This window comes from Balaenoptera acutorostrata, chromosome 15, assembly GCF_949987535.1.
Source record: "Balaenoptera acutorostrata chromosome 15, mBalAcu1.1, whole genome shotgun sequence".
Taxonomy (NCBI): domain Eukaryota; kingdom Metazoa; phylum Chordata; class Mammalia; order Artiodactyla; family Balaenopteridae; genus Balaenoptera; species Balaenoptera acutorostrata.
In genome coordinates this window covers 45,458,944-45,528,278 of record NC_080078.1, presented here as the reverse complement: position 1 = coordinate 45,528,278, position 69,335 = coordinate 45,458,944, and the positions used below count along the sequence as shown (strand labels likewise).

The 69,335-nt window shown below is 50.9% G+C and overlaps 1 long non-coding RNA gene across 1 annotated transcript; it reads left to right on the top strand.

The window, feature by feature from the left end:
• Positions 1-22,089: 22,089 nt before the first annotated feature.
• Positions 22,090-57,468, top strand: LOC130704937 (uncharacterized). Its single transcript, XR_009005489.1, has 3 exons — positions 22,090-22,211; positions 41,534-41,678; positions 57,246-57,468. It is a non-coding gene; the product is annotated as an uncharacterized LOC130704937 (long non-coding RNA).
• The last annotated feature ends 11,867 nt before the right edge of the window (positions 57,469-69,335 follow it).

Genomic DNA, 69,335 nt, shown 5'->3' with positions numbered 1-69,335 from the left:
CATGCGCTAGGGTGGGGAGGGGCCGGGCAGCGCAGAGAAGTGAGGCTTCCAAATGAGCCGGACTCCCTCCCCCATCCCCTGCTGGGCAGGGCGTGGAGGCTTTGGCCCAGAAAGGCACTGGGAAGAGGGAGGCGGGCAGACACCGTGGTGAGGGGCGGGCTGAGTCAGGAAGGAGAGAAGAGGGCCCCTTACTGCTGTTGGGAGAGAAGTAGCTCTTCAGCTGGTCTTGAAAAAAATGACTCAAGATGGCAAGAGATTTGGCAAGACATGGGGGGCCGGAGACTCGGGAAGATTAGGGTGACAGCAGCGCTGTGCTGGGTACTGAGCGGGGGGTCCAGCCGCCCCCGGATGCATGGTTGGAAGAGCACCGGGCGAGCACAGTGTGCAGGGGCGCGGGGCTTGGAGGGAGGACGGCAGAGGCTCAGCTTTCCTGGGGCCGGAGCAGACTCCCCGGGGCGGAGATGTGAGCCCCTGTCGTCTCAGACCTGGGCGGTGAAGCTGGCCCTGGGACCCAGAGCGTGGGCAGGAACCAGTGCGGGACCTGCCTCTGGCGGATCCTTCCCACCTGCCCTGGCACAGCCGGGACCTGCTCCAGGAGCCAGCACGCTGGGGATCCCGCAGGCCCCTGGGCTGCTCAGGCTGCACCAGTGGACTCCCGGCCACCCCCTTCTGTGAAATCGCCCCAGGCCCCTTGGACACCCCCTGATTCAACCTGATTCAAGGGAGTCAAGGAGTCTCTACTCCCCTGGTGGTCAGAATGGGAAGCAAAACGTCAAGGAAACATTCTGATGTTTCTTGCTGAAAAGTGTAACTTTCCATGTAAATCACAAGTGATTCCTACTCCAGGTCCTGTCCTGTCCTGTCCCTACACCCCCTTCTTCAGAACTAACACCGGCCCCACTGATTTCGGTGGCCAGGCTCTGCACTTGCCCTCACCAGTTGGGGCACTCAATTCCCTCCACTGGTGTGTGGGCACTTCACAAACATCGAGGGGTTCAAGGCAGGTGCACAGTTGAGCAGGTGGAGCCGGAGCTTGGGGGACATTGTCAGCAGCCCTTTGGGTTGCGGCAGCAGTTAACTGTTTCTATGCAGGTTAAAGAGGATGGAGTCTGCCCTCCAATCACCACCAAACATGCAGCAAATGTCCCAGGAGAGGACAACAACTTCCTGACAAAGAGCAGCTGGTAAAATGAGCCAGCAGCAAATGGTTTTGGTAAACGCCCCTCAACTTGCTTTTCTGAAAAATGAAGACGTGGGATGACGTCCCGTAGGAGGCGCTGGAGCCTGGGACGCTGGCTGTGCGTCCACAGATGCACCGAAGCCCGGTGGGGGTGCTGGGCCCTTTGGAGAGTCCGGTGCCTCCGGCCGCGCAGCCCCTCCCTCGCTGGCGTGGAAGGGAGAGGGGGCTGCTCAGGCAGCTGGGGCTCCCCACCCCTTCCTGTTTCAGGAGTGTCTTGTGTGTGGCCGGGAGGTGGGGGGACCCGAGAAGGGAACCAGGGTGCCCAGGAGCCGAACGCGGAGGCCCCTGCTGGAGGCCGCCCCACCGTGTCCCCGGTGGTCTCCTCGTGGAGGCTGCTTCCCTGCCAGCATCACGGGGCCCTTGTCATGTCACGGGCGGGGTCCCGGAGCGCACACTAGGAGGGCTGTGCCCACAGAGCGGGGTGCTGCTGTCCACTGCCCGCCTGGAGGTTCACTCCGAGCCTCGCCCCCTCGCGTGACACCAGAACTCAGTGCGCTGGTGGTTGCCCTTAATTCCGTGGGCCACACCCACCCGGCTGTGCTCTGGGGGCTCTAACTAATGAGTAGCCCCGTTGTTCTGAGAGCATAGGTGTCCCCTGGCACAAACAGGATGCTGGTTAGTCCCCGCCTTAATCCACTGGGACATGGCCAGAGCGAGTCCCAACTCTGCCTCTCAAAGGCTGTACAGCCTTGGGGAAACTGCTTGACCTTTCTGAGCCTCCGTGTCCTCATCTGTATAATGGGGTGATGGTGGCACCAAGCCCACAGGGTTGTGGTGGAAATACAGGAGACCATCCACAGGAAGATCTTGTGGATAAAGGACATGCCATAGTGTCATGATTATCAAATGTGCGAAATGGCTGCAGTGGGGCTCTGAGGGCAGATGGGTGTCCCCACTGGGAAAAAGAAACCTCAAAATGCAGAGGGTGGGTCAGTGGCCCTGACGCCGAGATGCAGCAGTCCCCCCCCCCCCCCCCCCGCCCCGGGATGCAGGCCGGCGTGGGCCTCCCTTGTGGTGGGTGGTCTCTGGGTCCCGCCACTGGTGACGATGGCTGGTGGACCCCAGGCCCTGCCAGGCGGCCTGTGATGGGAAGATGGGCCCCTGTGAGCCCGACTGGGAGGGCTTCCCAGGAGAGATGAGAGTCAGGTTGAAAAAGGGCTTCCATTTTCAACCGAAGGAAAAGTGGCTGAAGAAATCGATGTAGCAATTTCCTAGGTTCTGAAGGGCTTGGGGAGGGCGGCTGCTGGGCTCAGGTCAGCGTAGTTGAGCGCCAGGGGTGGGGAGAAGCCAGGTGCCCAGGTGGCGACGCTCGGGGCCACCGTCCTCCCACCACGGAAGGCTCTAGGGTCTGTTCTCAGAGGAAGGCCGTGGGGCTGAGGGGCGGACTCGGGTCTGGGGCTGAGCTGTCTCTGCTCGACCCCCAGACCGGGGCCTCCAAGCCACTCACTCGAGCCCGAGGCCCTCGCTGGGGCCGTCACCTGTCACCTGACGGAGGCAGCAGACAGGATCTGTGTGGCGTAGGGCCTGCGGCCAGCAGAGGCTCAGGAGCAGGGGTGCAGGCAGGCGGGTGGGCGGCTGCCCCCCACCCCAGACCTGGGGCATTGCCTTCCGTGGGCCACCGCAGCCAGGCGCCTCCAGGGCCGGAGGGGTGCAGTGGTTTACCCATTTCATGGACAGTGAGACTGAGGCTCAGAGAGGCTCCAGGTCCCAAGGCCTCTGCATGTGGCTTGGACCCTGGACCCTCCTCCATCTGGGCTGCGGGGCTGAGAGCAGGCCTGACGGGGGAGGGCCGGGCCAGCCAGAGGGCTGTGTCAAGGGCAGGCCGTCTTCCACCTCCCGAGGGGGCAGGTGCGGGACTGGGTTGGAGAGGGTTTGGTCCAGCACCAAACCCCAGCAGAGGGGAGGCAGTCCTGCCAAGGAAAGGAGGCCAGCGTCCAGCGCCTCCTGGGCCATGCAATCCTGCTTCTGCCCCGCTTGTTAGGGGAGGAAACGAGGCTGGCAGAAGCAGCTTAGGAAAGCGGGACAGAGGGCACGAACGTTACATCCCAGTGCAGTGGAGATGGCGGGCCCCTCACTCAGGCTTTCAGAGGGAGTCACTTCCGTGGTCTGAACATCCAGCCACTTCCCTGGCCTGGCCTCCTCGGTTGGGCACTAAGGGGGCCCAGGAGGACAGACAGCTCCCGGAGGAGAGGACCCGTGAGGCTTCATGGTGTGAGCTAAGACCGCGGCTGGGGGAGGGGCAGAGGCAGGATGTCCTGTCCCCATGGTGCCTGAGATGGTCCAGAGCCCCAGGCGGTGTCACCCACTCCCGAGGCTGTGACCTCCAGGGACTGAGAGGCTCAGGCTGTCCCCTGGGCACCTGCCTGGGCACCCCCGACCTGGTCACCCGTGGCCAGGCTCCGGACCTCTTCAAAGAGGGAGGAGGGCAGAGACCAGTTGCTACCTGGGGGCTGTACCCCTCACCCCCTGCTGGTTACTTAAGCCCCGGCTACCAGCTTCCTCGTGCGCATGGGGGCAGGTGCTCACGGGCTGTGTTACTGGGCAAGTTGCCTAACCTCTCTGTGCCTCATTTCCTGGCCTACAGGTGGCGGCTTCCCTCGCCCTCCCCCCAGCTCTGGCCTGGCTGGAAGGATGAAGACTTAGGGTCCCCCGCGCCAAGTCACAGGGCAGCAGCGGAGGCAGGAAGGGTGCACCATCAAATAGAAATGGCCTGACCGCTACCCTGTGCGCTGTCTCCGCGGAGGGGCTGTGGCGGGCCTCCCTTAGGTACTCGCAGACCCCTGGAGCGGCGGGGGACAGAAGGCACTTCCCCGGTCCCCAGACACCCCCAGTCCCCCTCTCTGCCGAAACCTGCTCCCCACAAAGGCAGCTGCTGTGAGGTCCCCTGGAACGTGCCTTGGGAACGGGGTTGGGGGGCAAGCTCACGGCGCCTGGACAGTGGGGAGGCCCCCTCTTACCTTGTGAAGGGTCCCCCGTGGCACCCAGGACCAGGCCACAGACGACCAGCAGTACCCCGGCAGGACGCATGGCTGCACGCAGGGCTGTGCTGGGCAGGAGCGCTGGCAGCGAGGTGCTGGGGGAGCCCCGCCCCGCGAACCGCCTGCCTGGGGTGCGGGTGGTGGTTTCTTGCTCTTCGTCTCCACATCTTGCAGCTACAAACTCAACCGCTTCCTTTGTAAAAGTTTCCAAACAGCGATTATTTGCAGGGGAGGGGAGAAAGAGGTGAGAGCTGTGAGCAAAACTTCTGCGATTTTCTACCCTTGAAACACATGGAAGAGACGTTGCAGCAGAAAAATGAGCAGGAATTTTCAGAAGCACACTCACTTGGGGTTCCTTCTCCAAAGGGTATGCTCCTCAGGCCTAGATTCTGGGGTGCAGGAGACTGTGCTCCTGCTGGCGTGAATTAGGCGACTCTCCCTGGGAAGTACCAGGAAAACAGGGTGCAGACTGCAGTTCAGAGGATGACTATCGCCAGGCCTGGAACTGGGTGAGGAACAGCGTTTGCTGATGAACGATTGATCCTTGAAACTTTTTGGCTCAGAGCTGGCAAAGGAGAGGAACAGTGTCTGGCCTAGAGGTCCCGGCACTCTGCCCAACCTCTAGGCCAGGCCCACGGTTAGGAGTGGGAGCTCTGGAGCCAAAAGGCTTGAGGCTCTACTTCTGAACACCTGGGCCACCTTGGGTGGAGGTCTCCAAGCCTCAGTTCCTCAGGTTATGCTGAGGATTTGGGGATGTCGTGAATGTAAATAGCCACTGTGCCTGTGCCCTCCACCAGGCATGGCAAGGAGTTGGGCTGCCCTTGTGCTCACGGCCTTGACCCTGCAGTACCTCGGGGGCCGGCGGTCACTCCTGCATGTCCTCAGTGTGCAGGGTCATTCCCACTTTCAGAAGCTCCAGGGGTTGGGGAGCTCAGAGCGATTATGGGACCTGCCTGTCACTGCACTGTCTCTGGCCCTCGGCCCTGTTGTCTGTGAATGTGGGTGATGGTCCACCTCGCCGCCCAGGCCTGGGGGCGAGCTGAGGCCCAGAGAGGAGGAAGGAACTGGGGTTAGAGCAGCGTTACAGGCCCCCGGGGAAGTGTGCATGTGTGCACTGGGTACATGTGTCGTGTATGCGTGTGCATCCAGTCTTTACATGTGTCTGAATGTGAACATGTGGAAGTGTGTTTTTCTGAGTGTGAATGAAAGGTGTGTATGTGCTTACACGCAGATGTGTATAAGTCTGTGTGAGTGTGTTTTGTATGTATGTTGTGATATTGATTTTATGTGTCCACTGGGCCTTAATCGCATGAGGCAATTCCTTGTGATAAATCTCTTTATACACACACACACCCTACTGCCTCTGTTTGTCTGGAGGACACTGACCCATACATTTGTGCAGGTGTCTGTGCCTGTATGTATCTGTGTGTGAGAGTGTACATTGCTTTCGAGTCTGTGTGTTCACATGTGTCTGTGTCTCTGTGCACGTGTGTGACTGTGTGTGTACGTGCACTATTTCTGCCCCATCCTCGGCCTGCTGGGGGTCATGGGCTCTGCACTGAGCCCCACTCATTCATTGGTGGGTCTGTTCACCACTCACCCCTCCTGCCACCCTTTCCTGCTTGAAGTGTGGTCCCCTGCCCAGTGCCCAGTCAGCACTCCCTGGGCCCTTGATGGAAATGCAGCTTCTCAGGCCCTGCCCGTGATCAGGCTCTATGAGTGGGGCCCAGGAATCTGTTTTCACAAACCTCCCAGGAGACTTTTTGTCTCCTGGCCTCCATGCTGTGCCCCCTGCTGGTTGGCTGGAGCCGTCCAGTTCTCAGGCTGTCCTCCCCCCGGCCGAGCGAACCGGACACCTGAGCCGTCCTGCTGCTTCCAGGTCCTGAGCTTCTTGCCTCGTGCAGCCCGTCTTGGCCACAGCCGGGCCCAGGGAGCCTGGGGCTCCGCCAGAAGTGTTGCTGAATTTGTTCTGATGACAGCGGCGGTGATGGGGAGAGGGCATGTTCCAACACTTGCTGTGTGCTGGGCACTTTTCTCAAATCCCCACACCATTTGACAGTTGAGGAAACTGAGGCACAAGGGGGTGAGAAGTTGAGGGAAGTTCTGCAGAGTTGGGGCCCAGGCCCAGCGCTGTGGTCCCGGCCGCTGCCCTGCACTCCCTGCCCCCTGCGCCCCCTGCCCCCGGCCTGGGGCCCCAAGCCTGGGGCTGTCCATGCCGGCCACGCTGGCACTGGCCAGCCTGCAGATGCCAGCTTGGCCATGGGGGTCCCTGATGGTGGCCCGAGTGAGCTGACATCCTGTCCAGCACGACTGTTGGCGAAAGCATCACCAAGCCCTGCAGAGCAGGAGTGTGGGGGGCCTTGGAAGGAGTCTAGGGCTGTGTGTGTGTGTGTGACTTTTGTGCACCCAAACAATGTACAGAAGAAGCACAAAAACTGGTTGTCCCAGGAGAGGATTATCCGATGGGCTTCTGAGACCTTACGCCCTGCGTGTACTTTATTTTCTAAAGTCCACGGTGGTTGTCTGAGTGGAGGGGCAGGAGTGTGCTTTTTTGGTCTGGGAAGAGCTGCTGGGTGGCGAGCAGACTTTGTCCACACGGTGGCGCTGTGACCCAAGAAACGAGCAGGTCTCGCCCGGCGTTTCCCCATGCTGTGGGCTGGGGGCTTCCTCTTCTGCTCTGGGACCCCCCCCCCCCTCCCGCTTCGGTCCCTACATCTGCTGTACTGGTGATGGATTTCAGCAGTCCTGGGCCCTCTCTGGGGAAATGCTGTTCTCAGCAGGGGTGGGAGGGACCCTGCAAATCTTCGGCCTTGGGGCTCTTCACTCTCCCCAGGCTGGGCCTCCTCCTGGGGGATCTTGGTGCTTGTGCGGGTGGGGTTCCTGCACCCAGTGCCACCCCCAACCATCTGTCATGATCGCACATTCTACACGTGGGGGGCTGCATGTGTCGGCATGTCCATCTCCATGGGGTCTGGGGCGTCCCTGGGAAGAGCCACAGGCTGGGGCCTGGAATCACCCTAAGATGCTGGTGCCGTGTCTGGACTTGATCTCAGCGGGGCTGTCGGTGTGGTGGCCCCTGGAGTGGCAGGTGACAAACCCCTGGATCAAACCCACCCTGAAGCTCATGTGCTGCTAGATTTTCCAGTTATGAGTTCCCATCCAGTCTCTTGCTGCTTAAGACCATTCTAGTTGGATTTTCTAGGTTTGTTTCCCTTTCCCTCAGCATAAAAGGCCCCAACTGACAGATGGGAAACAAGTTTGTGGCTGGGTTGGTATCAGGGGTATGTGCTCGCCAGTTGGGAGGCTGGAGAAGTTGGTAATGCTATTGACCAGGAGAACTGAGAACCTTTCCAGTGGTGACGGGAGCCTGGATCCACAGGTGGAGCTGAACTCACGTGCCACAGGCACAGTGGGGCTTGGTTCCTGGATACTGCACACAACCTGCCTTACCTGTCTCAGTGCTGTGGCTTCTGCCCAGAGGTCATGTAAAGGCCTGGCCTGGCTTCTGACACCCGTTACCTAAGGTTGCCAGTTAAAATACAGGGCACCTGTAAACTTGAATTTCAGAGAAACAACAAATAAATTTTTAGTATAAGTATATCCTAAATATTGCATGGGATGCACTTATACTGAAATCATTCATTCTCTAAAGTCCAAATTTTCTGTATTTTTATGTGCTAAACCTGGCAGCCCAACCCTTGCTTGGTCTGGTGACCTGGGTGGACGGACAGAGTTGCCAGCTCTTTACACGTGATTCTTCTGTGTGGATCCGGGGGGCTCTCAGCTCAGGGCCCCGGTGGGTCAGCCTGGTCAGCTGACCACACCGGCCAGCCCTGGGTCCTGGTTTGGAGCAGCACCTGGTGTGACGGGATGGGACGAGATTCCGCTGCTCCTCTTGCCCTCACGCTTTGCGGGTAAGAAGCGTCCTCAGGGGCCCTGATACTTGCTCTCCTGGGTGGGCTGCATGCTGCCCCTCGCTTGGGGACTCCGCGAGGGCTGCGCTGCTTGGCCTCCTGCTGTGTCACCCAGACAGCGACTCACGCACGACATCGTGTTGCGGCAGCGGCTTCTCACGGAGACTGGAGCTCAGCCTGCACAGCTGTGTGTACCGCACTGAGGGTGGCTGAGGTCCGGGCCTGGGACCAGGGGGCTAGCCCGGAGAGGCTGAGGGCGCAGCTGCCCCCTCTGCTGACTGCTTGGTGGGCACAGGGCACCGCCGGCCCCACGGGGGGACCTTGGTGCTCATCCTCCAGCTGAGGGGGGGGGTCACGCCCTTTGCCAGGGGCAGCCTGAACCCCCGGGGCTCCAGGCAGGACCTCTCTGCAGGCCCATCGCCGCTCCAGAGTTCCGGCTGCCCTCACGCCCCAGCAGGCCCCCGCTCTCCCAGCACCATCTTGTTTGCTCCCCAGGGACTCATCCCTACTGTCTCCACAGAAGGGATGTTTAAGTTGAGCTCTGATGACAGGGTAGGAGTTTTATTGGCAGGAAAGGAGGGGGTGAAAGCAGAGGGAGCATCGTGACCAGAGGCTGGTGGGGGTCGGGCTCCTCGTCAAGACAGCTGTGGTGCTCCGTGTGGCCGCAGCTGGGGATAGAGGAGCTGGCCCAGCCTCATCGTGCGGTCCTGGACCTCTGGGTCCTTCTTGGGGCCACCTGAGCCTAGGAAGGTTTGCTCAAGGGGAGCAAGTGCTGGTGCTGACAGCGAACTTGGCTCTGCCGCTGCTAGCCAGGCCCTTGTCCAGTGGCTGTTTAAGCCTCACGCTGCAGGACAGTGGCAGTAGAGTGACCTATGACCTGGCATTGGAGAGCCAAGGGCTGTGTGCAGATCTAGACTCTGTGTCCACCTGTATCGTCCCCACCCGCCTGCTGAGTTTCCATGGGCCGCATTCTCTTCCAGTGGGCTTTACAGCCAAGGGCTGTCAGGGACTGGAGTTGGGGCTCTGGAAACTCCTGGAAAGGCTGGAACTGGAGGATGAGGAGGAAAAGACTCAGGGCAGGACGTCGGGTGCTGGAACCTGCTGTGACCCCAGGACAGGGACACGGGCTGCTGACCGCCGAGGGGAGGCGGCTCTCTGACCTGTTTTCCCCCTTCACATCTTTCTTTCTGACTAAAGCTGCGTTTTCTGCTCTTAAGGCTTCACGTGATTACATTTAGCCCCCTGCCATACCCCTGTGCTGTGGGTAATCACCCCACCTCGAGGTCCTTCCTCACATCTGCAGCGTCCCTTTTCTCTGAAGAGTACCGTAGTCACAGGTTTCAGGCTTAGGATGTGGGCATCTCTGGGGCCATTGTTGTGTCTGCTTCAGGAGGTGTCAGGAAGAGGAGGGCCCTGCAAGGTGGTGGGCCAAGAGCTGCTGAGGCCTCTGGGGGCCTCGGCTGCGCTGTCTCACAGACCGCCTACCTTCATCCTCCTCCTCAGGAAGGTCTCACGCTGAGTACCGCCCCTCCAGCAGACCTGAGACAATGGTTGGAGCACTTGGCATATGGGGGGGTCCCAGTGAGACATGTGCACTCGTGGACAACAGCCAGACCACACGTGACCATGGCACTCTGCCCACTCCCTGCTGCCCCTGCCCAGGAAGCCAGACCACAGCCTCTGCTGCAATCATCCCAACGGTCAGGCTTGGTCAGGAGCTGCCAGCTTCCCTAATTTTTGTCCCCATGTTCAACTTAGCATCAACCAGAGAAGAAAGGCGAATGTGCCCCCAGCCAGGCCTGCGGGATGCCCCGCTTCTAGTTGCCTGCCTCCAGCCTCCCCCGTCCCCCTCCCTGCACACCCGTCTCTGCCACGCGCCAGTGGCTGAGTTCCCTTGCTGTCTCATGCTCTGAATAGGGGAGATAGCTTTTGCTTGTTCTCTTCTGGGTGGTCCTTGTTTATTTCCACGCCGGGAGACGTGGGTGGGGAGTGGGACGGGGACACAGCCTGTACAGGTGGGCTAACGCACAGGTTCTTGCTGGGCAGCTGGGAATCTCAGAGCCAGGCCCCTGGAGGGTGGGGAGGTGCTGGGTGGTGGGCTGGAGAGAGCCCTCAGGCAGAGGTGGCGCTCACAGTGTCCCCCCAGTAGCACGGCCACCCCGCCAGGCACTGCGATGTGGGCAAGGCACTGAGAGCACCTGCCTCCGGCCGCCGGCAGCTTCCAGGTGGGGTCCTGGTTCCTACGGGGGCCTCTCATTAGAATAGCCCCACAAGCTTGGCAAAAATGCAGACCGTTTGTTCCTGAGTGAACACTCACTCTGTGGATCTGGGTGTGGGGCTGGGAATGAGCATCTTCAGAGCTCCTGGGGGCCCAGCTAGACCTTGGAGCACAGCTGGGTCTCCACGAGAGCTCAGGCAGACACACCTCCCGCCCCACGGCCCAGGTTTGTCTTCCTCCCTGCGTCCCTCCTCGTTTCACGGAATGATTGCGGATTTAAATGCGTGAAGATGGTATCAACTACAAATTGGCACTTGCCGTTGGCACTTGCCACCTACCTCTACAAGGATTAAGTCAGGTGCTGCTGCAGCTGCTGACTTTCAATACCCCCTGAAAGGAGTTCAGGGTGGAGAGCAGAAATGAGGCCCTCTGTGTTCTGGGAAAAACTGGCAGAACAGGTCTTCAGATACATATTTTCAGGAGCAGATTTTATGAGCCCAATTCTTGTATCTCCTCATATCTAGAAAAGCACTAAAATCCTTCATGGTGACGACTGCTCCTTGTGACTAGCAGAAACCTTCTGTAAAAAAAATATGTGCTTGATTGCATGTACTCCCCTTGAACCAAAATCACACATATACTGACCTTCCCCCCACCTCTTTGGAGCAGTTTCTCAGAGCTATCTGAAATGCTGTCTCCCGGGCTGCAGTCCTCATTTTGCCCCAAATAAAACTTAGCTCACAACTCTCACATTGTGCATTTTTTTTTAAGTCGACAGTGGCTTCTCTGCCTCGGTCCCCCTTGGCATCTGATGACCCATTTATTGCTGTTAATTAGGCACCCGGGCATACCTTCCCTCGGGCGTCTGTAACTCTTGGGCCTCGTTCGTTTGGCTCCACACTGACGCAGATAACCCATTTCACTGGCTTTCCTTCTGCCATTAGTTTCCGTAGCCCTCGTGTAAAATTTCCAGATTGTAATTTCCCGATTCCAAGTTGTGTGGTGAGCTAGGGTTGGTTTCACCGCCTCCCTTGCCTTTGTCCCATCCTTGGTGAATTTTTAATTGTGCAGGTGAATCTGCTGAGGTGTTTACCCTTCTGAAACCCCTGGGACCAGCCCAAACCAGGGCTGGCTGGACTTACATGTCGTGTGTGTGGTGGGTGCAGGTGTCACAGAACCAGGAATCCAGGGTCAAAGGGACAGTCATGAAAGTAGGTTCTCACTTGATTTCTTCCACAACATTTTAGTAGAAAAATTTTCAAGTTTTTTCAGAAAAGTTGAATGAATTGTTCTGTGGACATTCACATGCCACCCCCTAGATGCCACAGTTAACTTTTTCTGCGTTGGCTCCATCCATCCATCATCCATCTATCCATCCATCCATCCATCATCCTTCCATCCATCCATCATCCATCCATCATCCATCTATCCATCCATCCATCCATCATCCTTCATCCATCCGTCATCCATCCATCCATCCATCCATCCATCCATCCATCCATCATCCTTCATCCATCCATCATCCATCCATCCATCCATCCATCCATCCATCCATCCATCATCCATCTGTCATCCATCATCCATCATCCATCCATCCATCCATCATCCATCTATCCATCCATCATCCTTCATTCATCCATCATGCATCCATCCATCCATCATCCATCCATCCATCATCCATCCCTCCATCATCCATCCATCATCCATCCATCCATCTATCATCCATTCCTCCATCATCCATCATCCATCCATCCATCCATCCATCCATCCATCCATCAATCCATCATCTATCATCCATCATCCATCCATTCATCCACCCATCATCCCTCAGTTCCTCTTGCTGTTTTTGCACATTAACTACAAAGTAGCTGCACTTCAGTTGATGTTGAATCCTGGGGACCCCATGCTGCCCAGTGACCACGTGGCCTCAGTTTAAATTCCCCTGGAAACAGGAAACCTGCTGCCTGCTGTAGCCCAGTTCCACCGCTCCAGCTGAGCCAGGTTCCCTTCTGTGCCAGGGGCCCAGTGACAGGCTCCCTTTCTCCCAGGTGTGACTCTTCAACAGAAGGCATTGAATGGAAGCAAGAGGTGGAACCCATGGGGATGTTAGAGCCCGGGGCTGGGCCCCGCCCGGCCTCTGGCCCAGGGCCTCTGGCAGGCCCGGAATGTGTGGGTCTAACAAGCCCGTAGGCGAGGCTGATGCAGCTCATCCAGGCTCCACTTTGAGAACTGCTGATTTAAGCTTGCACGGCTCAGTGGAAGTCCAGTTATCCCTAAAATAATTGCTTAGTCAGAGTCTCGGGTGTCCTTTTGGAATAGGTATGGAAACATGCTTCTGGCCCGAGGGTACCACTCTTTGACCCCCGAGGGAGGCCAGGCCAGCCCCTCTCCTGGGCCCCCGGACACGCCAGGCTGCTGGCCGTGGGGCGGGCACCTTCAGGGTGGCGACTTCCTCCTGTCTGGGTGTGTTTCAGGCTGCATGTCTCTGCAGGTCTGCCGCCAGCCGCGCCAGTGGCCTCTGTGGCTCTCCTCAACGCCTGGATGTCCATGGCTCCACTGCCCGGCAGGAGATGGGGTCCTGGCTGAGTCCCCGCAGAGAGACATCATCATTAGAGCTGGATGGGCCGTGGCACCAATAACCTTTCTTTGCTTAAGTTATTTCCTCACCACCCAGAGTAAAATGTCCTGTAAGCAGGCAAGTGTGTGTCTCTGAGACCGCCTTTGCCTTCTGCGGACTGCGCAGTGCTGTCTTTCACACTCTGTTGTTGCAAGTTAAGTCATTAAAGAAGGAGTAAACTTGTGCTAATTGTCGATGGCTTATTACTACCTACTAGGGCGGCCAGGCTGGGGATGTGTGTGAATTTCATTAATTTCTCCAGGCTTTTGGGGTTTGGCTTGAACTCAAAGGCCCTCCATGAGCAAACTCTTGTAAAAGCTTTAATTAACTCTTGCCAGTGTCAATATGTTTTATTACCTTCTGCAGCCCACAGGCTCCCCTGTGGCTAAATTACTCGGATGTTCCCAGCCGCCGTCATGAAGGCCGGTGCTCTGGGCAGACGGGAGTGGATTGAGTTGCTTTATGGGCTTCAGCTCAAGGGCAGTTCCTCTCCATCAGAGATGATGGTGGGGGTGAGTGGGGGGTGTCTTCTGCTCTGGGGAGTCAGAACTTGTTGCATCAGAAACCGAAGGGCTGAGCTTAGACTGACATATACACACTGCTATATATAGAATAGATAACTAATAAGGACCTACTGTATAGCCCAGGGAACTCTACTCAATACTCTGTAATGACCTATATGGGAAAAGACTCTAAAAAAGAGTGGACATATGTATATGTATAACTGATTCACTTTACAGTGCAGCAGAAACTAACACAACATTGTAAATCAACTATACTCCAAAAAAAATTAATTTTAAAAAAAGAAGCCAAGGTGCTGAGCTTGGAGATATGACCTTGACCATGCCCTTGAAGGCTACGTGGGGTCTGGGACTCAAGTTCGGGTCTTGATCTTCGCTTGGAAGCTGTGGGGTGGAGGGCGAGTCACCCCCACCTCTGGTTCCCTTTCCCTCCATTTGAAGGTGAGGGCAGGAATCCTGCCCCTAGATGGCCAAGTGTGGGGGCATCATCACGGCCATAGCTGTATGCAGAGCCGCTGACTTCCACTGGCTCATGGTCTGGGGTCCGTGGTTGCCTGGCCTCTCAGGGTGGGAGCCAGGGGACAGACGTTGTCAGCCTGTGGCCCCTGCAGCAACCACCTGCCACATTCCACCCACACCCGCAGCCCCTGCCTCCCTGCCCACAGGACCAGAAGGGCTGGGGGGTGACAAGCCCAACCTCACCATGACTCCTGGGTGTGGAGGGGGTGGAGGTCTGCACGATGGGGGCACCCCAGCCTGCCTGGCCTGCATCCCCGTGCCACTGGCTTCCCCTTGGCTCCAAATCCAAATTTATCGAAACATTGATCTTTGAGGCTTGCTACTTTGGTTTGATTGAGGTATTATTTACATGCAGTGAATGTAAGATCGTAAACGGATGATTCCATGAGCTTCCGCAGATACACACAAGCGGGTACGGGGCCCCGGGTTCCCTCAAGCCCTGGCACCAGTCCGCTGGCTCCCCAGGCACCGTGTTCTGATTTGGTCCCCAGAGACTGGCCACCTTGCGCTCTGCACGAGGGACTTTCCCATCCCCCTTCTTTTGTGTCAGGTGATGTCCCTGGGGTTGAACCCTGTGGTTTGTGTGTCAGCGTCTCCTTTCCTTTTACTGAGGAGTAGGGTTCCCGTCTGTTTGTCCGTTACTTGTTGACGTGTGTTACATTTTGTCCAGGTTTTGGCCATCATGAAAAATGCTGCTATAAACGTTCTTGCACAATGCCCTTGTGTGGTTGTTGTTTTTGTTTCTCTTGGGGGTATTGTTGAGTCGCTGGGTAGTGTGTGTTCAATTTCATGAGAAACTGCCAGGCTGTTTTCTGGCCGGACTGTTCTTCACCCCCAGCAGCAGTGCTGTCAGCACTTGATACTGTCAACCCTGAACTTTAGCCATCATGGTGGGTGCACAACAGCCTCTCCTTGAGATTCTCATTTGCATTTTCCTGAAAACTGATGGTGTTGGGCTTCTTCTCATCTACTTATTGGACAACTGTGTATTTCACTTTGTGAAACATTTGTTCATGTTTTTTGCTCATTTTTAAATTGGCGTGTCTTCTTATTGATTTGTATTTCTTTATATCTTCTGGGTAGAAATCAATAGTCAGGTATACACATTACACAAGTTTCTCCTTGTCTGGGGCTTGTCTTCATAAGCAGAAGTTTTTCATCTTGATGAGTGCTTTCTACTTTTGTAATTGAGATGTATGTAGACTCTCTGAGCTGGGATTGTTAAGTTTAGTTTTTGTAATTAGAAAATTTCATTATTCCCTGAAATATGACACAAATGAATCTATCTATGAAACAGAAACAGAATCATGGACATAGAGAACAGACTGGTGGTTGCCAAGGGGGAGGGGGTTGGGGGAGGGATGGAGTGGGAAGTTGGGGTTAGCAGATGTAAGCTTTTATATATAGAATGGATAAACAACAAGGTACTACTGTATAGCACAGGGAACTATATTCAATATCCTGTGATAAACCATAATGGAAAAGAATATAAAAAATAAAGTATATATATGTATAACTGAATCACTTTGCTGTACAGCAGTAATTAACACAACATTGTAAATCAACTATACTTCAATTTAAAAAAAAAGTAAAAAATTTCATTATTCCCATGATACACCCACCGCTCACCCCAAGGTAACTGGCGTTGGCAGCCTCACCTGTATCCTCCTTCACCTTTCCCCACGCTGCAAACACACACACGTGAGATTGCCCTTTTTTTTTCACTTAGGTGGGCCTGGACTCCACACTCAGGGACTGTCCTTCTTACGTCGGAGCACAGTGGTTCATCCACGGAGGCAACACAGATGGAGATCTGACGCTTTCTTTTTCACTGCTGCTTAATATTCCAGAGAATGGTTGTGCCATGGTTTATTTAACTCCTCTTTTTAAAGACTTTTATCTTTTTATTTTGCTGGGAGTTCAGGTTTCCAGTTTCTTGCTGCCTCAAACAATGCTGGGATCCGAGCACACAGCTGTCACACCACCTCACCATGTCACAGGCCTTGGAAGCTGCTGCCTTTTTCCTGTGGGATAAATTCCCAGTGTGAGATCGTTGGGTCATTGAGTGTGTGGTTTTGAGACTTAACAGGTCTGGCAGATTCTTCCCGCCAAAGACTGTGGGAATTCACAGCAGTGGGTGAGGTTCTGTGTCCCGTTCACAAGCACTGGCTGCTGTCACTTAACGTGTATGTCAGTCTGATGGGCGATGACACTCTTACTCATCCCCCTGCAGCCCAGTTGTGCTTTTCTATGAGCTCATCTTAAAAACCGACTTGCACAGATTATCTACAGATTTCTTTGCTGTTCAGAAATGTTCTTTTTCTCTCTTTCTCCCCATTTTGTCTTCAACACTCTCCCTTCCTCTTCACCTTGTCCTTCTCAAATGACGTGTTTCAAACATTTTCCAAACAGTTCCTAGGAGATCTTTGGTTCTCATTCAGTGATTTCCCATCTTTTGAAATGGATGTGACTCTCCCCACGTGTTTTCCTCCAGCCTCGGGCCCTGCCGACAGGCCTTGTGGCCGCTTAAGCTCCCTGGGAATCCAGTGCGGAGCTTCTGGGTAAGACTTTGATTGTGGCTGGCTTTATGGGAACCATCTCAGTTTTATAATTGTGTCCTAGCGTCCTGGACGTGGTTTCTTTTTAGAGGACTGATCCTACCCGCGCCGGGATCAGATTCATCCTGACTGAATCTGAACCTCCCTCCGCGGTGACTGAGCTTGTTTCTGAGCCTTTCTTCCCGAGGGTGGGTCTTGTGGCTGGAGAGCCAGCTCCTGGCCCCTGTGGAACCGGCACCGCCGGCCTCGGCGTGGCGTGACTCCATCCCGACCACCAGCAGGGCATCTGCACCCCGGGAAGGAGGGTGCCCTTGGAGCCCAGGAAGTGGTGTGCATGGAGGGGCCATAGCCTCGTCCAGAGCAGGAGGAGCACGCCCAGCCCCTCTCTCCTCCTCCACTCTGGGGCGCTTTGTGGAGACTGGGGCCAGGCAACCAAAGCACGGAAATGCTTTTCAAAGCGTCAAAGCCTATTTGACTAGGGTTTGAGCCTTTCAGCGTTTCAACCGTCCGTACATGTCCACGTGTCAAGTGAAAGGGCCTCCATGAAATTAATTTCTTTTTCTCTCTCTCTTTTTTTTTTCTTTTAAATATTGCCTAGAGCACAGGGCCTGCACAAGTACAGCACTTTATTATTATTATTTTTTAAAATATTTATTTATTTATTTATTTTGGCTGCGCCGGGTCTTAGTTGTGGCACACAGGATATTTATGCATCTTTTTTTTTTTTTTTTAATTTTATTTATTTATTTATTTATGGCTGTGTTGGGTCTTCGTTTCTGTGTGAGGGCTTTCTCTAGTTGCGGCAAGTGGGAGTCACTCTTCATCGCGGTGTGCGGGCCTCTCATGATCGTGGCCTCTCTTGTTGCGGAGCACAGGCTCCAGATGCGCAGGCTCAGCAATTGTGGCTCACGGGCCTAGTTGCTCTGTGGCATGTGGGATCTTCCCTGACCAGGGCTCGAACCCGTGTCCCCTGCATTGGCAGGCAGACTCTCAACCACTGCGCCACCAGGGAAGCCCACACAGGATATTTAGTTGCGGCATGTGGGATCTAGTTCCCCGACCAGGGATGGAACCCGGGCCCCCTGCATTGGGAGCTCAGAGTCTTACCCACTGGACCACCAAGGAAGTCCCTCTTTCTCTTTCTTTCTCTCTCCCTCCCTCCTCCCCTTCCTTCCTTCCTTCCTTCCTTCCTTCCTTCCTTCCTTCCTTCCTCTCTTCTTTCTTTTCCTTCTCCTTCCCTCCCTCTCTCCTTCTCTCCATCTAATAATGCTCTATGTAGAACATTTGAATTATTATACCACAGAGTATAATGAATAAAAGAAAGCTTGCAGACTTCCCTGGTGGTCCAGTGGTTAAGACTCTGTGCTTCCACTGCAGGGGGCACAAGTTTGATCCCTGTTCGGGGAACTAAGATCCTGCATGTCGCATGGTGCGGCCAAAGGAATAAAAAAAGAAAAACAGCTTGCAAACTTGCACATAATCTCACTATCTTCAGATAATCTCCCACACTAGCTTTGTGGATTTCTTTCATTGATACATATACATTTATATACATATAATATATATATTAAATTTTATATATTTGAAATTTGGCTCCTATTATGTATGCAATTCTCTCTTACTTAACATTATATTATCTGCATTTAACTATGTCATTAAGTATTCTTTAAAAATGTAATTTTTGGATAAACTTTTTATTGAAGTATAATATACACAAAAGAGTGCACGCACCATAAATGTGTAGCTCAATTGATTTTTCACATGAAAATGTGATTTTTACACTACAAAGTAATCTGTTGCATGTAACTTATCTGAGCAGCCTGTTGTTTGTAATTTTGCATGATGATAAATAGTTCTGTAACAGACTTCCTTGTGCACAAATCTTTGGGTGCATCCTGGGTGACTGATTTTTAATTAAACATACACGATTGTAGGAATCACCCTCCCAGACTTCAGACTCTACTACACAACTACAGTCATCAAAACCACATGGTCCTGGCACAAAAACAGATACATGGGTCAATGAAACAGAATAGCGAGCCCAGAAATAAACTCACACATGTATGGTCAATTAATCTATGACAAAGGAGGCAAGAATATACAATGGGGAAAAGACAGTCTCTTTAGCAAGAGGTGCTGGGAAAGCTGGACAGCTGCATGTAAAACAACAAAATTAGAACATTCTCTAACACTGTATACAAAAATAAACTTAAAATGGATTAAAGACCTAAATGTAAGACCTGAAACCATAAAACTCCTAGAAGAAAACATAGGCAGAACACTCTTTGACATAAATCATAGCAATATTTTTTGGATCTGTCTCTGAAGGCAAAAGAAATAAAAGCAAAAATAAACAAACGGGACCTCATTACATTTAAAAGCTTTTGCACAGCAAAGAAAACCATCAACAAAACAAAAAGAAACCTTTGGAATAGGAGAATATATTTACAAATGATGATCAACAAGGGGTTAATATCCAAAATACATAACTAGCTCATACAACTCGACCTCAAAAAAACAAAAAACAAAAAACAACCCAATCAAATATGGGCAGAAAACCTGAAGAGAAATTTTTTTTCCCAAAGAAGACATAGAGATGGCCAGCAGGCACGAGAAAAAATGCTCATCATTGCTAATTATTAGAACCATGCAAATCAAAACCACAATGAGGTATCACTTCACACCTGTCAGAATGGCTATCATGCTTCGTATGTGAGAAGATTTTAACTTCTTATTTAATTTCTTTAATTGTTATCAGAAAATTTGGAACATCATTCTTAGTAAGGTTTTCAAATTGAGTGTAACTTACATTTGGAAACGTGCCCAGTTTGTGTTACAACTTGATGGGTCTTCCATGTCACCATCGCCCAGGTCAGCCCCACTACGGTCCCTTGTGTCCCCACCTGTGTGTGGCTGTTTGACCAAATACTTATATGCACCTACTGAAATGGCCTTGTACTTTCTCATTATTCTTTTAATGTGGTGAAACACAATAAGTGATTTTCAATGATAGGTCAACCTTGCATTTCTGGAATAAACCCAACTTGGACATGCTATTACCCTTTACATATATTGCCGGATTGGATTTGCTAATGTTTTCTTTAAGATATTTGTGTCTATGCTTATGAAAAAGATTGACCTCTAATTTTCCGTTCTCAAAATATCCTTTTGATGCAAAATCAATTTTGTCAGACAGAAGGTAAAAGGTTTAGCCCTCTGGAAGGCAGCTGGTGGGGAGGGGAGGGAGTTGGTGGTGGCTCAAGAGCTACAGATTCTGGCAATTTTCACTGAGATTTAGTAGGTTTTCTTGCACAAATATTTTTTCAGTTGCTCTATGCCCTTAGGGTGGTTTCCAGAGACTTCAAAACGGTTATTATTATTTAAAAATACTTTTCACCAGTTATGGCTGTCTCACTGCAGACAGGTCTGCAGGGCTATTCCAGACGTGGACTATTTCGTTATCTTTGTTGGTAGGATTTCCACTCTTAGTGCTTTTCTTATTTTGCATTTCTTTTCTCTCAGGTGAGACTTCTGTGTAATTTTGTCAGCTCTGCTCTGCAGTTGACTATTCTCTCTCCAGCTCAGTCTATTCTGCTATTCAACCCATGGAGTTTAAAATTTCAATTATTATATTTTTCCTTTTCAGAAATTCCACTTTGTACTTTATTAAAACTATATGGTCAATTTTGAGAGTCTCTTGTTCCTTTGGTTTTTATCCGTTTCAGCATATTTTTGAATTTGATAGTTCCCTTTCATTTTCACAGTGAATCCTCTCTCCTCACTTTTTGTTGTTGTCGTTGATTCTAGATTGAAATGGTTTGTTTCCTCATACATATCATGATTAAAAAAATTCAAGTTTATCTGTGGGGATTCTCTGTGGCCTGAATTTAAAATACCTCCAGAAAGGATATACGTTTGCTTCTGTCAGGAGCCTGGAGATTGTGAATCTGGGTCTGTTGTAACCTGGATTTTCAGCTTTTATTTTCCACACAGAGGCAGTGTGACTTCCATCCCCAAAGCCCTGGGCGTGTTGTCTTCTTGGGGGAGATTCCTTCCCTCTTCAAAGCTCCCAAGTCTCTGTCCAGCGTCAGGGATGCTCAGTGCCCCCTTGCGGGAAGGCAGACCTCCGGCCTTGTTCTCTGGCAGGTTCTGCGTTGGACAGGCCAACCCCTCTGCCTGCCGGGTGCCTGTGGGTGACCCTCCACCTCAGCAGACCCGGGCTCCAGTCCGCTTCACCCCCTCTGCCGATGCACAGGCTTGCATCCTGGCATCAAAGCTCAGCAGCTCTGTGACCTTGGGTTCGTTTTTAAAAAACGTCTTTGAACCTCAGTTTCCTAATCTGTAACGTGGCCACATAGCAGTACTCTAATGGCAGTTAAATTATTTCTTTCCTTCCCTTTCTCTCTTCTTTTATACCCATTTTCCCTCACTTAGAGTAACTGTTAAGCCAAGACCACTAGAAACCCTGAACTGTGTATTAAATTAGATTGAAGCTCTCCTTGCAATATAATAACGGTTCTTTGAAAATATTTCACCTCTGAATCTGTTCCGCTGGTGTCTTCTTGCCTCTCTGATTTGCCAGGAGGGCAGAAAACCCAACAAAAAGCTTCGACATAAAAAGTCTCTTGGTAGCTGGTGTAATAAATCTTCAACCGGAATTCAGGTAACTCTCACCTTTGAGCCACGATGAGGAAGAGGGGAAGAGCGGGGCAGAGGGACATCCCACGCGGCTGCCACCCTTGGAAGGCGTTCTCAGACGTGGCGTTTAAGGTCTGCTGGGGTGTCTTCAGGTAGCTGGAGCTCCCAAGACTGGGGTGTCATGTCTTTTGAATATTTCTCGAAAGATAAAATCCTCTGACTGCCCGTGTATTTCAAGTCTTGTGCATGTAATGAAAGCCTTTGCTTCCATTGCCAGATGCTCTGAAAGGGGGTAAGATGTTAATTCGCAGTCAGTAAAGTTCCCTCCTACTTTCACTGTGACGGATCTGCGATCTGGGATCCCGCCCAGCTGAACTGTTGGGGCTGCATGGCAGTCACAGCTGTGAAGGGTTCAGGAGGTTTGTTTGTCACCTCTTCTGGGTGGCAGGCCCCTTGCTCCCTTTTCCATCAAGCCTTGTGTTCCTATAAGAGATGACACACATGACGACTCCTCTCTGGTCCTGGGTTCACTTGCCCGTCCGGAAAGGCCCCCTTCTCCTCTGCCAGGTGGTGCCTCAGCTCCAGAAGCAGCCCCTCCGGAGGCTGTGTTGCTGTGCCCAGAGGCTTCTCTGCTTCACGAGTCTTATTGGAAACCCTCCCCGAGGCACGGTCGCACGTGGGGGGGCCGTGGGCTGGCCTTGGAAGGACAGTCCTGCTGCTGTAAATGGCACCCGAGAAGATGCCTGGGGAAGATTTCACTGGTGTAGGCAGGAGGGGGCGACGCAATATGCAAAGGGATGGGGGGGTGGGACCCATCTATCCATCCGTCCATCCATCCATGCACTTAGGTGTGGATTTATTAATTTCTTTTCTTTTCTTCAGCAGGCGTTTGAAGGCTCTAAGCCTGGTGCTGGAGTTACAAACACAGGACACTCTCGTGTCCTGCTCTCTCGCGGCCAAGAGTGACATGAAAACAGAGATTCATTACGCAGTGTGAAAATCACCAAGGTGAAGTGCATGCGGGTGGAAAGGAGGGCAGAGATTTGGGAGCGGGGCTGGGTGACCAGGGGACGCTCCAGAGTTCACTTTCAGGCCAGGTCTTGGACTAGGGGGCTGAAAGGGCCGAGTTACCGTCCCCATGAGAGTCCGGCATGGACGAAAGTGTGGCCCGTGGCAGGACGTCCTCCAGGTGGACGAGATGACAGGTGCAGGTGCCGATCACCCGGGGCCCCGGGGACCTGGCTACGGGATTTGCACTTTATTCTACAGGAGCTGGGGCCTTACAGAGGGATGTGATAACAATCAGAAGTGCATTTTGTAAAATCGTTCTGCAAGGCTCCTTGGTGGACGAGGAAAAGAGGCCAGGTGGGAAGCGACTGTCCAGGCAGGAGGTGCCGATGCTGAGCCGAGGGGAGCAGTGTGGGGGTCGGTGGCAGCTGCTCCCCGGGAAGAGGCTTTGGCAGGAGGTGAGGGAGAGACGTGGACGGAGGTGAGACAAGGCTCAGGGGCTGATGCTGGGGCCACCAGGAGATCCGGAAAACAGGCCGCAGGTGTGACGGGTGTGCTGGGTGGGTAATGGATGTTGGTGAGTATTGTCCAGGTTTAGGGGTCTGTGCACATTCAGGTGGGGAGGTCTCACAGACAGTTGTAAACATGTCTGAGCTCAGGAGGGAGGAGTGAGAGACACGGGGGTGATGTGCAGCACAGACATGGGGGTGATGGGCAGTAGCCACAGAAATTCTCTGGAAGCCCTCTGACGAGGTCCTAGCTTATTAATTAGCATCTCTATAGCACATCACAGTGTTCGTTCATATTAAGCTTGTGGTGAGCTCAAAACGTAGGACTTTTCCATCAGAACTGCCGACAATTCAAGTCTCTGCCATCTCATTCCTGGACGACTGACCCTTTGAGTTCAAATGCACGACCTTACGTCTGGTTATCTCTAGTCTGACTCTGGCCTACGGGGCCTGGCTGTTGTGCTGCCCTCTGAGTCCTGTGGCCCCTACCGCCATGGTGCAGTCCCACTGGCGGGGCTGTTGACCAAGCAGGGCCCTGCGGCTCCTCTGGGTGTGGCCCTGACCCCTGGGAGCTCCTGCCTGCAGCTCAGCACCTCCCAGTTCTGTGCGTGGGGCACAAAGACGCCACCTGCTTGAGGGGCAGTGCTCGTTGTCATGAGGTCCCTGAATGAGTGTGTCAGCAGAAGTCACAGGTCATGTGCCTTGGCCGTCCTGGATGCACCCACCTGACTGTGGTTTCGGGCCCCCTTTCCTGTCCCTGGAAGAGTTTTAAACTGGAAGGAAGCTTAGACGGCCCGCTGTGTTGAGGGGAAAACAGAAGTCAGAAAAACCCCCGCTCTCTGCCGGGACTGTCTCAACCCAAATCACAAGACAATTTCTTTGTTATTTGTGGAAAGATGGTGAGGAATTTAGAGAAATGGTATAAGTGGTTAAAATCTTTTACTTCGTCTTTCTTAAACATCAGATTTTCAAAGACTGGCAGGCAAATTAGAAGGGAAGAGCAGGCGTGTGGGTGGCGTGTGGGAGCCCAGTTTGAAGCTGTGATGTCTGTTCCCCAGCAGCACACGGGTTCCAGGTTTAGATGCTCCCCAAGATTCGCCCCAGTTTGGGGCGTTCGACCTCGCCAGTCCTGACCTGGTTGTCGGGGGCAGGGTGTGCGGCCAGGATGGCCTGGAACCAAGAGAGCTGTGGAAATCCAACCGCCTCTGCACTTAGTGGCTAACTTCTTTTACATTAGCCAGGGGCAAGGAAAAGTTTGTTTTTTTAAAAAATTGGGGTATAGTTGTTTTACAATGTTGCATTAGTTTCTACTGTACAGCGAAGTGGAGTTCCCTGTGCTATACAGCAGGTCCTTATTACTTATCCATTTTATACATACTAGTGTACACATGTCAATCTCAGTCTCCCAGTTCATCCCACCTCCCACCCCCCCCTCCCCGCTTCCCCCCCTTTGGTGTCCATACGTTTGTTCTCTACATCTGTGTCTCTATTTCTGCCTTGCAAACCAGTTCATCTGTACCGTTTTTCTAGATTCCACATATATGCGTTAGCATACGGTATTTGTTTTTCTCTTTCTGACTTACTTCACTCTGTATGACAGTCTCTAGGTCCATCCATGTCTCTACAAATGACCCAACAAGGAAACATTTTGTTGACAAGGAATATCTCCTGTGGTTGGTTAGCAGGTTAAAAAGCTGTGAGTCCGGCATAAACAATTTCTCCTTCAGTTTGCGTGTCACGCAGACCATGAGATGGGCAGACGAGGCCAAAATCGATTAGAAGTGAGGAGCAGCTGCCCCTGTGTGAATCCTCAGGGTGTCCTTCCCACCCCCCTCCCCCCTGGCCCTGCCCCCCCCCCCCCAACCCCATCCCATCCCATCGCCTCTGGCTGCCGGTCCACTCACCTTGTCTTGCCCTGTCCACTGGGACCCGGGCAGCGGTGCAGTGTCAGTGCCCTGGCCCTTTGGGGGGGCCACGCCCCTCCTCCTCCTCCTGCAGGTGAGGGTGGTCATGATGGCCCCCTCCCCCAACAAAGCTGTCGATGCCGCCCGCCGGGCCGTGGTCCCCTGTGGTCAGAGGGCCGCTCAGCCTCGGGCTGCCTTTTTGAAGGGACCTGAGCTCCCGATGGACACTCCGGCCCAGCGCAGGCAGGGAGGGGCTTCGGGAGGGCCTTGGCGAGAGGACTCTGGAGAGAGGTGCTGCCTGGGAGTGGGGTGGGTGGGTGGGGAAGGTTCCAGGAGGTGCTTCTGTGGTCAGAGGGGAGGCATGTGGTGTGGGCCCCGATGGACCAGCGTCTCCTCCGTCGTGCCAGCTGGGTTGGTTCTGTGCGGCCTCCACCCCATCACTCCGTGCAGGTCCTTCCTGAGGGGTCGGCTCAAAACAATAAACACTAAGTCAATGTGCTCGGGGCATTTTCACCTTTCTTGGTCTCCAGCTTTGTGAAACAGAAAGATGGCCTTGGCTCTTCGACAGCTCAGACTTTCCCTGGGAACAGGAAGCCGTCTGGGTTTCGGCGCTGGAGGGGTGCTGGGCGAGGTCCCACGCCAGTCCACACTGTCTTTATTTCTGTAGCTCTATAGTAATGCTTATCATTGAAAATAACTGTATTGTAAAGATGAAGTGCATTTTAAAACATGTTCTGCTCTGGAGACGCTAAAGACACCCCTGACAAGAAGATGGCTAGGAAGACAGTGAGAGGCTTCTGAGCGGGAGATCTGAGCCTGATTCCTCCCTGTGGTTCCCTGAGCAAGAACCAGGGGTCCCCCAGCCTGGGGAGGAGGACTGTAGTCCCCACACAGCAGGAGGCTCGGCCAGGAGCCAAGTCTGCTGGAGCTTGGTGCCAAGGACGACCCTCGGGATCTGGGGGCGGTGGTAGAGAGAGACCAGGCTGGAGTTTCTGCCAAGGCGGGGTGCGCTGCAAGAGACACTCCACGTGACACTCCCTACCACGAAATCGATGGAGGAGCAGGGTCTCGATGAGCTGCCAGGCGGGGCTTGTCCCGCCCCTGTCCGTGGAGTGCGCCCTCCCTGCTCTCAGACGCTGGTTGCTGTCTCCAAGGCACTGTCTTGAGACGGGAGACAGTACATCAGTAGCTCATTCTGCAAACCCCCCCTGTAATTAGCTTGGGTGACTTAGTGAGGAGGGAGATCCGTCTGGGTTGCGGGTCCACTGGGCTTGTGTGACATCTCAGAGGAAGGCCGTTCATTTCTCCTTGAGCGTTTTCGTTGACCCAGAGCTTCGTGTGTGGGGAGCTCAGCATGGTTGGCGAGGGCACAGCTGCAAGCCCAGCTGGCTGGAGCCAGGGGCCCATGTGGTGGCGGCCACGGTTTCCATCCCCGGGCTGTCGGAGCTCCCTGTGAGCCCTGGTCTGCAGAAGAGCAGGAACATTTGCAGTGAGAGGCAGGTGGTTAGATGGCCACAGCCCCGATCCACTCCAGAGAGTCTGGTTTATGCCTGTTGTCCTGTGTCATTATCCGTTGCAACCCTTTTACTTACTCAGTGCCCTGATTTGGACAATAAGTCACACGGTATCCTCCAGATGGGTAATATGTGTCGTACATGAAGAGTCCTTCTGTGTTAAATGGGTGAACACCCAGGTAGGAATGTGGAGTAAAGCCACAAAAGGTACTGTGTATGTGCAGATTAAAACAGTCAGTTCATGATGGAAAATACCGTTAATGAAAAGGAAGGCAGCATGAGGAAGTATTTTTTGCCAACAATTGGAAAGCTTTGCAAACAAGTATAAACACACAGAGTCGGGACTTCCCTGGTGGTCCAGTGGTTAAGACTCTGTGGTCCCAATGCAGGGGGCACGGGTTCAATCCCTGGTCGGGGAACTAAGATCCTGCATGCCGCATGACACAGCCAAAAAAAATAAATAAATAAAAAATAAACACACAGAGTCTTGCACGGGTATGGGGAACGGGACCTGTCTCATCTTCCTGTTCGTAGCAGAACTTGGAAGACTTCTTCTGGAAGGTGGCTTTGCACCTTGTGGGAGAGGGTTTCCACTTCCAGGAATGTGTCTTTAGAGAATATTTTAGAACAAGTAAAATCACAGTTGTTCACTGCAGTCCTGTTTATAGAAACTTGGAAAGATGCGAAGTGCCCAGCAGGGAGGAAACACTTAAATGTTACTGGCTGATGGTTAGCAAGACCCACTAAGCACTCGGCAGAAATGGTCCCCTTTGGCCCCCACCACAGCCTCGTGCGGTAGGTACCCACATTGTCCCCACCTTACAGATGAGGTCACCAAGGCACAGAGCAGTGAAGGGGCCTCAGCCAGGGAGCAGCAGAGCCGCCTCTGGATGTGGGCAGTGTGGCCTCTAGACCCAGATCCAGACCATCTCCCCCAGCACAGGCTGCTGCCCGTACAGTGGGATGGACGATCCTGCCATCAGACCTGGGGTCGATACTTAACGACTTGGAAAGTTCAGTATGAAATGGGTGGGGGCATTTATAAAGCAGGGTGGGACTGAATCCAGGGAATGCGGTGACCCTGACTTTGTTTATTCGCACAGTAACTGAAGCTGCTGCTCTGGGACCTGAGACAGATGGGCAAACACCACGCAGACCTCCCTGCCTCGTCGGCAGGACCCAGCCCAGGGGCCTGGCATGTCTGTACCCGTGGGATGGAGCCAACACTGTCGGGCTGGGGCCCACATTTATCATTCTTTTTTTTTTTTTTTAAATTATTTATTTATTTATTTATTTATTATTTGGCTGTGTTGGGTCTCTGTTTCTGTGCGAGGGCTTTCTCTAGTTGCGGCAAGCGGGGGCCACTCTTCATCACGGAGCGCGGGCCTCTCACTGTCGCGGTCTCTCTTGTTGCAGAGCGCAGGCTCAGTCGTTGTGGCTCATGGGCCTAGTTGCTCCGCAGCATGTGGGATCCTCCCAGACCAGGGCTCGAACCCGTGTCCCCTGCATTATCAGGCAGACTCCCAACCACTGCGCCACCAGGGAAGCCCTGCTCTCTCTTTCTTAACGTCCCCGTTCAACCCCTCGTTCTGCTCTTCACTGGATGAGGTAGGTGGACGCAGAAATCAGTGGTGAATTGGTACTGACGGCAAGAAAAATTTGGAGAAATATGTTAATTCCAGAAGCTGGGGAAGTTCTAGTCCAATGCTGTCTTTACCTTCTCTTTAGCCGTTTCTAATTTTTCGAGGCCTCTCTCAGTTGGGAGTTATTCTGTCCTCTTCATGCTTCTACAATACACCTGTGGGACCTCTGTCTGTCCACCCACACATCTGTCCACTTGGTGGCCTGCTCGGGGAGACGCAGTGCCTGGGCTCTCTCCCTGTCCCTGCTGGTCTTGGAATGGGACCCTCCTGGGCACCCCTTTGGTCCTCCCGGCCCCTGCCCTACTGCAGGCTGCGACCAGCCTCATATAGCCCGACACGGCCTGGCTCTGTCCTCTCGCTCCGGGGGTCTCCAACCCCCGAGCCATGGACTGGTACTGGTCCGCGGCCTGTTAGGAACCGGGCTGCACAGCAGGAGGTGAGTGGTGGGCGAGTGAGTGAAGCTTCATCTGACGCCCCCCCATCGCTCCCCATCGCTCACATTACCGCCTGAACCATCCCCACACCCTGTCCATGGAAAAATTGTCTTCCACGAAACTGGTCCCTAGTGCCAAAAAGGTTGGGGACCGCTGTCCTGCTTGGTCCTTCTCTGATGCCTCAGTGAGGGACATCCTGGACCCATGTGGCCCCCACACATCCCACCTGGACATCTGGGGCAGGTCAGCCTTCCAGGGAGCCGAGGGGTAGACAAGGGGGGTCGTGAGACTTCTCACCCGGTGCCCCCCCCGATTGAGTGTCTGGGGGCCTGAGCTGTGGCCAGGCAGCGAGGTGGACTTTCCCTTCCCTCTCTCACCCCCGTCCCTCACCCCTGCTCCTGGGATTACAGCCCCACACGCCCTTGACTCAGACTCTGCTTTTGGAGGCTGCAGGCTAAGGGAGTCCAGAATGTGGTGCCTGATCCTGCTTCCATGTGGAAAGCCCTGCAGTGGCTGACCTTTAGAACAAGATGCCGTGTTGCAGTGCGGCTGCTGGGCTCCCCCGGGGCCAGCCCCTGCCTCCCTCCATCACCCCTGCTTCTCCAACAGAACCCAAACTCCCCTCAAAAGGGAAGCGCAGTGAATTCCGCTTGGGCTGCGGGTGGCAGGGAGCTCAGGGAAGTCTTCCCAGGAGAAGGATGCTTGAGCAGCCTCTTGATTTGTGTCTGTGGAGTTGTAGGGGTTATAGTATAGAGGTCATGGTATAGGGGTCATAGTGTAGCAGTTAGGGTGTAGGGGTCATGTTTTAGGGGTTAAGGTGTAGGGGTTATAGTGTAGAGGTCACGGTGTAGGGGTCACGCTATAGGGGTCATAGCGTAGGGGTTATAGTGTAGGGGTCATAGTGTAGGGGTTATAGTGTAGAAGTCACAGTGTAGGGGTCATGGTGTAGGAGTCATGGTGTGGGGGTCATGGTGTAGGAGTCATGGTGTAGAGGTCATGGTGTAGGGGTTAAGATGTAGAGGTCATGTAGAGGGGTAGGGTCTAGAGGTCACGGAGTAGGGGTCAGAGTATAAGGGTAGTGTGTAGGGGTTATGAGTACAAGCTTGGAAGTCAGACTGTGGATTTCAGGTCCAATTCTGCCCCCTCCTAGCTGTGTCAAATTACTTACCTTGGTCAAATTACTTACCTCTCTGAGCCACAGTTCCTTCATCTGTGAAAACAGGGTGTTGCTCACATCTACGGTGTAGGATTGCTACGGGGTTTAAGGGATGGCTGGTGTGCGGTGCCTGGCACTTGGTGACTGGTCAGTCAGTGCTCTTTGTATGTGCTGAGTGTGTTTTCTGAGTGGGTCCACCCAGGGCCTGGGTGTTGAGGCCATTCACTCACTCAGTAGAGTATGTCCTCCTAAGGATGGAGAGCTGTGTTAAACACCCAGGAATTTCTGCTCTGCTCAGGAAGCCTGAGGATTGAGCAGATGATAAGAGTCATGGGCTGCGATGAACAGTACTCCAGGTGGGGTCTACAAGAGTGTCTGGTGTAGCCCAGAGGTTCTCAAAGTAGGGTCCCCAGAACAGCTTCAGCATCACCTGGATATCTGTTAGAAATGCAGATTCTTGGAGCCCATCCCAGACTTGCTGGCTCTGGGCTGAGGTCTCGCAATCTGTGTTTTAACCAGCCCTCTGGGTGTTCTGGTGACCTAGAAAACACCTGGGGGGCAGGACAATGCAGCATCCTGCCCTAAGGACCCAGATAAGATGAGATGAGGCTTGCTTCCCCAGTAAACCAAGTGTTCCTGCCCTGCGCCCATCCTGATTTCCACCCTTACTCTTGGGATCGCCATTGACTAGTCACATCTCTCAGGCTGACCTGGATACTCTGTCCACCCTCTGCCTCTGTCCTATGTCTGCCATGTGACCCTCGCTGGAGGGAACGCACTGGAATTTCCCGGGGCTGATAAAGATGACGAGACAGCTGCTGCTACTCTTTGGACAGAGAAGCTTTTCCCCATAACCAGCAGGGCCAAACGTAAGGGAGAGGATTTATACCTGTGTCTGTCCATGGGTGCAACGCCCCTAACGTAGATACAGTCTCTGGAAGTCTCCATAAGCTTCGTCAGCCCAGGCTGACCCTCAGTGGCTGAGGAGAGGGGAGGCCCTGGAACCAGACCCTGAGATGGTTCATGGGCAGGTGATTTCTAAGGAAGTGCCCCCAGGTGAGGCTTGCAGGGAGTGGGGGCAGGCGGGTGGGAGAGGAGAGGCTGCCAAGGTGGGCTGACCCCACGGGGAGATCTCTGTCTTGCCTGGGTGCCACCTGTCTTTGGCCACGGGAGCACAGTAAAGAGGTGACCCTGGTCTTCTCTAGGGAGACGCTGGTCATCTCTTATCTAATTATTGCCCATCCACCTCACCTGCCACAGTGACACAGGCTAGTGGACAACTGTGAGGATGGTCCCCAAGGCTGAGTTGATTGATGCTCATACTTGATTCTTGGGGGAGATAAACCAATAGCAGGTACAAAGATTTAGGTGGATGATGTCTTAGTAATAACAATAAAGGGCAGGGATGCTTCATCCCCCTGTAAGGCGCCCCTAACTGACACACTTACCCGCTCTTTACAAACAAACCACCAGTGGGTGTTTGTCCAGTAGAAGGACCTTATTGCATGTTGGTCACGACCCAGAGCACGTGTTTCTGGAAGCCCCCATAGCCAGGTGGCCTTAGCAGATGGTTGGAATCGTTTCTGAGTTGGGAGGCGGCCAGCCCTGGGCTCCTGTGGCTGCACCATGTGTGATTTCAAAAGGAAAACCCAGCAAGGATCTATGCAGTCACTGGAGCCGGGGCTCGTGGCCGTTCAAGCAGCATGTTTTCCGGAGAGGTTTTATCATTAACCTTTGATTTTGCACGTACATTCAGGCCGTCTCGTTCAAACAAGGGCAGTAAAAGACGTATTTCCAAAGAAATTGAGGACTGTGTCTGGGGGGAGAGGACAGACTGGCAGATGGGAAAACTGCTGGTTGGGGTCACACATGCCCAGATTTTCTGCAGCAGGAAAGCACCCCCGAGGGTCATCTCGCTCGGGCATTTCAGATGTGTTCCTGGGTCCTCGGAGGGCGACACTGAAGGGGCCGGGCTAGGGTGGGTGGGGGAGAGCTTTCACTTTATCAGAGGTGCCCATTTACAATTTCTACAGGTGTGCCTGCCGTGGACAAGCCGTTTTGACTTCAGTGCATGCAGGGCTTTGCCTGAAAACATAGTTCTGCTACGAAAACGTTAGAAAAGCACCGAGCTCATTTCCTCCTCTCCCTTTGCACCGACGAACCAGAGGCACAAGAGGCTCAGCAAAGCACCTCACTGGTTGCCCTGCGAGACGGTGACAGACACCAGCCTTATCAATGCCAGTCTGGCTTTTACTCCACCGAACGATTATCTGATTACTTGGCAGGTTCACTTGAAATGGGACATTGGACCTCCAGAGACATACTGTCCTGAGGGGGCAGCCATGGCCTGGCGTGGAGCCTGGCTCTTCCTGAATACAGGGTCTGGTCTTTCCCCTGAATCTTCCCCACGTCAAAATCTGTCCTGTCTCTGTCTTTTTGGACTTTAGCCTTTATTTGTTTGAAATCGGCTTGAAACACCTGCTGTGCCTTTTCCATCATCGTCACCAGCTCATTTGCACAACATGTTAGGGTTTACGACAGCTTTTCCAGGGACGATCCACACTGAGGTTAACAGTAGTGCCATGAAGCAGGTTGTTACGTCCCTAATGGATCCGAGGTGACTTGTCTAACTTTTCTCCACCCGTAGGTGCCGGTGGCAGGGGGCGTGCGCCCCAGAATTGTCTCCTACTCATTCCACGGCAGGCAGAAGGCTCGCTCCTGTAGGGTCGGCTGCTTCTGTTGGCTCCTTATTCAGCAAATACCTCTGGCATGTCTGCTCTGTTGCAGGCACTGTTCCAGACACTGGGGGACAGCAGAGGACAGAGTCCCTGAACCCAAGGGTCTGGACGCCGGGGGTGCTGGTCTTCAGAATCCCTGGGCTGCCTGCGTTGATACCCACCTGTGTTTAACCACCGAGTTCTAGGCTCCTCCACTTACCTGGCACAGGAAGGTCCCTAGGGCCAGATGTCCAGACCATCCTTCACTCCCCGCCTTCCTGGTTTATCTCTGCCGGCTCTTCTCTCAAGAAGGGAATCCACAATTTCTTATGCCTTTGGGCTCATTGCTCGTTTGTTTTACTTGAATTTTAGAAACGAGAGAGGGTAAAACAGTCCTTACTTTCTTCACCAGCTCCCCCATTGCAGACCCCGAGCACCATTTCAGAGGGAAGTATGTCCTGTCCATCTCTGGAAGACAGTCCCCCGGCTGGACCCCTGTCAGTGGCCGAGCCCCCATCTGTGGGCCTGCGGTGCCGTGGGGACCCCTCGCTGCTGCAGGACGTGTGGCCAGCGGCTCCCAGGCCAGGGGCTCTGGAGTCCAGCGTGGAGGGGACACGTGGGGCCGGGTGGAGGAGGGGCACCAGTTTCTCCCTGGAGGGTGAGGCAGCTGAGCAGAGACCAGGACAGCGGCTGGGGGATACAAGGTCCTGTAATATTGCGTTAACTCAGCCTTCAGTCTGATGGGTGAGGCCCTCTTGGTGAAATGTGTGTGGCTTAAAACCGAGACTGTAAACCAAATAGGAATTTGGTTTGCTTCACGAGTCAAGATAATTGTACTTTGAAAAATGTTTTCAACATAACATTAATTTTGACCTTTATGGGAAGTGTGACATAAGTGTGTTTTTAAAATGGGTATTCATGCGTGACACATTTTCCATTATCACCTTATCAGATTTTCTGAGTTGCTGCCGCAGTAGATTGGTCAGGTGTTTAAAATAAGCAATCAGTTATTTTTATGCTCCTGCAAGGACAGGTTATAGTGGGGATTGAACGGAATTTTCTTTTTTTTTCCTTCCAGGAGCCTCAAGAACAAAGGCCACGGGTGGGTGGTGGGTCCTGACACCAGGACCCGCCGGCTGGGATGGAGGGATGGAAAGTGAGGGAGGGGACAGCAAGGCATCGGCTCCTCAGTGTACTCCTCACTCCTGCCCCTGGAGGGACTTGTGACGGGACCTGGCAGCACTTTCCTGTACCCTTTGATCTAAGATCTCCTTGTGAAATACCTAAAACGCAGGTTGAAGATTTTTGTGGATACCCGCTAGAGCCACTGGCTTCCTGAGCTGACTTTCCCTTCTGCCAGAGCTGTCCCAGCCCAGGGACTGAGGGGCCCAGAAGCTGGGCTATCTCCCTCCAATCCCCATTTCTAGTCGGCTAAGGGCTCCTTCTGGGGATCCACCCGCTGTCCCTTCCCGCCGGACCCCACGATAGGAAAGCCCTCAGGCAGAGTCTCCAGGGCCCGCAGGGGAAGCTGTGGATGTGTCAGGAGCCAGGAGAGCTGGGGTTTGTGGCCAGGGCACCCTAGGTGCCATCGTTCTTTTTTTTTTTTTTTTCCACACACACACACTGTATTTTATTTTTACAAGAGATAGATAGACTGACACCAAGCATTGTACATGGATGACCACAACAAAAGCAACAATGATTGCAATTACCAAACATGAAACACACTTATACTATGTCATAACATTGACATTCAGTCCAGTAATCCTCCACTGTAACAGCTCCTTTACTTTGCAGTGAAAATTGATTTGTATATTCTTTTCCTCTAAGTCCTTGTGGGATTTTTTTTTTTTTTTAATTCAGACAGAAAGTCACAAAAATTATACTCATCCTCATCAGTTCACTCAGTCCCATGTAATTAATTTCTTTTTTTTCATCTTGATCTTTTGTTAGCACTTTTGTGAGTTCATCAGTTTTTCATTAGAGTTCTGAAAATGCTTATTCATTCAGTTCAGCAGTACAGTCAGTTACCAGAAACCTGTACTTGTCAGAGTCTTTTCCATGAATTTCTTGAAGATGAAACTCTTTTATAGGAACATATTTGCAAAATCATCAGAGTACACCCAGAACTGTCTGTAAATGACAAAAGACTTAAAAATGACCATGGTTAAAGATTTGATGAAAGTTCATAATAATGCAGTTGACAAGAAAATTAGTTATTTCTGAGATATACATTTTAAAGTAATAACTAGGATTATTACTTATACCATTATACCAGAACATATAAGATTTTTAGACGTTTCCTGTAATGTCTGAAACATTTATATTAACATATTTCCATACATATTTCCATACAAATACAAATATAAGATTTTTAGAAATTTCATGTAATGTCTGAAACATTTATATTAACATATTTCCATACATATTTCCATACAAATACAAATATAAGATTTTTAGAAATTTCATGTAATGTCTGAAACATTTATATTAACATATTTCCATACATATTTCCATACAAATACAAATATAAGATTTTTAGAAATTTCATGTAATGTCTGAAACATTTATATTAACATATTTCCGTACATATTTCCATACAAATACAAATATAAGATTTTTAGAAATTTCATGTACTGTCTGAAACATTTATATTAACATATTTCCATACATATTTCCATACAAATACAAATATAAGATTTTTAGAAATTTCATGTAATGTCTGAAACATTTATATTAACATATTTCCATACAAATAACCCAATGAAAGTTTAGTATTAGTTGTTTTGTTTGTTTTTTTTATACTGCAGGTTCTTATTAGGCATCAGTTTTATACACATCAGTGTATACATGTCAATCCCAATCGCCCAATTCAGCATATCACCATCCCCACCTCATCGCAGTTTTCCCCCCTTGGTGTCCATATGTCCATTCTCTACATCTGTGTCTCAACTTCTGCCCTGCAAACTGGCTCATCTGTACCATTTTTCTACGTTCCACATACATGCATTAACATACGATATTTGTTTTTCTCTTTCTGACTTACTTCACTCTGTATGACAGTCTCTAGATCCATCCACTTCTCAACAAATGACTCAATTTCGTTCCTTTTTATGGCTGAATAATATTCCATCGTATATATGTACCACAACTTCTTTATCAATTCGTCTGTTGATGGGCATTTAGGTTGCTTCCATGACCTGGCTATTGTAAATAGTGCTGCAATGAACATTCGGGTGCACGTGTCTTTTTGAATTACGGTTTTCTCTGGGTATATGCCCAGTAGTGGGATTGCTGGGTCATATGGTAATTCTATTTTTAGTTTTTTAAGGAACCTCCATATTGTTCTCCATAGTGGCTGTATCAATTTACATTCCCACCAACAGTGCAAGAGGGTTCCCTTTTCTCCACACCCTCTCCAGCATTTGTTGTTTGTAGATTTTCTGATGATGCCCATTCTAACAGGAGTGAGGTGATACCTCATTGTAGTTTTGATTTGCATTTCTCTAATAATTAGTGATGTTGAGCATCTTTTCATGTGCTTCGTGGCCGTCTGTATGTCTTCTTTGGAGAAATGTCTATTTAGGTCTTCTGCCCATTTTTGGATTGGGGTGTTTGTTTCTTTGATATTGAGCTGAATGAGCTGTTTATATATTTTGGAGATTAATCCTTTGTCCGTTGATTCATTTGCAAATATTTTCTCCCATTCTGAGGGTTGTCTTTTCGTCTTGTTTATGGTTTCCTTTGCTGTGCAAAAGCTTTGAAGTTTCATTAGGTCCCACTTGTTTATTTTTGTTTTTATTTCCATTACTCTAGGAGGTGGATCGAAAAAGATCTTGCTGTGATTTATGTCAAAGAGTGTTCTTCCTATGTTTTCCTCTAAGAGTTTTATAGTGTCCAGTCTTATATTTAGGTCTCTAATCCATTTTGAGTTTATTTTTGTGTATGGTGTTAGGGAGTATTCTAATTTCATTCTTTTACATGTGGCTGTCCAGTTTTCCCAGCACCACTTATTGAAGAGACTGTCTTTTCTCCATTGTATATCTTTGCCTCCTTTGTCATAGATTAGTTGACCATAGGTGCGTGGGTTAATCTCTGGGCTTTCTATCTTGTTCCATTGATCTATGTTTCTGTTTTTGTGCCAGTACCATATTGTCTTGATTACTGTAGCTTTGTAGTATAGTCTGAAGTCAGGGAGTCTGATTCCTCCAGCTCCATTTTTTTGCCTCAAGACTGCTTTGGCTATTCGGGGTCTTTTGTGTCTCCATACAAATTTTAAGATGATTTGTTCTAGCTCCGTAAAAAATGCCATTGGTAATTTGATAGGGATTGCATTGAATCTGTAGATTGCTTTGGGTAGTATACTCATTTTCACAATGTTGATTCTTCCAATCCAAGAACATGGTATATCTCTCCATCTGTTGGTATCATCTTTAATTTCTTTCATCAGTGTCTTATAGTTTTCTGCATACAGGTCTTTTGTCTCCCTAGGTAGGTTTATTCCTAGGTATTTTATTCTTTTTGTTGCAATGGTAAATGGGAGTGTTTCCATAATTTCTCTTTCAGATTTTTCATCATTAGTGTATAGGAATGCAAGAGATTTCTGTGCATTAATTTTGTAACCTGCAACTTTACCATATTCATTAATTAGCTCTAGCAGTTTTCTGGTGGCAGTTTTAGGATTCTCTATGTATAGTATCATGTCATCCGCAAACAGTGACAGTTTTACTTCTTCTTTTCCAATTTGTATTCCTTTTATTTCTTTTTCTTCTCTGATTGCCGTGGCTAGGACTTCCAGAACTATGTTGAATAATAGTGGTGAGAGTGGACATCCTTGTCTCGTTCCTGATCTTAGAGGAAATGCTTTCAGTTTTTCACCATTGAGAATGATGTTTGCTGTGGGTTTGTCATATATGGCCTTTATTATGTTGAGGTAGGTTCCCTCTATGCCCACTTTCTGGAGAGTTTTTATCATAAATGGGTGTTGAATTTTGTCAAAAGCTTTTTCTGCATCTATTGAGATGATCATATGGTTTTTATTCTTCAATTTGTTAATATGGTGTATCACATTGATTGATTTGCGTATATTGAAGAATCCTTGCATCCCTGGGATAAATCCCACTTGATCGTGGTGTATGATCCTTTTAATGTGTTGTTGGATTCTGTTTGCTAGTATTTTGTTGAGGATTTTTGCATCTATATTCATCAGTGATATTGGTCTGTAATTTTCTTTTTTTGTAGTGTCTTTGTCTGGTTTTGGTATCAGGGTGATGGTGGCCTCATAGAATGAGTTTGGGAGAGTTCCTTCCTCTGCAATTTTTTGGAAGAGTTTGAGAAGGATGGGTGTTAGCTCTTCTCTAAATGTTTGATAGAATTCACCTGTGAAGCCATCTGGTCCTGGACTTTTGTTTGTTGGAAGATTTTTAATCACAGTTTCAATTTCATTACTTGTGATTGGTCTGTTGATATTTTCTGTTTCTTCCTGGTTCAGTCTTGGAAGGTTATACCTTTCTAAGAATTTGTCCATTTCTTCCAGGTTGTCCATTTTATTGGCATAGAGTTGCTTGTAGTAGTCTCTTAGGATGTTTTGTATTTCTGCGGTGTCTGTTGTAACTTCTCCTTTTTCATTTCTGATTTTATTGATTTGAGTCCTCTCCCTCTTTTTCTTGATGAGTCTGGCTAATGGCTTATCAATTTTGTTTATCTTCTCAAAGAACCAACTTTTAGTTTTATTGATCTTTGCTATTGTTTTCTTTGTTTCTATTTCATTTATTTCTGCTCTGATCTTTATGATTTCTTTCCTTCTGCTAACTTTGGGTTTTGTTTGTTCTTCTTTCTCTAGTTTCTTTAGGTGTAAAGTTAGATTGTTTACTTGAGATTTTTCTTGTTTCTTTAGGTAGGCTTGTATAGCTATAAACTTCCCTCTTAGAACCGCTTTTGCTGCATCCCATAGGTTTTGGGTCGTCGTGTTTTCATTGTCATTTGTCTCTAGGTATTTTTTTATTTCCTGTTTGATTTCTTCAGTGATCTCTTGGTTATTTAGTAACGTATTGTTTAGCCTCCATGTGTTTGTCTTTTTTACGTTTTTTTCCCTGTAATTCATTTCTAATCTCATAGCGTTGTGGTCAGAAAAGATGCTTGATATGATTTCAATTTTCTTAAATTTACTGAGGCTTGATTTGTGACCCAAGATGTGATCTATCCTAGAGAATGTTCCGTGTGCACTTGAGAAGAACGTGTAATCTGCCGTTTTTGGATGGAATGTCCTATATATATCAATTAAATCTATCTGGTCTATTGTGTCATTTAAAGCTTCTGTTTCCTTATTTATTTTCATTTTGGATGATCTGTCCATTGGTGTAAGTGAGGTGTTAAAGTCCCCCACTATTATTGTGTTACTGTCGATTTCCTCTTTTATAGCTGTTAGCAGTTGCCTTATGTATTGAGGTGCTCCTATGTTGGGTGCATATATATTTATAATTGTTATATCTTCTTCTTGGATTGATCCCTGGATCATTATGTAGTGTCCTTCCTTGTCTCTTGTAACATTCTTTATTTTAAAGTCTATTTTATCTGATATGAGTATAGCTACTCCAGCTTTCTTTTGATTTCCATTTGCATGGAATATCTTTTTCCATCCCCTCACTTTCAGTCTGTATGTGTCCCTAGGTCTGAAGTGGGTCTCTTGTAGACAGCATATATATGGGTCTTGTTTTTGTATCCATTCAGCCAGTCTATGTCTTTTGGTTGGGGCATTTAATCCATTCACGTTTAAGGTAATTATCGATATGTATGTTCCTATGACCATTTTCTTAATTGTTTTGGGTTTGTTTTTGTAGGTCCTTTTCTTCTCTTGTGTTTCCCACTTAGAGAAGTTCCTTTAGCATTTGTTGTAGAGCTGGTTTGGTGGTGCTGAATTCTCTTAGCTTTTGCTTGTCTGTAAAGCTTTTGATTTCTCCATCAAATCTAAATGAGATCCTTGCTGGGTAGAGTAATCTTGGTTGTAGGTTCTTCCCTTTCATCACTTTAAGTATTTCATGCCACTCCCTTCTGGCTTGCAGCGTTTCTGCTGAGAAATCAGCTGTTAACCTTATGGGGGTTCCCTTGTATGTTATTTGTCGTTTTTCCCTTGCTGCTTTCAATAATTTTTCTTTGTCTTTAATTTTTGCCACTTTGATTACTATGTGTCTCGGCGTGTTTCTCCTTGGGTTTATTCTGTATGGGACTCTCTGCGCTTCCTGGACTTGGGTGGCTATTTCCTTTCCCATGTTAGGGAAGTTTTCGATTATAATCTCTTCAAATATTTTCTCTGGTCCTTTCTCTCTCTCTTCTCCTTCTGGGACCCCTATAATGCGAATGTTGTTGCGTTTAATGTTGTCCCAGAGGTCTCTTAGGCTGTCTTCATTTCTTTTTATTCTTTTTTCTTTAGTCTGTTCCGCAGCAGTGAATTCCACCATTCTGTCTTCCAGGTCACTTATCCGTTCTTCTGCCTCAGTTATTCTGCTATTGATTCCTTCTAGTGTAGTTTTCATTTCAGTTATTGTATTGGTCATCTCTGTTTGTTTGTTCTTTAATTCTTCTAGGTCTTTGTTAATCATTTCTTGCATCTTCTCAATCTTTGCCTCCATTCTTATTCCGAGGTCCTGGATCATCTTCACTATCATTATTCTGAATTCTTTTTCTGGAAGGTTGCCTATCTCCACTTCATTTAGTTGTTTTTCTGGGGTTTTTTCTTGTTCCTTCATCTGGTACATAGCCCTCTGCCTTTTCATCTTCTCTGTCTTTCTGTAACTGTGGTTTTTGGTCCACAGGCTGCAGGATTGTAGTTTTTCTTGCTTCTGTTGTCTGCCCTCTGGTGGTTGAGGCTATCTAAGAGGCTTGATGGGAGGCTCTGGTGGTGGGTAGAGCTGACTGTTGCTGTGGCGGTCAGAGCTCAGTAAAACCTTAATCCACTTGACTGTTGATGGGTGGGGCTGGGTTCCCTCCCTGTTGCTGTGGCGATCAGAGCCCAGTAAAACCTTAATCCACTTGACTGTTGATGGGTGGGGCTGGGTTCCCTCCCTGTTGGTTGTTTTGCCTGAGGCAACCCAACACTGGAGCCTACCCGTGCTCTTTGGTGGGGTTAATGGCAGACTCTGGGAGGGCTCACGCCAAGGAGAACTTCCCAGGACCTCTGCTGCCAGTGTCCTTATCCCCATGGTGAAACAGAGCCACCACTCGCCTCTGCAGGAGACCCCCCAACACCAGCAGGTACGTCTGGTTCAGTCTCCCCCAGGGTCACTGCTCCTTCCCCTGGGTCCCGATGCACACATTACTTTGTGTGTGCCCTCCAAGAGTGGGGTCTCTGTTTCCCCCAGTCCTGTCACAGTCCTGCAATCAATTCCCACTAGACTTCAAAGTCTGATTCTCTAGGAATTCCTCCTCCCTTTGCCGGACCCCCAGGTTGGGAAGCCTGAGGTGGGGCTCAGAACCTTCACTCCAGTGGGTGGACTTCTGTGGTATAAGTGTTCGCCAGTCTGTGAGTCACCCACCCAGCAGTTATGGGATTTGATTTTACTCTGATTGCGCCCCTCCTACCGTCTCACTGTGGCTTCTCCTCTGTCCTTGGACGTGGGGTGTCCTCCTTGGTGAAGTCCAGGGTCTTCCTGTCAATGATTGTCCAGCAGCCAGTTGTGATTCTGGTGCTCTCGCAAGAGGGAGTGAGAACACGTCCTTCTACTCCGCCATCTTGGTTAATCCTCAAAAAGGTGCCATCGTTCTTATGGGACAATTTGGGAACATGGTGACCGGTGTAAAACCTTTGGGAATTAGTGTGGAGCAGAGTCTGTTTAGATGGGAAAAAAGTATATTGTCTGTGCTTCGAGTTAATTGGGGGACTCAGGGACTAGAGGATTGGGATAAAGCCACGTGATCTGGATTCCCGTTTAATAGAACAAGCACAAGCACTGCATTGTTCTAGCCATCCGCACTCATTTTTCAAAATCACTTGGCAGCAATAACGGCCTCAACTGCTGAATAATTATGGTTACTGAAAATCTAAAATAATACATTATAAACTATTTAAAGCAGTAAAAGAATTCACACTATTAGGAGCTTGGAGGAAATTAGCAATCTTTAAATACCTCAGTAAACAAAGACTGTATTACACTTTGTAAGCACAAACATTGCAGGAACTGCTTTGTTCGTTTCAGAGGAGAGACACCAAGCACTGTTTGCTATTCGGATATTTGCCCGCAAGTGTTTAGGTGCTTCGTGGGGGAAGAGAACCCGAGATCTTTCCACTGAGAGGTGGTCTGGGCCCAGCGCGTGGGAGGTGGTGGTGTGTCTGGGGGGTGTGGGGCGGGAAGAATGGAGCTGGAATCCAGCGGGAATTCTTTCTGTCTCATCTCACTGTGTGCACTTGCATCCCTTTTCCTGTCCTCTCACAACCTGGTTTCCTTTTCAGGAATTACATTTTCTCCAAGGGGCCAGCGTAGGAGCCAGTTCACGCCAAGCCGCCAGGTATTCCCTCCGCAGTGTTTGCATCTCGAGTCAACAGTGGCTGCTATATCCACCCCAGTGATGGCAGCCGGGAGAGATCACCCACTGCAGTGAGTATTCATTTCTCTCCTCGTCCCCGGGGGGCCTGTCCCCAGCCTCGCCCCTGGACCTATGGGCTTCTGATACCTTCCAGTGAATTCTCTGGGTCGGAGCAATTCTTACGAGCACTGAATTCTGGCTGATATACTTCCCCACCACCAGCTGCTCTATAACTCGCAGCTGTGACCCTCCTTCCATCCTTCTCACGTCTCGTCGATGCGATGCACGCAGTCTGTGATTTAGGTTTGAGGACTCACATCATAGCAGATGTTGCCAGGGGCCTTCCCTTACCTCTGGAGCTCATGCCAGCCAGACTCCACTGCCAGCACCTATGTCTCTCGGCCCCCTGGGCTCAGGAGCCCCAGACGTTGTAGGGCAGAGACAACGGTCCCTGCTGTGCCCTGTCTGAAGTCCAGTTCCTAATGCAGCACGGCAGCCATACTGAAATTAATGGTGTGAAGCATGATGAAGCAGTGCTTCCCACCATTAATTCCTGGATGGCTGCTGTACTGCATTGGCAACTGGAACGGGGTGGGGTGGGGTGAGAGCTGGGAGCAGGGAGGGCACCCCCGGTTCATCCCAGGACGAGCAAGGCCAAGGGTACATGGGACAGAGCAGAGGCCCCTGGGTGGGAAGTGGCCAGGCTGGGCTGGGGCTCAGAAGCCACCCTAGGGCCTCTGGACGTTTCTGTCTTTTCTGCAGCGGGGAGGGGGGTGGCAGCTGGAAGCCAGCCTGTGGCGGAGCTCCATGGTTTGTTACAAAAGTGCCAACGTAAACAACTGCACCCAAGGAGCCTATGTTTGGTGTAAACCCTGGAGCAACTGAATTCCTGAAGTTCAAATCCACAGAGACGCACATGTTACTCCCCACATCTGTCCCTTCATTGGGATGGGAGCTGCACAGCTGCCCTGGGCTCTGTCACATCTCAAAGGGGGGAATTGTCCACCTGGAGAAACCATGATCTGAGGGCATGTGCCTGGCTGCCCTTCAGGTGTCATGCTCAGCTCTGGGTGGGCGCACCAGCTCTCACGCGGGGAGAGGTGGGGGGGCGTCCATGCCCCCGGCAGGGATCGCAGACGCTGTGGCCCGTCCGAGGCAGGGCGGGAACAGACCCCAGAGCAGAGTCCCTGGTAGGGCCAGTGCCATGCTGGACTCCAGGCCCCATGGGCCAGTCAGGGGCCCAGCGGGGCATGGAGGGTCCTGACGGTCACAGGCGTCGGCCCTGGGGTCCAACAGGAGTGGATGCAGGGCCAGCTCTCCTTGCATTTGGGATGTTGAGTAAGACTCTTGAGACCTTATTCTCATGAGCAAGTGGGGTGATAATTGTCCCCAAACCACAGGGTTGTTGTGGGGCTTCCAGGGGACCTGTGACGTGCCCTCAGGTGCACAGCGTGTGATGGGTGCAGCCGTCCTCACTAGTGGTTCCGTTCCTGCTCCTTCAGTGATGACGGGCTTGAGGGCAGGATGTCTGGACACTCCCTGCAGAGGAGCTCCATAGACCCCGGGGCTCCTGGAAGCAGTTTGGAGAAGAAGGCTTTGCCTGACTCCCTTGTGGACGAGGGTGGTGGCTGGAGCCCAGAGGTGAGGGACTGTCCCCACCGCTGGGCTGGGGACCGAGGCTGTGGGTGTTTCTGAGGCAAGGGCTTGTTCATCCCGCACTGCGCATGGAGAGACCCTCAGAGGCTGGGATGCGACGCGCCTTCGCTGGGCTGCGGCTGGTGTTGAAACGCATCCCTGTGGTTTCCTCCTTTGGGTTGAAGAGTTGGCCTTTGACAATGTGCAAATTCAGCTGTCTTCTTTTGTTTGGATCTAGTTCATCCATGCATTCAAATGTATGTTGGGTAGCTCCTGTGTGCTAGGAAATTTTCTGGGTGCTGGGGGAGAAAGTGGTGAGATAAATGGACAAAAATCCTTGTCTATGAAGAGTTTCATCCCAGTGAGAAAGGAGGAAGACTGTGGACAAGACAAATAAGAACAGGGTATAGGTTGTTGGGAACTGGTGAGTTCTAGGAAGAAGACTAAGGAAGGAGATAAGAATTGATGATGGAGGGAGGGAGGATGGGGGAGGGAGGATGGGGGAGGGACAAGGGCGGCATCCAGGCAGAGCAACAGCAAATGCAGACGGCTCCCCGGCTCCGTGTTCCATGGTCCTGGTACGGGCAGACGTGTGGGGGGAAACAGTGGCTGAGAGTTCAGGGCAGTGGACGGTGGTGCTCTGGGCGGCGGGTCTGGACGGGGTCCTGCCCTGGCCGTGGTGAGCGTGGTGGGAATGGCTGCTTTGCCCAGGAGAGTGACTGCTATGTTGTCCAACCTCCCCTGCAGAACAGGGCCAGGAAGCATGAGGCCACCCACGTCCCCTACCCGACCACTCAGTGCCACAGCCTGGTGGGCTGGTGTCCTCCCCGTCCCGCCTCCCATCTGCTCCGGCTGCGTCTCTGGTGTGTCTTCCCAAACAAGCCTCTTGCACTCACGTCCTGCCTCAGGGTCTGGTTCTGGGGAGACCCAGCCCGGGTGGTGTGTTCTTCAGGGTCTGACAGCAAAGCCGGGCACCCAGAGCATCACCCTCATGGCTCCGTGCACGCGCACAAGGCCGTGACTGTGGCCTTGGGTTGAGGGCCCCTCCGCCACGCAAGTGTGCGCTGGGAACACAGCCCGTCCTCACAGAGTGAGGAGCCCTTTGTGCTCCTTGCCGGCCTCACACTTGGGAGTGTGAACTGGGCCAGTGTGAACTGTGAGCCCTCAGCACCCCCGTCTCTGCGCCGAGCTGCGGTCTGCTGGGGGCGGGTGGTGGCTCTCACGTGCTGTCCCCAGGCACGGGGACTTGGTTAAGTACACACACTCGGTCACCTCACTGTGCACACAGGTTCTCCCGAGGGAAGTACCTTAGGGAATTTTGCTTTAGGCCACAGAGAGCGATCCGGTTTGAGTGGCGTGAGCAGAGGATTGTTTAGAACTAGAACCTTGCGAAGCGTACTCTTTGGTGGGACCCTCGCCCCTCACTTGGGATGTTTCCGTCCAGGAAAGGAACACCTCTGGCCTCTCATTTCCCCCTTGCTCCTTCCTCCCCCGGTGATGAGGGGCGCTTTATGGGGTTGGACAGTGTAGGGAGAAGGAATCCGGCCCCTTCTTGCCTTGGTTTTAGGGCTGTGCTTCCCTGCAGGGAGCGGCTGGTAAGCACAGGGCACCCTGCCCAGGCCGAGGGCTGTGCGCTCAGCGCTCCTGTCACTGGTGGTGAAGGGCCTCTTCCAAGGCTCAGGACGCGGAAGCTTGTCCGCGCACCTTGCATCTTGGCTGCATCTCCAGGATGGGTGGTGCTGGTTTCTGAAGACTAGATTGGCAGTTGATGTGTCTCAGTTGGTTTTGAAATTGGTCATTAGTGTGACTCTGTTGGTTCTGAACTTGAGTGGGAAACAGAGGCACACGATCCACGGACCCCTCTGAACGTGACCGCGTGAGCTTTTCTTGTGGCTGCTGCACACGGTGGCAGCCTGGCTGGCTTCTTGTGACAGGAGAACACTGGTGGGCGACCTTCATTTCCCCCGGCAATGTGCGCTGTGGTGGGAACATGGCAGCAGGTCCTGCCGGCCCTGCCGAGGCCGGGCCACCTCCCGGTGACCAGGCGGTCCCCTCCATCAGCCTCGGAAAGTGTCGCTCCTGTTCCACAGCTGCAGGGGGTGCTGGGCGTTACTGTCAGCCCCAAGGTGTGAACAACCAGAAATTTTGCAAACTTTTCCAAGGAGCTCCTCCAGGGTATGGACAATTTCTCCCATTCATGGGGTGGAGCTGCCGCAGGAAGCCAGGAGATGGGCCCCAAGTCATCCATGGCATCCTCCCCTCACCCAGCCTGGAGGAGATAAACTGTAACAGCTAAGGCAGAAACTCAACAAAAGTAGCCAAAATTTTGATGTAAATGCCATTTTGGAGAACTGATTAATATGTCAAAATATTCAGCTCCCAAGGTATGTCATAAAAATAACCAGAGTTCTTTGCAATTTCGTGATTTAACATTCAAATGAATGATCTAAATTCCATTTCATCAACTCCTTTTCAAACCTGTCTCCCCTTTCCTGGGGTTTTGGGCAGCTTCTTTGCTGGACCCTGAACTGGTGTGGGCCAGAATTCCTGGGGTGGGGGAACAATGGGTTCTGGAGAAATGGAGGGGGCAGGCCGTATGTTATCCTAACAGGAGAGGTTTGCCTTTGTACAGCCCTGTCCTTTGTTTCCAGTGCAGAGAGCAGGCCAGGGACAGGGCTACCAGGCAGTCACGGCCCCTGCTCCTGACGGGCGCGGGATGACCAGTGTGAAGTCAGCCTCCTGGTTCATCCATCCTGGCCGAGTCTCCCCAGAAGGCAGTGCCTGAGACATACAGAGCCTGCTCTCACCTTTTATGGGGGTTGGGGGTGTGATCCCAGGGATACGAGGCAGTGGGGGTGGGGAGGGAAAGGGGAGCAAAGGTGAGGGCCTGAGCACTGGGTGTGTCGGCCCCTCAGAGAGGCCTTAGGACCCACGGTGGAGGGGCAGGTGCCCCACGTCCCATTGCCCGTGGCTCCAGTTACCGTCCTGCCTCTGCGTCTTCAAAGAGCTGTGAGTCTGGGCATCAGACGCCCCTAACCCTAACCCCCTGTCCCCCCGCACGGCCGTGCCTTCTAGCCCGGCAGCTGTAGGGAACCTGGGGAGGGCAGGGCAGCGAGGGACAGAGGCCCCCGCGGCAGCTGAGACCCAGCTCCACGGTCGGGAGCCCCCAGTCGGGGGGTATCTGGCGCGTTGCTGCTTACACGTGGCTCTAGAAGGACGCCGACGGGGACTGGTTGGGAAGCAGTCAACCCGCAGGACGGAAGGAACCCTTGAGAATCAGCAGCTCGAGGGCGCCGCTCACGGATGGAGTTGACACGCGTACCGTGACCCTGGCGTCCCTGCTCGTGGAGTGCGGGGGTGGGGGGAAGGCCAGGGTCCTGGTGGTCCCTTCATCTCGGGGAAGCAAGGGGCGCTTTCGCTGCATTCGAGCCGAGGGCGAGTCCCGGGGGCGGGAGCGCCCTCTGCCCACCGCGCTCTCACACCCGCACCCACGCAAGGCAGAGTCAGGTCAGATTTCTTATTTGATCAGCCAAGGGCACGACATTTCCCCAGGAGCGTGGGGGCCGAGGGGTGGGAGGCGTGAGGTGCTCCATGTAGACCAGCACCCCCCACCCACCCGGCCCGCACGTGGGTGGGGGCGGCTGCAGGAACCCCGAGGGGTCCTCAGAGAGTCCAGGGGTGGCAGCTGAAAAGGCCAGCGGAGGCCGCACTGGGAGAAGAAGCCTGGGGCTGAGCCAGGGGCTCTGATGCCAGGCCAGAGCCTAATGATGCTGCCCTTCGGACCCCGGGCCCCGGCTGGTGGATGGACACCCCCATGCCCGCCAGGCCCCAGCCCGGGGGGGTTTGCTAATTTTTCACTCTATTTTCTTGCCGCTCGGGCGGCCTCAGAACCCTTCCCTGCAGCACTCCAGGTGGCTGGTGTTGGTGTGGCCGTCACGAGCTGCCCTGCTGTCGCTCAGGGGAGCTCTTGTTGTCTCTCAGCAGAGGAAAAAACCAGAAAAAGCATCCATGAGCTAGAAATAGAAATTGAGGCCACTAAGCAAATGTCCAATTATCTTTCGAGATGGTGCCCAAGTGCCGTCTGCCTGCTGATCTGCAGCCTTTTGGAGCAGCCAGCTGCCTGTCTGGGCAGTGACTGTCTGGGGATGGCAGCCGAGGGGTAGCCGGGCTTAGTGTCCTGGCCGGTGTACATTTCAGTGCATTAATGTGAATAAAGCACGCTTGCTTCCACGTGCAGCCAGACACATTTTATCAGTATCTCTCTTTCCTGGGACTCGAATATTCCTGTACTTGTCTCACCCCAGTGCCCCAGCCTGCGCATTGCAACGTGAATGGCGGAATCTGTACAAAGCCCTGTGACCTGCCTGCATCTGGCTGTGACGCTGCTTCTCTCCCTTAGACACAGCCATTAAATTGCCATTTTGTGGCGAGGAAGCGCTCTCCCAGGAAAATTAGCGGAGAAAATAGGCAGCATCACCCTCCCTATACTCGCGAGATGAGGATGGGGTGGCACAGCGGGGCCACGACTGGGGAACCAGCGCGGTTGCTTTGTGTTCACTGAGAACGGGAGCTTTCGGGCTGTGTCTCATCCGCTGGCCTTGCAGCATTAGGATTTGGGCTCAGCGCCCTCGCAGTCAGGGACCCGGGGCTGGGCTCCTTCCTCACCTGCTCAGAGAGGCTGTTGCCCTCCCCAAGCGACTTCCCGAATATCTGCTGTAACAGCAGGTGGTCAGCTGTGGTGGCTGCCGCAAGGAACGTGACTTTATTGCTGGGGTCCTGACCCCAGCCCTGCAACACGTCTTATAAAGGTTTTTGTGTGGTTCCCCAGTTCAAAGTGCTGTCTGAAGGATGCTGTTTGGATTTCAAAATATTGGGTTAAAATTTCTGGGACAGCTAAAGGGAAGATTTGACACGGGGCCTGTTTTTAAAAGTCTGAGCTGATTGCTGCTATGGACACATGATCCCTGTCATCATTGCTACAAATAACTGGTATAGCCAATAGCAAATAGCCAATATTTGTTAAGTACACATGGGCCAGCCTGGGTCACAGAACTGGCCGAGGTGGCCTCATCTGGCCCCACCAGACAGCTCTCTAAACAAGGCGTTAACTGTGTAGATGATGAAGCTGAGGCTTGGATGTTAAGTCACGATTCAAATTCAAACATATATGAGAGGAAGATCCGGAATATAACCCAAGTGTCTGGCTCTAAACCCAGATTCTTAATCACCCCATTACATGCCCCCCTTCCCTTCCAAGAGTTGAAGATTAAAGGAGTCAATACACACAGCAGCTAGGTTGCTGCCTAGCATACCCTGACCACTGAATAGATGTCAGCTCTTTCAGCATCCCTGCCACCATTGTTGTCCCTGGAGTAGCTAAGGGGGCAGAGAGTTAAACCTGGTCATTTGGCCATACGTGGGGAGAGCCTGGCTGTGAAAATGCCAACACAGAGGGAATCATAACCCTCCCGCATCCAAAAAGGGGAGAACACAAGAAGAGCTTCCCAGTGACACTGGGTTCCTGGAGGCAGCCATGCCTGATATCCACTCCTGGAGTTTTCAGTGCTATGTGCCAATAGCACCTTTGCTTTCTTTCTGTTTAAGCCAACTCGAATTGGGGAGCCCTCGCTTGCAATCAAAAGAGTTCTAACATGTTCAAGTAGAGACATCCTCATCTTCCCTGCAATTCCCACAGCCTGTGTCTATCATTTATCCCCTTAAGAGCCGTATTTTCTAAGTCCGAAATCATGATTAATGCCTTGACAAAGAGTTTCTTTTCCTGACCTGAACATTTCATTACAGGAATTTAGTGGTTTATTAAAGGGTCACCTTGGTAAAAGAGCCACTATCCCCTGATTACATGCACCGTGAATCTGGAGCAACTCAGCCCCCTGGCCACGGCCATTGTCTCTCTACTTCCTACTGCAGAGACCCATGTGCTGGCCAATTTTACCTCCCTGGCTGCAGGCATAAAGTCGGGGTCTGCATCTGACTCATTTTTGTGTCCCCAAAGGTGGCTTACATGTAGTCCCATAAAAGGCAGGTTTTTCAGTAAATGTTGATACACAACGTTGGTGTGGTTTTTCTGGGAACTTCTCTTAAACCACCAAATCCCAAGACGTCAGTAGATTTTTTAATCTGCTTTTCCAGACCCCAGAAACACTGCAAAATTAATTAAAGGGACACAGTTCATGCTTCCCCAACACACAACTTAAGCATCTGATTTGGAGCCAAAAAACATTAACCTCTAATTAACTTATATGCTCCTGACACCCATAATGTTGTGATGATGCTAATGCATGAGGTTATTAATTATATCTAATTATTCAGTGAACGGATAGCAAATACCAGCGGAGATGAAAGTCTGTGAGTGATTAACGAGAAGACTCCAGTTTGACAGGCTTGGAGCTGCTTAGCGGCAAGAGGATTTCTGGGGCACTGAGTGGCCTTCACAGAGGGGGAGGGTACTCACCTGGCCTCCCCGGAGACAGAAACTCGAGGCCTGGAGATCCAGGCTGTTTGTGGGCTCAGAGCTTGCCCTGCCAGGTGGGGGTGAGCCCACCTCTCTTTCCCAGAGCTGGGGGGCCCCGGGCCCCAAGCCCAGACCTGCCCATGGTGGGCGGGGCTGTCCTGGCTTCTTAGCAGGTGGGGGCTTAATACACAGTGACTCAGGAGTTCCTGGATGCTGCCTAGGCCTTGAGTAAGATACTGAGAAAGTCATGGGCCGGAGGGAAATGTGGACTCAGTGTTAATTCGGAGATAAGCAGCAGATGTGAATTCTCACCTGGGCGCTTGCACCCTGGGGTACACAGACCAAGGGGAGAGATTTCCAGACCTTCAGTGTCCACATGCTGGCCTTCTTAGTCAATCAGGGGACACGCAGGACCCATGTCCCTTTCCCCCCTAATGGTGCCCACTGACCCCTCATCTCTCCTATTCTGGAAAGCAGGGCTGCCGGAGGACGGCAGGTGAGCACGGGGACCCTTCCCACATGAAACCTTCTCGGTCTGGAGAAGTGCTGGGAGGGTCTGCATCCAGAGATGTAGGCAACGGAGCGTGGGGCTGGTGCAGACTACAGCCAAAGCCACGTTAGATGATCTATATGAAATGGACACATTCCTAGAAAGACACCAACTGCCCAAACTGACTCAAGAAGAAATAGAAAATCAATAAATTTATATAACAAGAGATTGAATTGGTAATACAAAAGCTTCCCACAAAGAAAAACCCGGAATGAGATGGCTTTCCTGGTGAATTGTTGACAAGTATGAAGAAAAATAAAGTGAGCATTCAGTTTGGGCAAAGAGGAAAAAACAACAAAATTGTCCTTAGAAAAGGCAAGACAGGAAATTAAGGACAATAAAAGCAGGACCTGGTGACTTTGAAAACAGAAAATGAGAAGTGAAAAGTAATCTCAAGTTGACTTGAAGACACACGTGTGTGGATACTCACAAGCTCCCATGTGTGCGTTGCCACACACACACGTATGTACATGCACAGATGTGCAATAAACTCAGCCTCACAGGAGGACAATTCAAAATGAGAAAGTGGAGAAACCACAGATGCAGAAAAAACATTCAGATTCAAATTGAAAAGGATACTTTGCTTAGCTCTATGTAAATAAACTTGAAAACTCATGGGGACTGGATGATTGATTCCAGAAGACCCAGGAAACTAACAGGTCGGTGGCCATGTCCGAAGCTGAGCAGTTGTTCAAATGACCCTCAAGAAGCATTGGCTGTGAGAGGAGCAATGACACACTGGTGCACGCCTGCATTTAGTGTGTGCAGCTGCTGCCGTAAGCTGCATACATGTGCACACAAGGCACCATTGTTTTCTGGGCACTTGGGCATGCAGGTGGGAAGAAGCTGAGTTTCCACTGCACATCCTTTTGACCCATCTGGCTGATTTTTACCATGCTCTTGTCATTTTCTAATAAAAAAAATGGGGAAAAATAGTTTCACAAATGCCAAAGAGGTCTCCCTGTGCCTATTATTAAAAACACCCCCAGATACAAGCCTGAGGAAAACTTGGGATGTCATCCGAGGGTGCTGAGTGTCCTGACTGGTGTGTAGATGTTGGTCTCCTGTAATGACCCCGCGTGTCCCACTGGCCAAGTACTCTGTTGGCAATGATAATACCCCGGGCTTGTGGCCCAAAGTCTCTTTTTGCCAGTGGCGGTCCTAACCCATTCTTTTACCACGAAATAATAAATTTGTCTTGGCAGAATGGCTTCTGAAATGAGAACAGTGATGCATGCCCACAGCTGTCAGCCTTTAGCAGAAATTTGTCATATTATACAAAGAATTAAATTCATCCTCCATTAAAAAATACGACTAAAAGAATTAATTAATTTTCAATGTAATGACTGAAGCAAGCAACTCTTGCATAACAATGAGGGTGTCTGAACTTCTGATGAACTGTTTAAAGTGTTTGAGTGTAGTTGAATTCAATTCTCTGATGATAATTGCAAAGATCCGAGACTCCCCTAAAGGAGCCTTTTGGTGAAACACTCTCCAAGGGAACTGATCTTGAGACTAATGAACAAGGGTGTCAGAGTCAGAGGCCATAGCAGACTGTTGTCTCTGTGGCCCCTATGGTGACCTCATGCCCCATTAACCTGGGGCTTGGCCACACGGTTGTTTAGGGTTGGGCATTAGCAAGTGTGAGCTTGGTAAGTGCTTGCATGTTGGGGTTTGTCTTCCTGGGACTCTGTGTCCTGGAAGCCAGCTGCCATGTACGAGGGCCAGTGGCTCGAGGCCACCTGTCATCCGGAAGCCCAAGCTGCCCAGTAGAAGGTCAGATGGAGAGAGCTCTGTGCCATCCGTTCCCAGCCGTGTCAGCTGTCCTGGCTGAAGCCCCGCGGCCCAAGTGTGCACTAATTGGAAGGAAGAAGTGTCCAGCTGAGCCCCGGCTCAAATCCTTTATTGTTGTGTAAGCCGCTAAGTTTTGAAGTGTCTTGTGCAGCTTAGACAAGGGCCAGAGGTCCAAGCTGAGACGCACCTTGAGGAAAGGGAGAAGATGCAGGAAATAAATACACCGAGAGTGATTATGCTGTCGTTGTTAATGCAGTCAGAGCTCCGACTGCTTCACAAGGACTCTGGGGTACAGTGTAGCAAAGATTCTTATGATTCAAGTGTGGTCCCCATGCCAGCAGCACTGACATGCCGGGGCGGCTTGTTCAGTTCTTAAAAACCCCAAACCTCGGGCCCTGCCCCAGCCCTGCTGAATCAGAACCTGCCTCTCCACGCGATTTCCAGGTGCTCCACGGGCACGTTCACGTCTCGGGTTCTGGGTCGTGAGCCCCGGGGATGCCATGCCCTGGGCTGCGAGCAGGTCGTGACCATCTGCACGCAAATGTATTTCGAGATGTCGGTCTCCCTGGAGGCTTTTGCAAGGGAGTGATTCATCCACTGAAGGTCTCACTGCCCCCACGCACGGAATAATCAGCCCTCGTGTTCCCAGCTACCAGCGTACGTTTCCAGGCCATGTGGCAGTCATCAGAAAAAAGTCAGTAAAAAGAAAAAAGTCTTTGTTCACTGTCAACGCAGAGGCACTGTATTCACCAGGAAAGTGACTGCTTGAGAGGAGCCTTGGGGAGGGGGGACAATGGCAAGGGCGCAATGCCTCTGAGCCGCTGGATCAAGCAACTGGAAGTCTGGCCCAGTGCCTTCTTGAAGACTGCACGGAACTGACCCCCATCGTGGGTCAGAACACAAAGTCCAGGCTCTGCCCTTCAGACCTGGCGCCAGGGACCGGGATGTACCGGAGAATCTGCACATCTCAGGACACCACAGGGTCTGCAGTCTTGGCAAGTGGTTCCAGGACCACCCTTCCTACTTTAATCTGAGAAGTAAAGACATTTGATGGTACCAAGCAGCGGTGAGCTGTGAACCAGCAACGTGGAACAGAAACAACCCACAAAACCCCCTGATTTGCAGCGTCTCCTCATTTCTGCAGTGTAGACACTCTGACCACCGCAGACTCCAAGCCACCAACAGTTTAATACCCAGCTCCCTAAATTGAGCCTGTCCGAGCCCTAGAAGCCCGGTCGGGGAGCAGGGTTCTGTGCGGTGCCTCCGCGGAAGGGGATGCTGCCGCTCCTCCAGGCAGGTGCCTGCTCACGGGGCGGCTGGCACACCCCCCTCCCCTCCTGATGACAGCCCCCCGGGCAGGTGGGATGAAGGCATTCAGGGCTAAACTCCCGCCCAGGGCCAGGACGGGGCCTATGTCACGGATGGCGCCCAGGGTCTCTGTGGGGCAGCTGGCCTTGGGAAGATCCCTGGAGCCAGCATCTTTTCACAGAGCGAACGAAGAGCCTGGGTCTCTCCCTGGAGCTCCGTCGCCACCTGGCGGCAGGGTCCCCGTGTGTGGGTGCAGGCGAGGGCGCAGTTGCTTCTGGGATCCAGATGGTGCGACCGGGGCACGTGGTGGGTGAGCTTTGATCCACAGGAGATGGAAGCCACATGGTCCCGAAGAAGTCCCAGGAGGCCTGTGTCCTGTGCCCAGCCGCCGGCCCCTGGCCTGGTCTCCGGCTCCCCTGCCTCACGGCTGCGTCCTTGAGGTGCCTTTGTGTCAGAGCGGTGCTGTTCTCCCAGGCTGTGCATTATAGGGACCAGAATTGAGAACAGTCCCAGTTCCCGCTTGTGCCACTGTGCTGCCTTCCTCTCTCTCTGGTGGTGATGTGGGACGTCACAGGGTCAAGTGTTCCTGCCCTGGCCGGGCGTCCGGGCTGGAGGGCCTGAGTGCCCTGTCTAGCAGCCTGACCTACCTTGGGCAGGATGAACTCCAGGAGCCGGACAATAACGGCCCCGCTCCTCCTGAGATCCCGGGGTTGGAAAAGGGACCAAAACAGGGGAGTCTTTCTTTCTAAAAGCCTTTTAATACCTTCTCAAAACCCCAGTTTTCCAAATAAATATATAATACACAATATTATAACATTAATATATAATATATTCATATACTATATAAAGTAATAAGTAATATACAGTCCCAGCTTTCCAAATATATAAATAATAAAATATAGTATATTATGTTATATTATTCGATATATTAATATATTGCATATATTATTATTTATATATATTTCGGAAGCTGGGATTTTGAGAATATTTTAAAGGCTTTTAGAAAGGCAGACTCCCCTGCTTAGGGAGAAATTTCCTAAGTTATAAGAAGAATGTTCTCTGTAATTTTGCCCAGAAAGGATCACATTAGCGGTTTGGTACCTACTTCTCTACAGCTGTTCTCTCCTTAATGACTCACGTGTGCCCGTGTCCTATAAAGTGGCAGGACTCTTGCAGCCTCGGGTGCCCTTGGCCACGAGTCTCAGACCGCTTCCCAGAGGTGTTTGGGCTCGGACACCTCCAGGCTTTGGAGGGCTGGTGGCCTTGTCGGATGGATACTCTGCAATGTGTTTACGGTTGTCTGATGAATCCCTGCTGGGAGACCTTCTGCATCTCATTTCTCACTCACACGCGCCTTGCTACTTGCCGAGCTCACCCCCAAATCCAGAGGGCCTTATGGTGGGTCGGCGGGAGGTGCCGGGCCACAGGCTGGCTCCAGGGGTTCCCTGGGGGGCACACCCGCCTGGAGGAGATCAGGGGACAGTGCTCTGTGCCCCATCACCTGCCACCACAGGGACGCTCTGTCCTGCCCTTTGTTCAGTGTTGCACATTTGCTGTTTTGCTGTTGTTGACCATCGGGGACTCTAACGCCACCCAAGAAAAGCCTCAGTTATGTTTGGACCAAGAGATGTGATGTCAGGGGGACCAGCAGAGCCTGGGGTGAGCTGCACCCCCGCGCCCCCCGCCTGTAATCACATCCTCATCCAGTGCATCCCCAGAGGCCCCAAGCCCAAGCAGAGCTGTCCTTGGAGACACACCTGTTGTTTCAGTTACCATGGCTTCACAACAAACCAGCTCAGACCTTAGCAGCTTTAAACAACGGTGTTTATTGACCGTGTGTGTACCTGTGTGGGTCAGGAATTTGGATGAGCACAGCCCTCTCCACGTGGTCTCCAGCTCCTTAGTGGCAGGCGGCCGGCCCCCTGTGGAGGCCACGCCCCAGGAGAGAGAGGCGGCCTCGCATCCTGTGAAGGGCGCGTGGGACAGACGCATCTCAGTGCTGCCACATTTAGAAATTCATCGTCCAGCCCACTGTTTTACAGAGGTGACCTCAGCGGTTGTACAAGCTGGACACTCAGGGACAATGCTGCTGGGCCAGGACTGAACAGGCTGGGGCTGGGGACTGTCCCAGGGAGGACTCGGGGTGTCCTGGATGATCCTTGGCCCACACGGGCCCTGGCGATACCCCGGGTGGAGGGGGATAGCTGGGGGCTCCAGGCAGGGGAGGAAGTAGATTTGGCAACGAAGGGCCCCCTGTTGCTGGTGGGTCATCAGTTCCTTCTGACCAGGAGCCCAGCCGGTGGCAGAGGATGAAGAAAGGGGGGGTGGGGTACGGGGGGAGCCACGCAGCCAGGATTGCAGCCAGGGCTGTGGTGTCAGGCTCCATCGTGCAGCTGGAACCGGGCAAGGGGCAAGGCTCCCTTCAACCCCGTCCCTTAGCCAAGGGGGCCTCGCTGTACCAAGGGCCTTCCAACAGCGAGCCTGAGGCGTTTCTGCTGGGGAGGACAGGCCGGGGCCTCTAGCAGCCCTGCTGGGTGGGGAAGGCTGAGGACCGCCTCTTCTTCCTGCGTCCAAGGAGCCGGTCATGTCTCAGATGAAACTCGGGGGTGGAGGAGGGGCTTCTGTGACTGCAACTCCCCAATGCCTCGCTCAGACGTGGCTCCCAGAGCCGGGGTTCAGTGGTATGCCCTGAGCCAGGCTGTACAACGCCCCAAGAGTCTTCCTCCGATTTCCCCTTCCTCCGGGAAGCCCTCCGTGACTTCCTGCAAACAGGGTTCCAGCATCTGCCCTGAGCACCCACTGTTCCAAGGTGAGCATAAGGCCAAGTCCTCCAGGCACAAAGTGCCGTCTGGTCCACAGCGGAGGCCAGACCACGTCGCAGGCCTTGCTGGGCGGAGGGCACAGGACCGTGGTTCTGATGGGGATGGGGACTGGGCGTGAAGGGTGTTGTGCCCTGCACTCCCCAAGGGAATGGGAAACTGAGCCCTCAGCCCCTGGCTCTGGTCAGGTCGGCAGAAATATGCTCACCCACGTTCACCGCAGGACAGCGGGGCTGTAGGCTTGGCAGCTCTGTTACCCTAGTGTGTGGGAAGGAGGCTTATGTGGCTTGCACCCCGAGCAGGACGGACACTTGTGGGGAGAAACTGCAGCCTGGGCTTGGAGGAGGGGCTGGGCAGTGCCCTCCTGGGGAGCCTCATCGCCTGGGCTGGGCGCTGCTACTCGCAGCGGTGCCGAGTTGCCTGGCTCCTGCCCTCACACCCCGTCTCCACAAAGAGCTGCCCGGCCAGAGCCATGGGGGCAGCTTCCCCGGGTGACCCCACTGCAGATGCACCAGCCTGGGGAGCCCCTGCCTGCTTCCTCAGTGTAGCCCCATGGTCCCTGGGCTCCACCTGGGGCCCTGCACATCCAGGCTCACTGCCATCATCTGAGGGAGGTTTTGGGGCTTGGCTTCTGTTTCCACTTGTCACACGTCCTCGTGTGACTAAAAGGTACTCTCTTTGCGCAATTTTGGTTCAAACAGAATATGACTACTGTTCGTGATGGAGAAAGGGGGGCGGGCACCAGCATGCCCTCGTGTTGACAGTTTTGAGAGTAAGGCAGAGGCTGGGGTGGGTGCGAGGATGCTGGTGGGAGGAGGGAGGGAGACGGGGTGGGGGGAGCATGTTAATACAAAAGGGTTTCTGAGTGTGCTCCACGGCCCCAGCGCTGGGGGGCTGGGACCAGAGCCAGGACTCGGCCAGCAGGGCCCGCCTCCAGCCCAGCAGCCGCCCCACGCTGAGCCCAAGAGGCTGGAAAGGGGGCATGTGTGAGCCATGGCCCTACCTGGACGTGGGATGTTTGGACTCTTAGTTAATTTAAATGTTCCTTAATCATCCTCAGATCATCAACCCTGATGAGGGTTGCCATGGCCACAGGGCTCTGGCGAGTGAAGGGCCCTCTGCACTTTCACGTCAGTCACTTGGCCCACGTGAAGCTCAGGCAGCTCTGCTCCCAGCTCCAGGCGCCTCCAGCAGTTACCGGCACCTCTTCCTTCGGCGATGCCCAAGGATCCCTGGTGCTCCCTGGTAGGAACCAGTCACGACAGGCCATCATTCAGTGTTTCCTCTGTACCCTCACAGCAGCATCACCAGGGATGGCAGAAGAGGAAACAGAGGTTCACAGAGGACCAGTGACATGCACAAACCTAGTTATGACTGTCCAGGCCTCGTGCCGGGTGAGGATGTGGTGATACTGGGCAGTTCTGTAGTGTCAGGTGCTGGGCTCGTGTGCAGTATCCCAGCAGCATTGAAATAAGTGCAGGTAATCATCCCGGCTTTTCAGGTGAGTGAGAGGCTCAGAGAGGGTGAGGAACTTGCCTCAGTTCATGGAGCAAGTGAGGGGCTGAGGTGGGCTTCCTGGGTGGCCGGTGCCCACGCTTGGGAGCTGTGGTTTGCTGTGGTTCCTGTGTCTTCCTGGAGCCGGGATGTTCCCCCTTCCACGCCACCGCCCACCCGCCCTGTGGTGTGGCCCTGACGGCCGTGACACTGCAGCAGGGGGCAGGGAAGGCGGGTGTGTACTCCACGCACGGGTGCACCCGGGCCTCACGCACAACCCGGAGCGTGTTTCACGGTTGGACGCCCCCGTTGGGACTGTCCGAAGCCTCAGCCCAGCGGCTCCTGCAGAGTCTCCTTCCAACGGGGGCTGAGTCTTCCAGGCTCCTGCCATTGCACACGACTGTTCGGGACCAGGCCAGATATGTGACGTGTCCCACAGCAGCTGCGGACGTACCGAGGGCACACGGGGGGGCGGCGAGTGCCTGATGCCGTCAAGAGTGGCGCCGACAGCTGGGCCCTGGTCTCCATAATGAACGTCATGAATGTCGCCTGCCCTGCTGTTCCCGGCCTCCTAATTAGAGCGAGGCGTGGTCATCTGTATCCGCTGCAGCTTTTCCAGATTGTTTTTCACCCGTTAGATGATTACGGCTCACACGTGGTCAGACGTTTCTTCTGAGAGTTTAGGTCTTCAGAGTGTGGAACTGTCGCCTCACCCCCTCTTCCATGTTCTAGGCCAAACCCGTGAGACTTCAGGAAGCCCGGGAGCCCTGGGCTAAGAGCCGGACTGCTTCTCCTGCTCAAGGCGTGTGCTTGTCCTGGGCTTGACTGGGTTGTAGGCGTGCAGCCCTCTCTCCTCTACTGAGAGGATGTCCCTTTGTTCACAGGGACAGGTCTCCCGAAGACCCTCTCCTTGTGAGAAGTTCTGCAGGTTACCCAGGTCCATTGCAGTCGGGGGCTGCTGGCTGCTGCAGGAGAAGGACCCCAAGTGTCCAGAGTCTTGAGTACAGAAGTTCAAACTCATTCACTGAGCAGGTTGGCAGGTGGCTCCCTCCATCTGAAGGCTCCTCCCAGGAGTGCGTCCTCCGTGTCTTCCATCCCAGGCCTCATGGTCCGTCCCTGGATCCAGATGCAGAAGGGGAGGTGCGTGGGGAAGGCACTTCCCCAGTCCTGGACCAGACACTGCTGGCCTCGCTGGCCCACGTCCTGTTGGTGGGAACTCAGCAGTTACCGCTGCCTGTAAGGAGGTACCATGCAGTGTGCTGGGTGCCCGGGAGGGAGGAGGGGACACCGCAGTGAGCAGGCCTGGGGCGCAGGTGTGTGTGAAGAGGGCGGGCTCACGGGGTGAGGGACAGACCTGCTCTCAGCACCTTCCTTGCATGTCCTCCTTCTTCATGACCTGCCAGGTAGGAGTTCGTCCCGGACTTGGTGGTCTTCCCCGATGTCTGGCCGTCTCCAACCTGGTTGTGCGTCAGAATCACCACAGTTTTCTGGAAACACAGACACCTGGGGCGCAGCCCCACAGAGGCTGATTCACAGGCCCAAGGTGGGACCTGTGCACCTGCATCTGTAACAAGTCCTGCAGGTCTGGCTGTCCCAGCCCCAATGCTTGGGAGCTGGTTCTGCCCCAGGTCCAAGGAGAGGCGTCCACCGCCCACACAGAGGCAGTGCCGCGTCTCAGGGGAAGGACAGGGCATCTACTCCCGGCCCAGCTGCAGCAACAATGGGTTCCTTCTCCTGGTCCTGCGGGGGCTCCGAGGGCCCCTGGGCAGGGTGGGGAGGATGCGCCCGTCTTGGGGAGATATGAGCCCGGAGATGTATGCAGGTACCGACGATGTCCCTGTGGGGAGATTCGTGTCACCAACATCCCTGCAGAGGAGAGAGCAGACGGCGCCACTGCCCCTCCCGCCGCCCCTGTGGTGACCACCCTCTGGCGTCCAGGTCTCCTGGCACAGAGCCAGTCAGACCCGCAGCTGAGGACCCGGTCCGGCTGCCCAAGTGTCCTCGCTGCACAGATAGCCCCGCCCATGACACTGCCCTGGGAACAGGCTCTGCAGAGACAGTCACTCCTTCCTGCTGTGGTGCCAGGAGCACACTTTCTTCCTCTCCAAGATTCAAGGAGGAATCTGTTATCTCAGCGTCACAAAGCCAAGCACCTCCACGAGGTTTCTCTCTCTAATTTTATTTTATTTTATTTATCTATCTATCGATCTATTTATTTATTTATTAACAACTTTTTTGGAATATAATTGCTTTACAATGCTGTGTTAGTTTCTGCTGTATAACAAAGTGAATCAGCTATACGTATACATATATCCCTATATCTCCTCCCTCCCTCCCACCCTCCCTATCCCACACCTCTAGGTGGTCACAAAGCACAGAGCTGATCTCCCTATGCTATGTGGCTGCTTCCCACTAGCTATCAATTTTACATTTGGTAGTGTATATATGTCCATGCCACTCTCTCACTTCATCCCATCTTACCCTTCCCCCCTCCCTGTGAGCTCAATTCCATTCTCTATGTCTGCATTTTTACTCCTGTCCTACCCCTAGGTTCATTAGAACCATTTTTTTTAAGATTCCATATATATGTGTTAGCATATGGTATTTGTTTTTCTCTTTCTGACTTACTTCACTCTGTATGACAGTCTCTAGGTCAATCCACATCACTACAAATAACTAAATTTTGTTTCTTTTTACAGCTAAGTAATATTCCATTGTATATATGTGCCATTCCACTGTATATATATTCCATTGTATATATATGTGTGTGTGTATATATATCGTCTTTATCCATTCATCTGTTGATGGACACTTAGGTTGCTTCCATGTCCTGGCTATTGTAAATAGAGCTGCAATGAACATTGTGGTATGTGACTCTTTTTGAATTATGGTTTCCTCAGGGTATATGCCCAGTAGTGGGATTGCTGGGTCATATGGTAGTTCTATTTTTAGTTTTTTGAGAAACCGCCATACTGTTCTCCATAGTGACTGTATCAATTTACATTCCCACCAACAGTGCAAGAGGGTTCCCTTTTCTCTACACCCTCTCCAGCATTTATTGTTTGTAGATTTTTTGACGATGGCCATTCTGACTGGTGTGAGGCGATACCTCATTGTAATTTTGATTTGCATTTTTCTAATGATTAGTGATGTTGAACATCCTTTCATGTGTTTGTTGGCAATCTGTATATCTTCTTTGGAGAAATGTCTATTTAGGTCTTTTTCCCATTTTTGGATTGGGTTGTTTGTTTTTTTGGTATTGAGCTGCATGAGCTGCTTATATATTTTGGAGATTAATCCTTTGTCAGTTGCTTTGTTTGCAAATATATTCAACCATTCTGAGGGTTGTCTTTTCATCTTGTTTATGGTTTCCTTTGTTGTGCAAAGGCTTTTAAGTTTCATTAAGTCCCATTTGTTTATTTTTGTTTTTATTTTCATTTCTCTAGGAGGTGGGTCAAAAAGGATCTTGCTGTGATTTATGTCATGGAGTGTTCTGCCTATGTTTTCCTCTAAGAGTTTTATAGTGTCTGGCCTTACATTTAGGTCTTTAATCCATTTTGAGTTTATTTTTGTGTATGATGTTAGGGAGTGTTCTAATTTCATTCTTTTACATGTAGCTGTCCAGTTTTCCCAGCACCACTTATTGAAGAGGCTGTCTTTTCTCCACTGTATATTCTTGCCTCCTGTATCAAAGATAAGGTGACCAGAGGTGCGTGGATTTATCTCTGGGCTTTCTATCCTCTTCCATTGATCTATATTTCTGTTTTTGTGCCAGTACCATACTGTCTTGATTACTGTAGCTTTGTAGTATAGTCTGAAGTCAGGGAGCCTGATTCCTCCAGCTCCATTTTTCGTTCTCAAGATTGCTTTGGCTATTCGGGGTCTTTTGTGTTTCCATACAAATTGTGAAATTTTATGTTCTAGTTCTGTGAAAAATGCCATTGGTAGTTTGATAGGGATTGCATTGAATCTGTAGATTGCTTTGGGTAGTATAGTCATTTTCAAAATGTTGATTCTTCCAATCCAAGAACATGATATATCTCTCCATCGGTTTGTATCATCTTTAATTTCTTTCATCAGTGTTTTATAGTTTTCTGCAAACAGATCTTTTGTCTCCTTAGGTAGGTTTATTTCTAGGTATTTTATTCTTTTTGTTGCAATGGTAAATGGGAGTGTTTCCTTAATTTCTCTTTCAGATTTTTCATCATTAGTATATAGGAATGCAAGAGATTTCTGTGCATTAATTTTGTATCTTGCTACTTTACCAAATTCATTGATTAGCTCTAGTAGTTTTCTGGTAGCATCTTGAGGATTCTCTATGTATAGTATCATGTCATCTGCAAACAGTGACAGTTTTACTTCTTCTTTTTCGATTTGGAGTCCTTTAATTTCTTTTTCTTCTCTGACTGCTGTGTCTAAAACTTCCAAAACTATGTTGAATAATAGTGGTGAGAGTGGGCAACATTGTCTTGTTCCTGATCTTAGTGGAAATGGTTTCAGTGTTTCACCATTGAGAATGATGTTGGCTGTGGGTTTGTCATATATAGCCTTTATTATGTTGAGGTAAGTTCCCTCTATGCCTACTTTCTGGAGGGTTTTTATCATAAATGGATGTTGAATTTTGTCAAAAGCTTTTTTTGCATCTATTGAGATGATCATATGGTTTTTCTCCTTCAGTTTGTTAATATGGTTTGTCACATGGATTGATTTGCATATATTGAAGAATCCTTGAATTCCTGGGATAAACCCCACTTGATCATGGTGTATGATCCTTTTAATGTGCTGTTGGATTCTGTTTGCTAGTATTTTGTTGAGGATTTTTGCATCTATGTTCATCAGTGATATTGGCCTGTAGTTTTCTTTTTTTGTGGCATCTTTGTCTGGTTTTGGTATCAGGGTGATGGTGGCCTCATACAATGAGTTTGGGAGTGTTCCTCCCTCTGCTATATTTTGGAAGAGTTTGAGAAAGATAGGTGTTAGCTCTTCTCTAAATGTTTGATAGAATTCGCCTGGTGAATGTGAATGTGAAGCCATCTGGTCCTGGGCTTTTGTTTGTTGAAAGATTTTTAATCACCGTTTCAATTTCAGTGCTTGTGATTGGTCTGTTTATATTTTCTATTTCTTCCTGGTTCAGTCTTGGAAAGTTTTGCTTTTCTAAGAATTTGTCCATTTCTTCCAGGTTGTCCATTTTATTGGCATATAGTTGCTTGTAGTAATCTCTCATGATCCTTTGTATTTCTGCAGTGTCAGTTGTTACTTCTTTTTCATTTCTAATTCTATTGATTTGAGTCTTCTCCCTTTTTTTCTTGATGAGTCTGGCTAATGATTTATCAATTTTGTTTATTTTTTCAAAGAACCAGCTTTTAGTTTTATTGATCTTTGCTATCATTTCCTTCATTTCTTTTTCATTTATTTCTGATCTGATCTTTATGATTTCTTTCCTTATGCTAACTTTGGGGTATTTTGTTCTTCTTTCTCTAATTGCTTTAGGTGTAAGGTTAGGTTGTTTATTTGAGATGTTTCTTGTTTCTTGAGGTAGCATTGTATTGCTATAAACTTCCCTCTTAGAACTGCTTTTGCGGCATCCCATAGGTTTTGGGTTGTCGTTTTCATTGCCATTTGTTTCTAGGTATTTTTTGATTTCCTCTTTGATTTCTTCAGTGATCTCTTGGTTATTTAGTAGTGTATTGTTTAGCTTTCATGTGTTTGTATTTTTTACAGATTTTTTCCTGTAATTGATGTCTAGTCTCATAGCATTGTGGTCGGAAAATATACTTGATACAATTTCGATTTTCTTAAATTTACCAAAGCTTGATTTGTGACCCAAGATATGATCTATCCTGGAGAATGTTCCATGAGCACTTGAGAAGAAAGTGTATTCTGTTGTTTTTGGATGGAATGTCCTAATAATATCAGTTAAGTCCATCTTGTTTAATGTATTATTTAAAGCTTGTGTTTCCTTATTTATTTTCATTTTGGATGATCCGTCCATTGGTGAAAGTGGGGTGTTAAAGTCCCCTACTATGATTGTGTTATTGTTGATTTCCCCTTTTATGGCTGTTAGTATTTGCCTTATGTATTGAGGTGCTCCTATGTTGGGTGCATAAATATTTACAGTTGTTATATCTTCTTCTTGGATTGATCCCTTGATCATTATGTAGTGTCCTTCTTTGTCTCTTGTTATAGTCTTTATTTTAAAGTCTATTTTGTCTTATATGAGAACTGCTACTCCAGCTTTCTTTTGATTTCCATTTGCATGGAATATCTTTTTCCATCCCCTCACTTTCAGTCTGTATGTGTCCCTAGGTCTGAAGTGGGTCTCTTGTAGACAGCATATGTATGGGTCTTGTTTTTGTATCCATTCAGCCAGCCTGTGTCTTTTCGTTGGAGCATTTAATCCATTTACATTTAAGGTAGTTATTGATATGTATGTTCCTATTACCATTTTCTTAATGGTTTTATTAAGAAATAAATTGTTATTGTAAGTCTTTTCCTTCTCTTGTGTTTTCTGCCTTGAGAAGTTCCTTTAGCATTTGTTGTAGAGCTGGTTTGGTGGTGCTGAATTCTCTTAGGTTTTGCTTATCTGTGAAGGTTTTAATTTCTCTGTTGAATCTGAATGAGATCCTTGCTGGGTAGAGTAATCTTGGTTGTAGGTTTTTCCCTTTCATCATTTTAAATATGTCCTGCCACTCCCTTCTGGCTTGCAGAGTTTCTGCTGAAAGATCAGTTGTTAATCTTACGGGGATTCCCTTGTATGTTAATTGTTGCTTTTCCCTTGCTGCTTTTAATATTTTTTCTTTGTACTTAATTTTTGATAGTTTGATTAATATGTGTCTTGGCATGTTTCTCCTTGGATTTTCCTACATGGGACTCTCTGTGCTTCCTGGACTTGACTGACTATTTCCTTACCCATATTAGGGAAGTTTTCAACTATAATCTCTTCAAATATTTTCTCAGTCCCTTTTTTTTTTTTCTCTTCTTCTTCTGGGACCCCTATAATTCGAATGTTGGTGTGTTTAATGTTGTCCCAGATGTCTCTGAGATTGTCCTCAATTCTTTTCATTCTTTTTTCTTTATTCTGCTCTGCGGTAGTTATTTCCATTATTTTATCTTCCAGGTCACTTATCCGTTCTTCTGCCTCAGTTATTCTGCTATTGATTCCTTCTAGAGAATTTTAAATTTCATTTATTGTGTTGTTCATCATTGTTTGTTTGCTCTTTAGTTCTTCTACGTCCTTGTTAAATGTTTCTTGTATTTTATCCATCCTATTTCCAAGATTTTGGATCATCTTTACTATCATTGCTCTGAATTCTTTTTCAGGTAGACTGCCTATTTCCTCTTAATTTGTTTGGTCTGGTGGGTTTTTACCTTGCTCCTTCATCTGCTGTGTATTTCTCTGTCTTCTCATTTTGCTTAACTTACTGTGTTTGGGGTCTCCGTTTCTCAGGCTGCAGGTTTGTAGTTCCTGTTGTTTTTTGTGTCTGCTCCCAGTGGGTAAAGTTGGTTCAGTGGGTTGTATAGGCTTCCTGGTGGAGGGAACTGGTGCCTGTGTTCTCATGGATGAGGCTGGATCTTGTCTTTCTGGTGGGCAGAACCACGTCCAGTGGTGTGTTTTGGGGTGTCTGTGAACTTATTATGATTTTAGGCAGCCTCTCTGCTAATGGGTGGGTTTGTGTTCCTGTCTTGCTAGTTATTTGGCATAGGGTGTCCAGCACTGTAGCTTGCTGGTCGTTGAGTGGAGCTGGGTCTTAGCGTTGAGATGGAGAGCTTTTGCTGTTTGATATTACATGGGGCTGGGAGGTCTCTTGTGGACCAATGTCCTGAACTCGGCTTTGCCACCTCAGAGTGCTCAGGCCTGGTGAGAGCACCAAGACCCGGTCAGCCACACAGCTCAGAAGAAAAGGGAGAAAAAGAAAGAAAGAAAATAAATAAAATAAAATAAAATAAAGTAAAATAAAGTTATTAAAATAGAAAAAAATTATTAAAAATTAAAAAAAAAAGAAAGAGAGAAAGAAGGAAGAAAGCAACCATGCCAGAAAACAAATCCACCAATGATAACAAGTGCAAAAAACTATACTAAAAATACAAAACAGAACAAAACAAAAAATGGGCAGTCAGAACTCTAGGACAAATGGCAAAAGCAAAGCTATACAGACAAAAATCACACAAAGAAGCATACACATACACACTCACAAAAGGAGAAAAAAGAAAAATATGTATATATAAAAAAAATTAAAAAAGGAAGAGAGCAACCAAATCAATAAACAAATCTACCAATGATAATAAGCTCTAAATACCAAACTAAGATAAACATAAAACCAGAAACAAATTAGATGCAGAAAGCAAACCCCAAGTCTACAGTTGCTCCCAAAGTCCACCGCCTCAATTTTGGGATGATTCGTTGTCTATTCAGGTATTCCACAGATGCAGGGTACATCAAGTTGATTGTGGAGATTCACTCCACTGCTCCTGAGGCTGCTGGGAGAAATTTCCCTTTCTCTTCTTTGTTCACACAGCTCCTGGGGTTCAGCTTTGGATTTGGCCCTGCCTCTGCGTGTAGGTCGCCTGAGGCCATCTTTTGGGAAGTCTGAGGTCCTCTGCCAGTGTTCAGTAGGTGTTCTGTAGGAGTTATTTCACATGTAGATGTAGTTTTGATGTATTTGTGGGGAAGAAGGTGATCTCCACGTCTTACGCCTCTGCCATCTTGAAGGCACCCCTCTCTCTCTAATTTTAAGTGCATTTTTTCCCAAGCAGAGCAGGTGTCTGCAGCTCTGGGCTCTTGGAGGATGCTGGCAGGTCCAGCCTCAAGTGGGGAGGATGGCCAGGGCCTCTGTCACAGAACACTTTGATTGTTCCTTTTTAGGTGGGCAGGTGGATTCTCAGATGCAGAGAAAATCCACACTCTTGGTTTGGAACCTGTCCTGTGTTGCATTTTCCTTTGTAGGAAGAAGAAGCGCCCTGTCTGCTGAGAGGAGTTCCGTTTGGCCTCTGAACCTCAGTTTCCCTGTTTGTGAATCAGAGAACTAATTCCCACCATCCTGCATCACAGGGCCTTTCTTGAGAGGATCAGATTTAATCAGATTCAACAATCTATGTACAACACTTACTGCTTCCCAAATGACTGATGCTGAGGGAATAAACAAACTCATAAAATAAGATGTCCGTCCTCGAAAAAATCGTAAAATTCAGAGGAAGGTACAGTTATGTCAACAACCAGGATGTAGGGCTGAACTAGTGATCACGAGGCAATCACAGTCCCGGGACCCCGCCTCCATGTCAGGCCTGCTACCCGCCTTGCCCCCACTTTAATGACGAGGGTCCATCACATGCCTGCAAGGGGGCAGCAGGACCCAGCCTGTCCTGCTGGGACTGGAGATGGTGACCCTTGGGAGCAGGGGCTGTGTCTTCTGGACCTCCTTGTGCCTCAAGCCCAGCAGAGTGCCTGGCACAAGGTCAGTCTCTGAGTTTTCTTAACCATGTAACATACCATACACACAGTGATGTGTATAACAGTTTGAGAACCATGGCCCCCCAGCCCGAGCTCCCCTCTGCTGACTGCACCCCCTCTCTATTTTCTTCCCATCATCTTTCATCACCTAAGGAAACATCACTACAGTTTGGATTCTCCTCCTTTGAACCAGATCAAAATGGACCACGACAGGCATCTTCTAAGACGTGTGTTTTCTGCTTGCTGCTGTCTTGAGATTCAGACAGTTGACGTTCCCTTCAGGGCAGGGCTGATGGCAGTGGGTCCATGAATGCTGCTGAGTGAAGGCAGCGGGTGTGGGGGTAAAGACCCCGCGTGCCCGGCAGAGGAGGAGGGGGGAGTCCTGGGCTTGCAGGAGCCTGAAAGCCAGGCTTGGTGACAGCTGTACCCCCTGGACCTTTGAGGATGGGCCTGACTCTGCTGGGTGCCTGCATAGGTCAGGAGGCAGCCAGGAACTCCAGCCAGACAGGGCACAATGCCAGGGCATCAGCAAGGGCAGGGAGGGGGTTCGGGACTCCTGGGGCGGAAGCAGGACTTCATTCCCTGCAGACACTGCTGCCCCCACCACCTCCACCATCAGAGGAGGCCCCTGCCCAGAGGGGGGACTGAGCTGCCCACACTCAGGCCCCCTGGTGAGCTCTTGAGTCACCGGATCTCGGCATTCCTAGGTGGGGCCCTGAAAGTGGTCATCCACAAAGTCCAGGGACTCTTCCTGCTCTCTGCCTTGGCCATGTCCTGTCCATCCCCTCAGCCTTTTCCTGTCCATGACCTTTCCCAGGACGAACGTCCACCAGACACAAAAATTTCACAGCCCTTCACCCAATTCAGTCCCGTGGCAAGAGCTCCATCCCCAAGGCCAACAGAATATGCGTGTCTTACAAAACTTGCTGGGACCACATCCAGGGAATGAAGACATTACAGTAGGTGACTGAGAAGATGCCCACTCTTCCCCAGCTTGTCCCATCTACAAATAGTTTGAGTCCACATATGGATTCTCTGGTGTAGACAGACAGCAGCCCAAGTCACTGTTTATTCTTCAGCTGAATCACGAGTTGGACTTTGGTGACCTGAGGTGTTACAACCGAAGGCCCGAGGGAATGGACAGCTGAGTGTCGTGCTTGGATTTTGTGAGACACCCCCGCCTCCCACCCAAGATGTGCAGGTATTTTATCTATCGTTCATCCCTATCTATCTATCTATCTATCTATCTATCTATCTATCTATCATCTATCTATCTATCTACCAACCTACCTACCTATCATCTTCAAACTGACCTCAAATGACCTGATTCCAGTGAAAACACAAGCCCAGTCCCCTAGAGGCCATAAGGGCAATGGATACCCTCCCTGGCACTTAACTGGCCCCTACAGAGCACCGTGAATTCAATCAATCTCTGCTGGTCAGTCGAGTGCCCAATGGAGGCTGCATTCAGACGTGTGAACCTGTCTCTCTGGCAGGTAAGTGTGTCCCCAGCTCACTGGTTGCTGGAGGGGAGTGCACCTCTGGGTGGCAAGGACACTGGGCAGTGCTCAGCTAAAGGGACAGTCATCTTGGTGTCCCTGCATGGCAGGGCCTGGGGCAGCGGCGAACAGGAACCTCGGTCAAAGGCCAGAGCCATCCCGACGCTGCTGCTGGGCTCGGTGGAAGCAGGAAGGCTGAGCCGTTTCAGGCCATGCACGGCTCCCCCCTGGAGAGCCCGGGCCCCCTCACCCTTGGGGTGTGTCCACCTGGGGCTTCTCCCTGGAGGACCCCACATTCTGCACCCGTCACCCCAACCACCCTTCCTGATCCTGCCGTGTGTCTTTTCCATCCAGCAGAAGTGGGAAAATCTTTAGACCCCTGTGATTTCCCTGCCCTGTGACTCACTCAAGACACCCTCTCTGCTACGAAGACCCACAGGGAGCCCCGCTCCCAGGGGTCACCATGCCCTGCCATGTGGGACAGCTGTACGTGCGCTTGTCATTGACCCTGGAGCCTGTTCCAAGGCTGCAGTGGGCCCCACCTGTCACTCCTGCAGCTCCTTAAATGCCCTGTCCATCCTCACCCACATGGAGCTCTGACCCCTTCCCGTGGGTCAGGGAGATGACAAAGTCATGCTTCTCTGGTGGGGAGCCAGCCGTCCGCAGGCCCCGGCTGTCTGCGGGTTTGGCGTCCACCCTTGGTTTGCTA